The sequence below is a fragment of the Dipteris shenzhenensis genome, chromosome 16, assembly GCF_047967505.1.
Source record: "Dipteris shenzhenensis isolate YYH24624 ecotype China chromosome 16, Dip_SZ_1.0, whole genome shotgun sequence".
In the NCBI taxonomy this organism is placed as follows: Eukaryota; Viridiplantae; Streptophyta; class Polypodiopsida; order Gleicheniales; family Dipteridaceae; genus Dipteris; species Dipteris shenzhenensis.
This window is the reverse complement of record NC_141611.1, coordinates 44436931-44509019: the sequence shown is the minus strand read 5'-3', so window position 1 is coordinate 44509019 and position 72089 is coordinate 44436931. Positions and strand designations below refer to the sequence as shown.

At 41.7% G+C, this 72089-nt stretch overlaps 1 protein-coding gene across 4 annotated transcripts; it reads left to right on the top strand.

The window, feature by feature from the left end:
* The first annotated feature begins 20544 nt into the window (after positions 1 to 20544).
* LOC147893013 (uncharacterized) lies at positions 20545 to 52258 on the top strand. Of its 4 annotated transcripts, none has more exons than XR_015542390.1 (6): positions 20545 to 20634; positions 20885 to 21234; positions 21403 to 21493; positions 51120 to 51286; positions 51495 to 51600; positions 51693 to 51818. XR_015542390.1 is itself a non-coding variant. In XM_087387813.1 (5 exons), the coding sequence occupies exons 2-5, from the start codon at positions 21052 to 21054 to the stop codon at positions 51918 to 51920; spliced, it is 669 nt and encodes a 222-aa protein (XP_087243939.1). In that variant the 5' UTR covers positions 20545 to 20634; positions 20885 to 21051; the 3' UTR covers positions 51921 to 52258. The 4 variants fall into 4 exon arrangements, 2 of the variants coding, with proteins under 2 accessions (XP_087243939.1, XP_087243940.1); XR_015542391.1 differs by having other exon boundaries at positions 51495 to 51589; positions 51693 to 51707; XM_087387813.1 differs by lacking the exon at positions 51495 to 51600 and having other exon boundaries at positions 51693 to 52258.
* Positions 52259 to 72089: the final 19831 nt, after the last annotated feature.

Sequence of the window (72089 nt, the reverse complement as noted above, 5' to 3'; positions counted from 1 at the left end):
CTATGTCGCTTGAGCTCTGATAAAAACAAACCCAAGCATTTTTTATCTTTGTACTACATCACCCTATGGAGTGGGTCAAATCCCTCTCTGAATACATAGTGGTATCTTCCTCGGATTTCATAATATACCGTGCATCTACATACGTAATGCTCCTCTGTCTCCTCCTCCTGCTGGCATAACTGACATATCCGATCCTCAGAGAGAGAGAGAGAGAGAGAGAGAGAGAGAGAGAGGGAAGGAGGGAGGGAGGGAGGGAGGGAGGGAGGGAGGGAGGGAGGGAGGGAGAGAGAGAGAGAGAGAGAGAGAGAGAGAGAGAGAGAGAGAGAGAGAGATTATCTGCCAATGCATATTTGGAGTAGAGTGAGAAGAGATCACACAATGACAAACCTTTGCATTGCAACCCAATCAATTCGAGTTGTCCCACCGATGCTAAACCCCATTAATAGATGCACATTATGTAAGTCATCTAGTTTGAAGAGAGACACATGAGATATGTTATATTGTCCTTGGGCCCGTAACAAGGCTTTCAGAACAGTATCATAAATTAAAAAAATCGGGCCTCATTCAACCACATATCCATTCACTTTCACATTCATTACTACATATGGCTCATTCTTCTTTACTCTACCTTAAATTTTTGATTTACTGATTTTCAATCAATTCAAAAAGAAAGCTCGCTTGGCTCAACAAGATCAAGACAAATCAAGAAAAAAATCAAAGGGGCAAAGTTAATTCCTGTATACACCTCAGTAGAACATGGGGACAAAGACATGATGGGTGATGGTAAATATCATCCTCTTTGCTTTTACAAATTCTAACATAGTTTCTTGTTCCAAAACTCAATACAAGAATGATGTAGGGCTAAGTACATGATTCGAAAGCTCACAAATAAGGACGATCTCATTACTCCGATGATGTTGCGAATAGAAGCGCAAGCTATAATAGATCAACATTCAAAAGGAATTTCAACTTACTGCCTTGAAGCTCTCCATTTTGGCTACAATGTCAGCTTAGATGAGCTCCTCAAAACAGATTGAAAGATTGGAAATATGATACTAGCAGAGTTCAACAACATGTTTCAAAGTGATCAAGGAAAAAAAGCAAAGAAGCTACTGATTACAATACAACGTGTGACTGTCGTTGTTGATTTGCAAAACAAGCATACGGCGAACATTTCAATTTCTTCCCATGACTCCACCAAAGACCGATGTAACGCCGCCACCTACTTCTTCACTACAAATCTTACAAAACATACTACCTTCAATTTCACGTACTCATGAAATAACTCATAGTTCTTCAATGTACTATTACACATAGGAAATGGTGACAAAACAAAGAAAAAGGCACAGAGGGCCCTTGTTATGTACATTGTATTCAATGCATGCCTACAACAAAATAATATACTTCAAAAACGACTTGCGCAACACAAAACTATCCTCCTTTGAAAATAAAGCATGATGTCAACAGGTACAAGTTGTACAAGAATTTCAAAGCAAAAGTCCTAGCGACAACATACAAAAAGAGCAAGGCAAATACACTTGAAGAAAAATTAACACAACTGACTCGAAACGTGGCTACAACAACCTCCATGGAAATCCATCATCTACAGTAAAATCCTACTTCCTTAAAACAAGGACATAGTCTAGAGTACTTGCATAGAAGTCCATTTTTGATACATGGACAGGACTTCCAGTTTTGAACTAATGTTAAGTCATAGCTTTGTAGGACTACTGAATTTTGACACAATTAACTCCTTTTTGCATGCTCAAATCATTGGTTCTTTTGTCATTGACTATAGGCTTTTCTACCCACATTAGCAAAATACTTGTCGATTCTGCTATACAAGCTTCATGGTGCTTGCTTTAATCCATATAGACTTTTCTTGAGATGGAAAATTTGATTCTCTTTCCCTAGTTCAGCATACCCTGCTGGTTACTACATGTAGACTTCCTCATCTAGGTAACCATTGAGAAAAGCATTTTTGACATCTAGCTGCTGGTACACATTCCATCTATTGTTGAGTGTAGCTAGTGATAGCAAAAATATTATGTAGTCCATCTTTCCTACTGGAGCATAAGTCTCATTATAAAAAGTGTCATCATAATCTTGACCATATTGCTATGCAAAAACCTTTTGCAACTAGTCTAGCTTTGTATCTTTCAATGCTTTCAGTTGGATTGTACTTCACTTTGTAAACCCATTTGTCTGCAATGGCCTTATTTCCTAAAGGAAGGTCATATAATTCCCAAGTATTGTTTTTATACAACGCTTCCATTTCTTCATTCATAGCAGGTTGCCATTCTGGCTTATCAATTGCATCCTCAAAGTACTTTGACCTTCTATGGCCATGATGGTGGTCATATTTGCATAATTAGTGGTTTTAATCTAGATTTCTTTGCCTTTTGAGCGTATGTCAAAGTTACACTGGTGGTCTTATTTCTCTGATAGACCATCCGAGTTGCTACTCTTCTAGAGGGTTCTCTGGCAATTTTTGCTCTTCTTCATCAACCTTTTATGTAGGTGACTGAGTAGTAGCCATGTCTATCTCTTGTGTATTTGATGTTTTCCATTCTAATTCCTCATCAAAAATTACCTCTGGAGATTGTGAACTTTAAGGTGATGGGATCATACAATTTGTATGCTTTGCTTTCTTCACTATAGCCAACCATGATGCATTTATGTGACTTGACCTCCAACTTTCTGAGACAATCACCATGTATGTGGCATATGCTAAATATGTGGAGATGCCCAATTCGTGGCTTGTATTGAGTGAATGCCTCATAAAGTGTCATACCCTAAATCAGTTCAATCGAAAGCCAATCAAATAAGTAGCTTGCAATGGTAGTTGCTTCAAATCTCCATGTGACTAACATGGAGAATGGCACCAATGCCATTTTCCACAAAGTAACATGGAGATTGGCACCAATGCCATTCTCCATGTGATCTTGGCACTAGTTCCATTCTTCAATGCAATTCTAATCCATGTGAGTTTGTGGAAATCGACACAGGTGCCATTCAATACATGTGACTGACATCATTGTGCTTGGCACTGGTGACCTAAGTGAGCTGATTCAGAAGATGCTTCTTACTGAGCATTGCTCTAGTACTATTTGCTAAAGTCATTCTTCCTTTTAGTTATTGCATTTAGTTGAGGAGAATCTGCAAATGTGAATTTCCTTCAAATGCCATTACTTCTATAAAAGTTCATGAATGTTGAAGACATGTATTCACTTCCTCTACCTAATCTCATGACTTTGAGCTTCATGTCTGATTCTCTATCATGGCTTTGTTGAGAGATATGGTGCCATGAGCACATAGATTAAAGGGCTAAGGTATGGTATAGGAAAGAATTAAAGTAGCCACCCTAGGATGTGGACTACATGATGTGGAGATGTGGATTGAGGATATCCACAAGGAGAGATGTGGATGAAAGGATCACACAAGTGTTGACTATTCAAAGGGCACTCTCTTTATAAGAGGCCTATCATGTATTGTTGAGCACACACATTGCAATAGAGGAATGCACATTCACTCAAGATTCTGTTTATGAGTCCAAGCTAATCTATCTTGGAACCTAATTGACTTGAGGTACATGTCATGAGCATTCTCTTCATCATGTCTCCACACAGGTTCCATCCACCTTAGAGCGCTCCATAGATCCTGAGGCGCACATGTTTTGACATGGTATCAGAGCATGGTTATGCCTTCCGCTGAGGCACCATCCTTGTGAGAGAGATTGAGAGATTGAGAGTTCTCTTGAGTGATCGTGAGTTCCTTCCGTTCACTTCCGTTGAGAGAATTTCCATCCATTAGTGAGAGAATTCCATCTATGAGAGATTGAGAGATTTCCGTTTGAGTGAAAGAATTATGTTCATTCTTTTCGATTTATTTCATTAAGAGAGTTTCTTCTCTTGAAAAGGTTTGTGAGACGAATAGGGAGTCTTCCGAAGAGAGAGAGATTGGTGAGAAGCCTTCATTTTGGAATTCTTCCTTGCTTTCAAAGACCACACTCTCTGTTTCTTGTTGGAGACTATCTCATATTGAGACTCTTGCCATGATAAAACATACAGCCCCATGAGCCTCTACAACAACCGCTATCACAGCTCATGCAGAGCTAGCCACAACCCACACAGCTCTGACCCTTCTTCCACGTAGGCTCCCTACTCCAAATGACTCACAAAATGAGTCGCCTCAAAACGCAGCTTCTCCCGTGAGCTCTACAACGAGCTAGCCACAAGAGACGCTCAACCGACTAAGCCACGACTTGCAACGATGTCCAAGCTCCAACTAGCTTGACAAGACTGTGTACACTAGAACAAACGGCCAGCTGCACGAGCTACTCCAACTACACCAAGCACCTACCCACAGACGAGCCAAGCGGCTCCCAGCCGCATGCAAGCTTCAACGGCGCAGGAAAGGTCTCCTACTAAATACCACAGCCTCTCGATGCAGCCCTCTTCAACAACGCAGTCCTAGCAACACAGAGCAGTGTACACAGCAATGAACTGCCATCGCCATCTACACCTTGCGGCTGCTTCTCCATCACTAGCATCGTTGGCCAACTAGCTACAGCCTCCACAGACGACACGCTCCAAAAAATGGCTCTCCATACGACCTCTGCAGCCACCCGTAGGTAATCGCGATGGACTCCAAGGGCAGCCAATAGCCAAGCTCTACAACAGCAAATTTCTGGTCGAAAACATTCCTCGTGAGATCTCTCAACAGTCGGGGAATGAAGCAACAACTCATGCATTCTAGTTGCAAGGGATTGAGCTCGAAGCAATGAGCTCGAAGCAAGGCTGGAGTGTGCTGCTTGCTGCAATAGCTATGAAGCATTCAAATGCTGGAGGTGATGCATGAAGGAGTCATGGTGAGAGAGATCGACAGGGAAGGATCCATGAAAACTATTCATGGCAGACTGCTTGGAAGGAGGTGCCATTCGAATTCCAGCAAAAAGGTCTCGCCGTCGCAGTCGCAGGTCTCGCCATCGCAGAGAAAGCTTCAAACCTTCTCTTTCTTCTCCTAAGGTTAGACCTTAGAAAATTGCCACGTGGCAGATAATAACTAACCAGGGTTAGTTAGAAGCACCCTTGGTTAAATGTGGAGTCACTAGGGTTAGTTCAACCCTGGTCAAGTAACTGTGGTAAAGATTAACCATGGTTAGGTTTAGGATAAGGATTGGTTAATATGCCACATCATCTACAGTGCCACCTAAGAACAGTTTGTAAGCAGCATGTGAATCCCTGTGCCACATCATCAAAGGCTCTCTTCTTCACAGAAACTTTGACAAGCCATAACTTCCAATCCAGGAAGAATTTGCACACGCTCCAAAAAGAAAAAATGATCGTCTTTTCGAGCTCTACACGCTTGTCAAGTCAGAATCATTGTATGCAATTAGACACTGCCAATATTGAAAGAAATCAATTGGTAAGACCTTTGCAACAAATGGAAAAGCAACGCATGAATGCAAAAAGCATGCCAAAAGCACAAGTGCATGAGATGACCATAGCACGAAGCATGGCATCCACACACAAAGCATCAAGGCACATGGAAGAACAAAGAATCATGCATCAAGCTACGAAGTGAACGCCATCGACATGAAGCATTGAAAAGTAAAATCCTTTCCACCTACAGCCCATATGTTTGTAAATCAAGCCTGACCACCTGAGAGTAGCTCTGAAAGCACCCAGGGGAGGTATTGACATGTAAAAGCCACACTTGACCACCTTAAGTAGCAATGCATGCACTAAGGGGAGGTGATGGAATGTAACTCACATCTGACCACCTTGCAGTAGCCAAAGGATCATGGCACCAAGGGGAGGTGTTGAGAGATATGGTGCCATGAGCACATAGATTAAAGGGCTAAGGTATGGTATAGGAAAGAATTAAAGTAGCCACCCTAGGATGTGGACTACATGATGTGGAGATGTGGATTGAGGATATCCACAAGGAGAGATGTGGATGAAAGGATCACACAAGTGTTGACTATTCAAAGGGCACTCTCTTTATAAGAGGCCTATCATGTATTGTTGAGCACACACATTGCAATAGAGGAATGCACATTCACTCAAGATTCTGTTTATGAGTCCAAGCTAATCTATCTTGGAACCTAATTGACTTGAGGTACATGTCATGAGCATTCTCTTCATCATGTCTCCACACAGGTTCCATCCACCTTAGAGCGCTCCATAGATCCTGAGGCGCACATGTTTTGACAGGCTTTGAGTTCTTGAAATCTAGAAAAGACTTTAGATTTGTATTTTAGAAAGTAATAATTGCTATAGTCGTCGATGAAAGTCAAGTAGTAAAGTGAACCATTGATGCTATGGGTCTGTGCATAACCCCATACATCTGTGCATATCAAATCAATGATATCTCTTGCTCAAGAGGTGCTTCTGCTAAGATTGGTTCTTTTTTGCTTTACTAAAGCAACATGCCTCACAAAAGTTTCCTAGAAACTGAAGTTTCGGAATGCCAATTACCATATTCTTATTTCTCAATTGCATCAAGCTTTTTAAATTGCATGTCCATATCTCTTGTGCCATAGTACAGAAAGTGGCATTGGTTGTTACTGAGTTGACATGGCATGTAAGTCTAGTACTAAAGCTCACATCCTGAACAAGTGTCCCATTCTTGATTGCTTTTCCCACTAGTTTATGTTCTAAGGATTTATTTTGATTGTGCATTCATCCCCATTGATAGTTGTGTTTTGTCATTTGCCTAATTGATAAAAGGTGCTTGTTGAGCTTTAAACATAGAGTACATCTTTCACCAATCCTTTCGTACCAATGAAATTGTTCATATGGACTATGCCTTTCCCTTGTATAGGTTTGGTGTGTTATCTGCAATGTAGATAACATTCTTGGGTCCTCCTAATGATTTCATCTCTATGAACTATTCCTGATGCTTTGTCATATGCGATGATGCACCACTATCTTTGTACTAGGAATCTTGATCTGCTTAATTAACTTTATAGCTGCATTCCCCTTTGGAATTGCAATCAATGCCAATGTACACTATTTCAATCTTATGCATATCCTCACTTGCATGATACATTGTCTACTATTCATTGGCATAATGATTGTGACTTGGATCTCCACCACGACGATTTCTTTTCCATAAAAATTATCTTTATTATTGCTACTAGATTGACCTCTTTGGTCATACTGCTTCTTACAGAAATCTCTTTTGTAGCTTCCAAACTTGAGATAGTAGTTGCATTGAATGTTTGACATGTTGGTGGATGCATTCCTTCTTCCTTGAGGAATGATAGACTCATTCCTCAAGCAAGATGCACAATAGGCTGGCTATAAGGACAAGAAACCTCCTTAGCAAGACTTGTCACCCCTCTAAAAACAAGTAGAGTTCTGTCAACTAAGTATTAGTCACATGTCCTAGCATTTTTAGCCAAGGTTGTAGAGACAATGGAAACCTAGACGTACAGGAGACATCACAAACTATAGACAAAGATGCTACAGAAACTGCCATTTGGCCAGTGAAAGTCACAAGCAGAGGGGGTACTAGCATACTATTTTTTCTTTTATAGGGGACAAGAAACAAGAGAAGCAGCCTTCATATTCTGCAACAGTAGCTTCATCCTTGCCTAACACTATGAAAATGAGGTCATTATTCTTCTATAACAACAAGTTCTCCTTCTCAAAAAGGAGAACAATGAGCTGAAGCAAAAGTTCGAGGAGCCAGAAGAGAGAGTAAAAGTGGCTGAGAGCAAACTAGAAAAGGCAAGCCCCATTGTAGCTCATGGTGAAGTTGTCTTTCGTCAAATGGAAGAGATCATGAGAAGCTCAAGGAAGAGATCCAAGTTAAGCTCAAAGGAGAAGTAAAGAGCTCCTTAGATACACATATGTCTACTCAACTATAGAAGGAAGTTCAAGAGCAAGTTGATAGACTATGCAACTCAAGAATGCTCAGGATTGGAGATTTACCAAACAACTAGTACATAGCGAAAGACTCTTATGAAGAGACTCATGAGAAAATTAGCAAAGCTTTACCATGAGTTGAATGGAAAGACCTAGAGTTTATTATTGGAAAAGCAAGAGTGCATGCAATCCTTACCTTCGAGTCAAAAGATGAAAGAACTCAAATTGTCAAACAATCAAATAAGTTGAAAGGATTAAGCGTGTGGATGGTAAAGATTCCAAATCTACTCTTTTGTCTCTTGGGCTATTAGGCAAAGTGTGAAAAGCTAGGTTGCCTTCATCTTGCTTGGACTCTATGTCCAAATTTTCTTTATCTTCCCCGAATCTTTGTTATGGAGTTTCTTCACCTTCAAATTCAGATTCTTCGTTCGAATCATCTATTTGTTTTTCAGATCTTTCGACTAGATTCTGTTGCTCCTCTTTTTTGGATTCTTCATCCAGGTTTTCTTATGACGTTCATCACAGGATTCTTTGCTTTGTCCTCAAAATCCTTAGTGATCATGTTTTTTGGTTCTTTGGGTATTGGAAGATCTAGTGGTATATATTTCTAATCTACGTTGGTAATTTGAGAAAGATTAAAAGGTAAGTAGTGATAAATCCTTTTTTAATCCAATTTGCTTGTACCAAAAATAGCATTAATCTTCGAATTTTCTCTAAATTGATCTTTTGGTCTTTCTACCTCCGATACTTTTGGGATGTCATTTGAACCACACCTTCCACCTTGAGTGGACCTTCAAGTTTAATCATGCCACTGATAGTTCCTTTTTCATTGTCTTGTTGTTGCAGTCGCTCTCTTTAGAGTTTGACTTGCAAGAGTGTTCTTTGGATACAGGGTCTTCACCATTATTATTCTCATACATTCATTCTCTTGCATTCGCATTTCCATATCCATGTTTCTCTTTACTTTTAGGTTTTAGACAAAATTTTTAAACAATACCTATTTTGTAGATGTTCGAAAATGTCAAAACCGGCCTCCTTTTGAGACTCTAGATTGGAGCGATCTAAATCTCTTAAGTAGACCCAAGACCACTTTCTTTTGACTACATCTATCAACCTTATCTCACAATCTTCTTCATGTTGTTGGTTCACCAGAATCTTAGCCTTATGGTTCGGCCACAATCATCAAACTTGATTGAGTTTTTGAACTCATAGGATCGCCTGTGTTAACAAGGTTTAGCACTCTATGGGGGAACTTAGATTAAGTGGGTTGTAGTGCAAAGGTTTGTCATTGCATGATGTTCTTCTCAACATACTCCATATATGCAAGCAGTAGTAGATAATCAAACTCCCTCCCTTCCTCCCTCCTCCCCCCCTCCCTCCCTCCCTCTCTCTCTCTCTCTCTCTCTCTCTCTCTCTCTCTCTCTCTCTCTCTCTCTCTCTCACACACACACACACACACACACACACACACAGGATTTAGCACTCTGTGGGGAAACTCAGATTAAGTGGGTTGTAGTGTAAAGGTTTGTCATTGCATGGTGCTCTTCTCACGCTACTCCATATATGCATTGGCAAATAATCTCTCTCTCTCTCTCTCTCTCTCTCTCTCTCATTTTAGATTGTAGAATCAATAATCAATAGGGATATAAACAACAACAAGAGCATAGAATATGGAGAAGGAATCCACATGCTTTCATATGATCAGAACAATAGATATAGATTTGAAAAATCACATATTCAAGAGATCCCTCTCTCCCGTGCACCATGTGCAGATATCCTATTAGCCAAAAACTATTCCAAGTGGTTATAATGTTTCATATGTGTCCCTTTAGTAGATCCTGAACAACTACCTTATGCTAAACATATTTTTGAATACTAATCCAAGGTCATAATATAGCGTGTTAATAGTCTCTCTTCAAACTAGATAACATACATGATGCATCTCTCTTCAAACTAGGTAACATACCTAGAGCATAGCTAATGCATTTCTCTTTAGACTAAATAGCTTCACAATGTGATGTGAGGAGGTGGCCACCCTCCTAGCCACATTGGATGGGCTCAATACAATCTCACACAAAGACTTGAAGCATGGAGATTGTTATAGAAAAATGCACCCTCAAAGCATAACATGATGTACATGAAAGGATGTGCAAGGACGTCATAATGAGAAAGTATGTCGGTGAAGAGATGATATTAGTGTTGCAAAAAAGCTATTGTGTCTTGGTGGGCTAACACTTTGTAGTAGACATCACTGCCCACAAGATACCTAGCCCTACCCAACCTAGGCTATGATGGCCCACTCTATTCAAGGATCCAAATAAATATTCCAAAAGGTGTGATGTATGCCAAAGGACATTAACTCTCCTCCTAAAGCCCGGATGCCTCTTCAACCCCGCCCTATCTTCTCACAACCATCTTTTGAAAAATGGGATCTTGACTACATTAGTGCTATTCATCCTATAGCCTACAATAAGTAATCCTTTTTCTGTTGCATCAAATGTTGCATTACAATATTCCATTTCATAGAAAGCTTTGCAAATGCAAGTGGCAATTTTCACCTTCTCATCTCGTATTTGAATTTTACCTTTGGTCTTTCCATTGTTGGTGGATTTGCCATCAAGGTTACTATGATGATTCTCCCATTCTTATAGAGTATGCTACTAAACTTGGATCCCTTCCTTGCCTCTATCGATTTAAAAAGAGCATCCTTCATATTTATCATATTTGGACAAGCTATATCTCCTATGAGGTAAACAAATCAAAGAGCATACCTTGATACCAATGGAAGGAACATGAAACACCATCACAATATTGGGCCATGAAATATACATCTTAGTGGCCCTTCTAGAAAATTTAGATCTTCAATAGTATTGTGTATAGACCTTATAGCATGGCCTACCAACATGCCATTAAATGAATTAACAAATATGCATTTGACAAAGGGTCTAAGGATGTTCTGTAATTTAACTAAGGAAATTCATACTCTTGGTTTTGTGTTCATTTTTGCAGACCTTAATTGTTTCATTTTGATTCCTTTTAGGAAGGCAATTTCTCTAGTTCAATTGAACAATAATAAAATTGGTGAGGAGTAAACATGGGCCTTCACATTTTAATTGCTCATTAATATCCCATTGCATACAATTTAACATTTCGCTATCTTTAAACAAAGTTCAAAGATTGGCCACATATTAATAGAAACAAACTCATAAGTGAAAAGAGTTCCAAACTCCCAAGCTTTTTAGACCATCTTGCTAAGATAATCTTCAAAAATCCTATCAAGAATAAGAGGATTAAGTGTAAAATAGATAAGTTTTTAAGCTTGAATTTGTGGAAATAGTTTAAGGTTTTCAAAGATGGCCCCCAATTCTTGCTAAGAAGGAGTTTCCATGGGGATAACGCTATGTCTCCCATAGAAAAAGTAGATATATAATCTTAAACTTTAATTTTGCCTCACGTATGTCCACATCAAAATGAACAAGCTTTTCCAAAAAAGCAAGTACCAAGACAAGTTAGTCGATGACCAAATTCTAATTATGATTTGCTAATTGAAACAACTTGCACCAATTAGGGAGTTGTATAGTAGGTGAATTGAAGAATTACATACCTCCTTGAGTTCATTCAAATCCAACACTTGTATGTTGGCATGACCATTAGTAGGATAGATGCTTGCTAAGAAGCTTAAGTTGCTATAGTATCGGCAGGGAGAGTCAAATCATGTTTCAAATCTATTTATGTCATTATGCCATGAGAAAATGTGAAACACACAAGAAAGAGAGAGAGAAAATAATGTGTCTTTGAGTTTCATCTCTTTGAAAACTAAAAAAGTAAAAGCTTTAAGGGGCATTCTGTTAAAGAGGGGAGTGTGTTTTGAAAAATACATCAAGAACCTTTGATTCACAATACAATGCTCTAGAAAAATTAACAAAGTTCTTCAAAAAAAAAACTATAATGATCTTGCACAAGAGGCCCTTCTGAGTCCTTTACAAACCATTAATCCAAAAATTAAAGGGTAGACATAACTTGCATCCATCTAGGAAGACACAACCAGTCACTTATAACTTCATTGCAAATACTCAAACTACAAGTAGAAAAGACTATCCTCAGTTGTTATTTATGTCACAACTATGAAAAATAATAATTTGCAAAGTACGATGAGGCAAAAGGTAAAGGTAGCCGTTGGTCATAGTAATCTTCCCTCTATTGTTTTTTACAAAATAAATTCATCAAGGCTACCATCTCCTCTTTAATAATATAAAGATCTTTTACTCTTTCTAGGATTGGAGAAAGAGATACATATCCATGCAAGACTTATCTCCATCAAAGAGTTGTACTATTAAACAGTATATAAAACCCTTTATATGTTTAAAAAACGTGAGTTATAAGCATCTATGACAATTTGTCATGATATAGACCTCTTGTGTTAATAAGCCAATGATTCCATTGACAATGTATTAAAGCCTTTAGTACTAACTCATCTATGGTTTATTAAATCCTAAGATTAAGCCTTGGAAATGACCCAAATCAATAAATGTGGATGCATATAATTTAAAAAAGAAGATAGAGAGTTTGCCAAATCAAAATACAATAAAAGGCCCCATGAACTTGTAAAAATTGACCTAGAAATTAAAGAATTTTACAAAGAAAAATGTTGTTTTTAAAATTGTAAAACTTTTAAAATGGGCCAAAAGGAGGCAACAAATAATAAAAAATGATGTTGGGTCATCTTGTTGTTTGAAAAAGAGCCTTGCCTTTTGGCATTCGCTAGGAACATAGAAGATAGCACATGCATTCATAAGAGCGAGTTTCTAAATTGGTCATTTTACACTTTTTTCATATCATATGCTTATATAATGGATTTTTAAATTGAACGTTAGAAAAATTTTCAAAGTTTGTGAAGGATTACTACTAAAATCCTATGTATAGTAAGCATATTAAATTCAATCTTTTGAATGCACATATCATCTAGGGCTTTTGAATTGTGAACTCGCTAAGGGATCTTCTAAGCTATGCTTGCAAAAGCAAGCAACCTGCTTCAAATCTATTGACCTTTTTCCCATTTCCAAAAATAGGCTTACTAAAGTAAGGAGTAGAGGCTCATGAGATCTTTTTTCAATTTCCAAAACACCAACCTAGAGTCGCCTTCAATGCTTTTTAGACCAGCTCTCTTGGCATGCAGGTGTCCAAGGTCTTCATTTGTATTTGTTTATACAGGAAGTAGAAAAAGTGTACATGTCTTGATCTTTGGCATTGCTTGTGGCATAACCCTAGTCTAGCAACAAGCTCCCTTTACAAACAAGTCATGACAATTAACATGGGTTGGCTCTTGCAAATCATCGTCTTCATTAGGCAGTTTGAATGTCAAGGCTTCTTTGGCATAATTAATGGTGATATGCTTCCAAAAAAGCTCAAGGATTTCTATTGTAGAAAATGTGATGAGTAGAAAATTGATCTTGAACCCATATAGAGCTAAGTATCTACATCTTAGCTTCTACTCATGGATGATTAAAAGTTTCTCCATAATATCTTTCTCAAGAATGCTTGCCCAAAATAGAGGAGGTGGTGGCCTAAAAGACAAGTTTGCCAAAAAACGTATGAAGCAAAGCTCATAGCTAATGGCATTAGCAATGGTGTAGAAGATAAACAACCAAAGCATGCATCGGACAATAAGTAAATAAACATCCCGCATAGTCAATCTAAATCCTCATGCACATTTGCAAATGCTAACAATACGCAAAGCAACTAAGGTGGGTGAAAATAAAAAATATTAGAAGAAAGTGGAATGACCTTAACAACAAGCCAAAAGTAACTTGAATTGTCTTGGCTATTTTGCAAAGTGCTCCTTTGGTTAACCAAAGTGGCACTTTATTAAGGTGTTTGATATAAGGGGAAAAAAAAAGAAGGCAAGGAAGTCCATAACTTTGACGAAACATTGATAGGTTGCCAAGCACTAAGGAAACCAAAATGTCAATCCATGTTTTGAATAAACCAAAATGGAAGTGCCTTACTACAATTTTTTATAACTCAAACTTATAATGTCGAAGCCAAAAAAACTCAAGAATTTCTATTGTAGAAAATGTGACGAGTAGAAAATTGATCTTGAGCCCATATAGAGCCAATGGAATGCCTTTTTTCAAGAGAAAATCCTACAGGAACTTGAAGTCACCCTTATCTCTCTGGAAAATTAAGGTTTTAAAAAGGAAGATTAGTGATTAAGATTTTAAGGACTAGAAATTGTATTAAAAATAGATAACCATTCTTGATTAATGCCCTAATAAAGGAACCAAAAATTCCTCCTAAAGGCCAAACTTAAATTCCCCATAAATGGGAGAAAATGACAAAGTCTAGCAAAAAAGGGACCAAGGCTACCACATGTAAAGAATAGGGGAAAGGATTTGCCTTACCACTCGTTTGTGAAGGTCCAAGCCAAAGGGGGACGAGCATTTTCTGAGCGAAATCTTCCGAGCGTCCGAGCGAAGGAAAAAAAAAGCTTCCAACTATGCATAAATATGGCAAAAATCGATTAGAAGAAAACATAGTTTCACTTAGAAATATGCAAAGTATTATAGCAATGCCTATTTTATACAAAAATCTTTAGGTGAATCTGTAGGAATGGTGAGAGCATAATGGGATGGCTTTTGAAGAAACCCACATGTAGAGTAGACTTCTCTATGAAAATTCCCTTATGATCCTTCTTACAACTTTTACGTAATAGGGGGTGACATTGAAAACCCTCTCTCAACCTATCTTCATGAAAGAGTTTCTTCAAAGAAAACTCATTGAAGCAAGCCATCCAGGTAGTTTCTCCAGCGAAACCCCTTTGAAGCAAGTCTCCCAAGGTAGTTTCGCTGGCGAAACTACCTTGGACAGCACTTTTAAAAGTGACATAACTTTCATATCCAATGTCCAAATATAGTCATTCAACCACTCAAATTGATCGGAACACCCCATTTGAGCACATCTACGAAGTTATATTTTGGAAAATCTTCCATATATAGTATTAAATATTACATGTATTTTATGAGAGTGATATATAAGCCCAAGTTAATACTTATTTATAGTAATTTAAACTTCTTTAGAAACATGTCCATAAATATGCTATAAAAACACTAAAAAGATATTGCCATATGATATAAATGTGTTAATAAGTAATTATATATGCATAGTATTATTACATTGAGAGTGATTATGAGGAATGTTTCTTAAAGGAATCAACACTTTTTTAAGGTAATAACAGGGGTACAAAGGGATGTCTCTAAATAAGAAAATTATGTTGTGTAAAAATGAATGAGTGACTAGTTTGTATATTTTTATGATAAAGGGATCTAGTTCTAGTGAAAATAAAAGTGTAAAAACCATGTTTCCTAAAGAAAAACATTTTTAAAAATCTCTTGAAAAACACGCTCGGATAAACCTGCTCATAGGTTTTTGCTCATAAAATTGACGCATCCAAGCCAAAGGCATAAGAAGAAGTGTAAAGCCATCTTTAATATTGAAACAATACTAGAGGCAATGCTTTCTATAGTGGATAATTTTGTAGTTAAAAACCCACTTAAGAAAGGTCATTAAAAGTGTTTGAAATGATATCAAGGTCTCGTATCAAACTTTTTAATAGTATTAATGATTTAGAGATCAAAGAAGTTAAGCTTTATGTGAGCCCTTAAATAGAAAAATGAAATCTATTCAAGGCCCCACAAAGTGTAAGGTCCAATGAGATCAAAATTTAGCAATTAAACACATCAAGCAAGGAGTAGGATGTGTATATGCCCCAATGTCATTAAAACATTTAGTATAAGAATAAAATATTGGGAAAAATATATCCTTCAAAATGATAGAGTATTATTAAAAACCCTTTGCCTCTTACGTCTCAAAAAATGCATTGTAAATGGAGGGAAAAGTTACAATTGTATTATGAGAACCATGGTAAAAAAATGTGTGTGTTTGCATGTGTGTATGCACATGCACATTTTTTTATTCTTGCTTGCTTGCTTGCACACTCGCGCGTGTGTGTGTGTTGCTATGAAGCTTTATTGAGGCTACAAATTGTCTTGTTTTACTATAGAGCACGAGGGATGCTATAAAGAATGTGTGTTTTGAGGCCTAAGATACCCACAAAAGTCACATAAAATTTACTCGCTCCAAAGTCAAGATATGAAAACATTAATATATATCCAAAAGTATATGATCTTAATGCATAATTGGTGAGATTCCCAACATGCTATAAAGAATATAGAAGAGGAGGGATGCTATAAAGAAAATGTGTTTGGAGGCCTAATCTACCCACAAAAGTCACATTAAAGTCACTCACAAAATTCAAAGGCCCAAAGTCAAGATATAAAAACATTACTATATATCCAAAAGTATATGATCTTATGCATAAAATTAGTGGGATGACATACCCAACATATGGCTATCTACCCATGCATTTGATGTAAATGGTATCACATAAGGAAGAAATGAATTGATTCTTAGAAAGGGAAGCTAATTAGTTTTTAACTAATGGTATGAGGAAGACAACTTAAAATTGATATACTCAACTTTAAAAAACCTAGATAAAGAAGAAAATATCATTGTAATGATATTTCATAAATGTAATGGGATGATTTCTAGAGACATATAAGCCAAAATACAAGGGCCATGATATTGTATTTTACATGCAACTTAGATAACATGTCCACCAATTGTTGAATGTCTCCATGCCATTTTCTTGAAGAATAAGATCGCATGTGATTTTGTAAATATCAGCTTTAACTAATTAATGGGTCTAAGCTCAATGTAATGAGTCCCATATATCATTGACCATCTAGGATTGCCCATTTCCAATATGTGGAATATCCAATCAACCTTTGAAACAAAAGGAACTAAGTATCACAAAGGAGTAGGAAAATGAATTCCACTTGGTAAAATAAGGAAACCAAGAAGGCACTAATGGGGCACACATCTAATCTTACCTAGAACATGGAATGATGCGCCCTTGAAAGATGTGGATAGGGCATTGCAAACAATATTCAAACTTGAAAACTTATAGTTGAAGGGACGTATCGTTATCCATTCCAAATATTATATGTTTTACTTTGCATATTGAAAGAAAGATACATTTGAGTGGAAGTTTTGGGTAGATGCTCATATTATTGTATTTAGGTAATAGTTGCCTTGATCTGAATAGCTATTGTCAACCGTTCAATCATCAAAATGAAATACCAATACTCCACAAATAGGCCTTTCTAGAATTGGTTGGCTATAAATTATTTATATCACCTTAAACTTGTTTCATCAATGTAGTAAATATGATAAATGGCTTGGGTGTAATTAGCTGGACAATGTATCCATGATAGCAATGTGCAATATTCTCGTTGAAAAAACTGCATAATAGAACAACAAAGTTGTTGGTAATTGAATACTCCTCAATAAAATAAGGAAAAGCAAGTTGGTAGTACAAGCATCCAACTTGACCTAAATCATTCATTGGCATATATCCCTTGAAGATATAGAAGATGTGCAATGTGCATTGCATACCAGTTGCTTTAATAACACTTTTGTTTATAGGGATCCCTTTTCATGAAAATAAAGTATGATATATGTCAACGTTTAAATAGAGGTCATGGATCATATAAATATAATCACCAATTACATATAATTCACTTTGATTTTGGAGCATAGGCTCCGAATGTGATAAAAGGTGGCACCAATGAAAGAAAAGATCCAGTTGGCAAAAAAAAAGACTATTGAGCTCAATGCCTTGTCCCTTTGGATGCAGATTAACAACACCCTAGAACATGACAGAATATTCAGAATATAGCTTTATTAATAAATCACCAATTTCTTCGCTATAGCAATGGGATGTTCCACCCATTGAGGAGAATTGATCTAGTGTGTGCTTGATAAACATGGCTAGAGAGGTGAGATAAATTGCTCTCACCTAGCATCCTTTGGGGCATCCATTTTGATACCATAATGAAGGACATGCTTGCAAGTCCACTTTCCTAGCTTTTGATAAATTACATTAGGATAAGATTCACCTCTATTATGACTAGGTATAACTTTAGCTTTATCTTTCCCATGTGATTCTTTTCGATTGGATGGACCTATTCATTTGATCACTTTCATCTTTTCTACACGTTAGTTTTGATCCACGATGCTACACCCACTAATAGAAAGCAAGGGCAAGATGGTCAAAAAGGGAAAAAATTAGTAGCTGCCCCTCAACAACCTGATCCCACCCTTCAGAAAGTGCTAACTATGTAAAAAAAAACCCTATGTCTTTAGAATATGCTAACTATGTAAGGAAAAACCCAATGTCTTGACTCCTACTTTTTGTTTTACGATGTTCTACACTGTTCATTTTATTCCTTTCCATGCATGAGAGAGAGGATTTCTTTCATGATATCATCTAGTCCCTAGGGAGATGAATGAAGGGCACCACTAGCAAGAGAATTAGTTTCAAATATCTTCTTCCTTCAAATCAATCTTCTATTCACTACACTCTCATCTTGGTGTATGTTAAGTGTAGTCTTACCACCATCCTTATTGGTGAGTTCTTAGTTTATCAAAGTGGCAATGGTGTAATTCCCATCTATATAATCATTCAGCACACTGTACAAGCAAGGACTAAAATATTGGAACACGATTAAAAACTACCCTCTTGCCCTTCAACGGTTGTAAACTACTCATTGATTAATTAAGATAATCGGCACATATTTGCATATTGAGAACAAGCACAACCATATCAAAAGATATGTTAGAGATATATAGTTCACACATGTGAGCAGAGAAAGGCACGTAGGGATGAGATCTCGTCAACATCCCTACTAGCTCTCATTTGGAAATATAATATTTAGTCTTATATTCTTATGTCATATTACTAAGCTTAATAAGTAATGTATGCATCACATGGTAATGCCATGAACTTTCAAGGAGTTCTCATGCCACATGATTGACATCTATACTACAAAGTTTGTTCTTTATTTCACGTGCATAATGGATTATTACTTGAATTACCTTTCCTCAAAGTAGCACTTTTATGTGCATCCTAACCTTTTAAAAAAAAGTTATGCACTTTTTCTTGACAAAAGTCTTAGGAGCTTACAAACGTTCTTTACTATAGTAAGCAAACAATGCAAGATAATTGAACACCAATGAATCCCTATGGAATGCACATTATACCCTTATGATGTGGTGAGAATTATCCCCAAAAAATGGTTCTATTTTGAATAGGTGAGGTAGTATGCCATAAGCTTTACTCAACACCCATCGACCTTAAAGTTGTTCATAGTGGCCTCATCTATAAAAGTATGACAAATCCCCCACAACCATGTAAGTTGTAAGCTATTGAACTCTTGCAGGGAGGTGAGTGCCCATGAGCCTAGGTAAGCTGGTGTGTGTGAAGGAAGTCGTGTTGACACCATGCAAGCTTTAAATTATAGTTAGGTCATGTAAACACATTGGCAACACTTAAGTCTAAAAGTTTGATTTCCAAGAAACATCTACGTGTTGATGCACATGAGATGTAACTCTATATATTGAGTTCATATCACATAAGCTATACCTAGCGCTTGGCTTCATCATTCGTATATCCTATAGCATAGTCTACTTGCTATACTTCTAAATTTAAATGAGCAACACTCGCCTCACATATGGGTGCCTGAATGCCTCTATTTCCTAACTTTGGGTAGAGAAAACACATGCAATGAAACTAATTATGACTTTATTTTTTAAAAAGAAAATTCACATTTATGATCAAAAAAATCCTAACTTTTGCAAAGGGATTTAAGATATAGATAACATGATAATTTTAATTCATAAGCATGTATAATGCTTCGAACATGAAATAGAAAGGCAGGTTGCTTAGTGGGGCAGGTTCCTTAGTGGATTGATAATATGATAGATGCACACACAAACAAATACAGGAATGAGGCAATATGAGAGAGAGAGAGAGAGAGAGAGAGAGAGAGAGAGAGAGAGAGAGAGAGAGAGAGAGTTAAGGTGCCTCATGGCAAAAGTGATTATGGCTGCATGAAAGGGAGAGGGTTGAGCTACACCGAGGGCTTCCCTCAAGTAGTGCCTTGCACTACTAGTACTAGAGAATGTTAAGGTGCCTCATGGCAAAAGTGATTATGGCCGCATGAAAGGGAGAGGGTTGAGCTACATCGAGGGCTTCCCTCAAGTAGTGCCTTGCACTACTAGTACTAGAGAATGAAATTGATTTGGTCTTAGAGCTGGAGTTAGATTATAGGGGAAGAAGCTTCATAGTTTAGAGCCAAAATAGAACATTTGACCGTACAGACATGTGCATTTCGTGCCATCCTCCTCCAATATTTAGGCAAGGAAAGCTTTGGCAGTTGAAGCAGCGAGACGCAGACTCTAAACTAAGATAGCGAAAGAAGCTCAACATGGGTAGAGGGTCGGTCGGGGAGTGGAGATGGGTGGGAGATGGTGACAAGGGAGAGCTGTGGAGAGGTCCGAGGTGGTGTTCCCACTTTTGGGTGGAAAAGAAGAGAGTAAAGAAAGGCAAGGAAAGCGAGAGTCTTTTTGGAGAGTGTGTATGTGTATGTGTGTGTGTGTGTGTGTGTGTAGTGTAAACACTTGAAAGGTAGAAGGGGGAAAAGAGGGCGGACGTGAAAGGGGAATAAAGTGGAATTAAATGTGGGACTGGGCTCTTTGTTTCATCATCTTCATTTTTCTTCATCTTCTTCTTCTTCTGCTTCTTCATCTTCATCTTCTTCATTTTCGCCATCGCTTCTGCTACATTAGGGTTCCTCAGGTTCTCTCCTCCCCCTTCTTCTTCTCTGCCTTTCCCATCTTTCCCTCCTTCGCTTCATTTGCACTTGGAGAATCATATCCTCCCCCATTTTTTCGTCTTGCTCCTTCATCCTTAATGAATGATTCCCCAATTCGCAAGAATGGATGATCGCACTTGCCGCTCTCCTTTTTCTCCAGCTCAATTGGTTAATTTTAGAGGCTCTGGCATACTTGTTTCATAGTTTCTGACTCTGCTTTGCTCGTTTGCGCAGCTTGGGTTAGTTTCTGCTCGTCTTTCTCGGACTGTGGGTAGCTGTGGGATGCGCTGATGGTCAACGACGACTGCTTATCCGTATATAAGCTTGCGCAACTCAAACTGTTGCCCGAGATTTATCTTTCTTCATAGGCGCCTTCTTTCAGAATTGCGCCACTGGTAGTCATGAGTCTACCAGACGAAGATGGGAGCGTTTCTAATGGCAGGTCTTCACGCAGGCGAGCCCAAGATCTGGACTTGAGGCTCGGATTATCGAAGACTACAGTGCTATCTAACCAGGTTATAACGATCGTTGTTGAAGATGACGATGACGATGTGCGTGTGTCGTCACCCAGATCGGTTGCTCAGGTTTGTTGCTTTGCAGCTCTATTGGACTTGAAGTTTCTTGCCTGTCTGTTGCGCGGATTACATGAAATCCGTTTGTACAAAGGAAATCGGTGTCCACGAAACTTCCACTGTTGGATTACACTTAGGCCTGAGAGTTCTGAACAGAGATTGCACTGGTGCTCTGTGCAGGCCAGGTCTTCTGCCTGCTCTCGGTCTAATCGCCCTGTACATATTCCAGTTTTAGATGACGAAGACCTGGAGCTTCGGCTTGGCCTTGCTGGTATGCTCTGCTGCGGTACAGTTCATACAGTTTTATGCACCGTCATGGTGTAACGCCATGTTTCTTTCAAATACAATGTATCTTCAGTGATAGGAGGAGATCAAGCATACCAGAGGACGTTTAATCACCGATTAGGTCTCAAGTAAAGGCTAGCCTACTAATAGGAGGCTTCTGTTGATGAGCAGAGCTGAGTGTTCTGCTTCCTTGAATGTCTCTCTGCCTTAACGCTTTGTCTGCAAAATCACTCTTTTCTGCATATTGTATGGCTTGCATTAGGTCCCATATATACCAATGCAAAGTGGCACGCTTGGAGGCGTGAGTACTCTTATTGAAGGCGGTCTAAATGACAGGACATCTAAACCTGTAGGCTACCAGAGTAGAGAAATTGATATGTTGAAATTATCAACGAGGAAAGGTGTTGCAATTAATTTTCATGAGACGTATGTTTGCTTAATTATTTCTTTAAGGTTTATTGTTTGAGCATTTTGCAACCTCGATCTTGCAAGGTAGCCATTTTCAAACTGGCTACTATATAGTGTTCAGGGTTTGAACATGTACGCGCATAACCTACACGTTTCTTTGATACTTCCAACACTTATATCTTCCAAAAGGTGCCGATTTGTGGCTTTGCTGATTACATAGTTTGTTTTCCTTATAGTATTGTTGCTTTCCCCTCCCCCTCCCCCCCCCCACCCCTGCGCCCCATCAGTGGTCTTACCTTCGTTTCTTCTTGCTCTTCAAAACTTTAGAACCTTTGCCTAGAGAAATAGAAGATTAGAGAAATGATATCAAAATTTCAATTAAGTAATACATCGTACTCAATTGACGCCATTGTTGGAGAAGATTTTGAACTCTCAGGTTCTTATCTTCCATTGCAAGAGAACTACTGTACTAGATTTTTTAAGTTAATATATTGACTATAGAGGTTTAAGATCACCTCAAGTTATGAGTGCACTTTGTGATTGAGAGGGAGTGGGAACTTGGAAGTACATGAAGTTTATTACAGAAGGCCTTCAATTATTCCGATATCCGTAGAGTCCTTTTAGAGCAAATGTAAGCCATCCTTAGTAGATGTTCTTTTTGTGACGTTCTTTAGTTAAGATTCCGTCGTCGTTGTATATACTGTAATCATTCCTACTGGGTTTCTACAGGAACTTTTATTGTAGTACAAAATTTTCACTACCTTAAAAGGATTCATGCTTTTAAAAAGCCATTGGAGAATTAATCTCAAAGTTTGTTTTTAGAACAGAATAATCGATAGGAGTCCAAGGTACGTGATGAACAGAAATTCAGTATGAAGACCTTTGTATACATGGATGCTCAAGTGTGTGTGGATGCATGGAGATGTATGTGTGAGAGCATATGTTTACCCACCACTGGGCACTGATGATATCGGTGGGGTTTTCATTGTAGCTAGTCGCAGCTCTGCGTGTTGGAGTTCATGTTTTAACCTTGTGACCGTTCTAAGATTGAAACCACTCTATTTGTTGTGTTCTCAGGGGATTAGTTTTCGCATGTTTGTGGATTCATCTAGGCATAGGAGTACAAGGTCTTTATCTCATTAGAAAGGATGGTTTTGAATCTAGCTTCTATAACGCTTATCTCTAGAGGAATGCCAAAGTTTTTGGTCTTTCGGTCCATTCACAACCCAAGCCTAATTATGTTTGTGCAGCTTGGAAGTGTCATAAGCCCTAATGAACTGAGAATTGTTGCGTCTGATGTGAGACTTCTTTTTCAAAGTGGCTAAGTTATTGCCTTCTGCACCATGTTGAGCTTTCGTTTCAGAGCATAGAGTAGCGATCTTGCTCCAAACATGCGATTTTACTAATTGACTCAAGGCTTTTGACGTAGCACGTGACGATGATAGAGCTCTGTGTGTGTGTGTGTGTAGATTAATGTATTTGTATATATGTGCGTATGTATGTATGTATGTGTATATACAATTTGTGTGTGTGTTTTGCGTGGAGAGAGAGAGAGAGAGAGAGAGAGAGAGAGAGAGAGAGAGAGAGAGAGATTAACATATTAAGGAGGCCTCACAGGCCTGCGAGACAAAAAACAACAAAAAAGAGTAGCTACTACATCTGGGTAGTAGAGAGTTGAGGGAGTGCACATAGTAGCTCGTGTTGAGTGCATAGAGCAGCTCCTAAAATTTTCATACTGCATATCTGTGTTCTAGTCCTATTATGGGATGATCTTTATTACATCAGTGTAAGACTGACAGTCTTTAGGTTTAGATTTGAATTCCTTAATCAGCGCTTGTCCCTCCCTATACACCATCAATTTGCTTGCTTTCTTGGCTTCCTTCACTTTTTAAGTTCAGTGGCTCTTTGTTTGAGCTGCGTAGAGTGAGCTCCTCAGATGCCCATATCTTTGTGGCCTTTCGAAACCTTTCTTGAGCTATAACACAGCAAATCTGAGCACTTAGCACTGAAAAACCGATTTTAAATACTGACTGAAAACTCCGTACAACAAGAAAAACTTAACGATGGAGATGGACTTGAATCACAATAGAGAGGGAGTGAGAAAGAGAGCAGGGCACACTAGGGGCCAGAAATAAGGGCTGCCCCCCCTGAAGGTCTTGATTGCTAGAAAATTCTTTTACAATTGGCTCATGGAGGAACATGAAGATGATACAACTTGGATTCTCATCCCTACAAAGAGTAGGATTACTCTCTAATTTATAAACTTGCCATGCAGCCAAAAAGCTGGCATGCTTTTAGCCAAAAGAGTGCGACTTTTCGTAGAAAGCAATAGCTTCCTTCTCGAAAAAGGCGCTTTGAGCTTTGTGGGTCCTCTTTTAGGTTGCTTGTCCCCTTGCCATGTGCCTTCTCCCCCAAATTGGGCTCTCCATATTTGCTTTTCTCCTGTAGGACCTGCTTTTTGTGCTTTCCTCTTAAATCTTGTGTTTTTTTGCACTCTCCAAGGTCCTACACAATTAATAAACAATATCCAACACTTTAACCCATTAAAGGTTAGCTAAAGCATGCATTCTAGTTCTTGGACATTTACCAAAGGAAAATGGAACTGGTTGACCAAACTCGACTCTCTTTGATCGGAGTAAAAAATAAAAGATATCTCTTTATTTCTTGGGAGAAGTAGAATATTGCGACACCCCCTCGACTTCTAATAGCTGTCCTCAATTGAAAAAGTCCTTATGGATACTCTGAGGAAAACTCCTCATCCGCCTACTTGGCATCTAGTGCCAAGTAGGTCTCGAGCTTGACAAAGTGCCTGCTAGTTACCTTGTCGCTCAGCTCCTCTTTGTGTGGTTGGCAAATACATGCCTTTCTTTCTTGGCGAATACATTCCCTTCTTTTTCTTGGCAAATGCATGTCTTTCTTTCTTGGTAAATACATGCCTTTCATTCTTGGCAAATACATGCCCATTTTTTTCTTGGCAAATGCATGCCTTTCTTTCTTTGGCACATACACTCACTTCTTTTTCCTGGCAAATACGTGCCCTTCTTTTTGGCAAATACACGCCTTCCTTTCTTGGCAAATACATGCCCTTCTTTTTCTCTCCTGTGGACTTGCCTGCTGCTTCTTTGGCTTACACAAGCCTTGCCTCTTGCAATTATGATGGTAGTAGTGCTTCCAAAAGATGCATACTGTGCTTCCGCCTTAACAACTTTCTTCCAAGGGTTCTATGTTTCCCCTCGACGTCTTTAGCTGGAAGTTCTTTTTCTTACTTGTCCATATCAGCCGTATGATTGGCTATAAAAGCCCCAAATCCATCTTTGATTGTCAAGTCCCAAATAAAAGCAGTTGCAGAAAACACTTGGCAATGATCATTGTGTGCATATAAACGACTGCCATATAACCAATACGTGAGCATATCACGCTACATAAGCTTCTCATTCAAGAGGAGTGTCTTCGTGAACACAAACTCAAGAAAACAATACGCTCATCTCCTTGCATTGCTATACAAGGGTTAGGTGTTCAAATAAACATAAGAAAATTTTATAAACATGAAAGAGATACTTAGCCGTAGATGTTGATAACATCGTCTCTGGTAGTCTTTCTAAATTTTCTTTAGCAAGTTTATAAATGTTACTCCGTTTTCCCATATTGGATGTTGATAGCATCGTCTCTGGTAGTCTTTCCAAAATTTCTTTAGCAACTTTATTTATATGATTGGATATATTCGAGTCTTACAAAGGTATATTATAAATGTTGCTCCGTTTTCCCACATTGGATCTTCAAAAGCAGATTGCTTTCTGTGACACCTCTGTCTGGAATAGGAGAACGATTGTGGACCACAAAAGCATCTCTTTGCTTTTCGTGCCTGAATCCACTTTGTCCAATGTCAATCTGACATTAGACAATCTTTGAGATGGAAAACACCTTGAAAGCACACGATGAACCTTGTTGCTTTTTTTTGCTGGGAATGATGTAAACTAACTGGTGAGAAAGACGATATCCACACTTGCCACTCTAAAATCATATGAACTGGTTGCTGTGGAATCAGTTGGGAGACCTCTCTCCTTGTGTGAAAACTGATTTCACACACTCTTAATTGAAATCTTTGCCTTGAAATAAACTTTTCAAACCATGCGTGAACTATATATGTTTGCTGTTAATGACAGGAAGACAACACACTTCTCTCCTTGAACTAAGATGCAAGGACTAGGGTAATCAAAATTCATAAACATTAATATACTTAGCCCTTTTGTTATACTTTCCCAAAACTTTGCTTGGGCAGATTTCCCCAAAACCCAGTTGAAACATCATGGAGATTCCCACGAGTTGAGCCATGCTTTGCTTGGTCAGATTTTCCCAAAACTTAGTTCAAACATCATGGATGGGCTGAGCCATGCTATAACTTTCTGGTATGTGAGAGAGTTCTGATATAAAAAAAATTCTTGCTTGTATCATATGAAAACTCTGATGTAACAGCATTGTGTTTCTCTATTTCCAAATCAGAAATTTGACCTTGTGAGCTCTCTAGCTCAACCCTTTTTAGAGACGAATGCCCTTGAGGAAAGAGGTCAGCCTCTCTTTAAATTAAAATGGCGGATGCTAGGAGCTACCCATGGGGTGTAACAAAAGAGTGGCTGAAGTTGAAACTTTAAAAGCAAGAGTTTTCAATGTAACCATAGAGAAAAAAGGTGGATGAGGTGAATAGTGGTAAATTGGTATGACTCTTGCAAATTGAAAGTTAACTGCGACAAATTTAATAGTAATGCGTATGTTTTCTTTCCATATGCATGTGATGCATGCAAGTGTTCTGGAGCGCATATATGACACCTTATCTTTACATGTTGCAACAAATCATCACGAGTGTTAGGTGGGAAACTGTGTGTCAGAGACAAGGGCGGCAAATCTCTACTAGAGTCATAGGATTCCAAGGTTCCTCACTACTCTCAGATTTCACTTCAAAGATGTACGGATTAGAGATTTGCTCAGTATATGTATTATGTTGGAAAACTTAGAGGTAGGCTGCTTGCTTAGGGCCAACACTACTCACGCAATGGAAATATACCCCGAGATATCAAGATAGAGAATGGTATTGCGATAATTCTTTCTATCTTAAATGGTGCGTTGCCCTACTAGCTAGATTTAGATTTAGATGCTCGTTTGGGAGAGACTAAAATGAAATCGTTTAGACTTCACAAGCAATTGTAGCTTGAATGAAGAGATTTGGACTACTTTTTGATTAGCCTTCTCCTTTAGTGCTAGCCTTCGTCATGGCTGAGTTTGCCCTTCATCTCCGGAGTGCCGACAGAAACTCAGTACGAAGACTTTGCATAAATGGATGCTCAAGTATGTGTGGGTGTGTGGATTTGTATGTGTGAGAGCATACTTTTATACTATGGTATTCACCCACTGTTGGGCGCTGATGATGTCAGTGGGGATGTCATAGTAGCTAGTCCCTGCTATGCGTGATGGAGTTTATGGTTTTCAATCTTATGAGTGACTATCGTGAGATTGAAACTGCACTATGTTGTGTTTTTAGAGGATGAGTTTGGGAATGTTCTTGGATTCATCTAGGTAAATGGAATACAACTCATTCCATGTGTTTATAGAGAGAACACTTTAGATATGGAGAGAATACACACAGATATTCAGCCAAACAAATAGAGTAATATCCAAGTACAAAATATAGCTAGAACTGTGACCACCTTCAGCAAGCAAGCGCTGAGGTAAGCCACCAAGGAAAGGCTCTGTTTGCTGATTTTACCTCTCCTAGATCACCACGTGTCCTCAGTGTACTTCAGTGGCTGTTCTAGGTGAGTCTGCTGCACCATGATCTGGCTCTTCTTCTGGGTAGATCTGCCCCCTTTGTGTGCTTGTGGATTGTCCAATGACTTCTGAACTGTGAGAACTTCGTCTGTAGCACACATGCATTCCCATATGCTCTGCAGGAGTCTGTTGGTCTGCACCAAGGAGGAGGCTGTATGCCCAGAGACTGGCCTGAAGAATCCCCCCTGAAGGGTGCCCTTTTATCGAGCTGAATGCCCCTGGAACCAGCTGACTGGTGGCTCGTCTGTTTTCATAGACTGAGTCTTAGTAGGCAGTCTGTCAGTCTGCCGAGTACCTCAGCCTATAAATAGGCCCTTATCTGCAGGCGCTTGACCTTTGTTTCCTGCTCCAGCCCTTGCGCAGCCCTGCAGACCCCAGCATGCAGACTGCTGTAGTCTGTACCTGCGCAGGCTGCTGCAGCCTGATGTAGCCTCCATGCCTCCTTCCGTACCTGTTGCTGCTGTTCATGACTACCAGTACCTGCCTCTGTTGCTGCTGTACGAGTGGCAGCCTTCTGGACTTGTCCTATGAGAGGATCTAGGTGCTGCCTATGTGGCAGCCATGTTGCTGCCCACATGGCAGCCTTACCCCTTCCCTCTACAGATTCACCTACTTTCAAATGTGCTTGTGGTGTCAACCCCCTGAGCTCTCCTGATTTGGGGGCTCACAGGTGGGGAATTGACCCAAATTCACCAACATATTACACCCTTCAGAACATTAAGTGGCCAGTGCTCTGCTCGGCCGCTCTTGATACGAAGTTTGTGTGAAGAGACCCGGAACTGCTTAAGGGAGATCCTTAACGAGTGGGGTAGGTGATCTGCGTGTATCCTGGTGGATCAATGAAACCCTCCGCTATGATATGTAAGAAGTGATCTTTGTAGAAACCCAGCTTCATCGGAAGATCACTCGGGCCCACCAACCAAGTCCGGAATGTGTGTAGCTGTAGTAGATCCTCACGGATAACTTGGTTGACCTCGTGTGATAGGAGGGGAGAGAAAGGAGCATCCATGTTGTACTGGAAAGAGGGTAGTCTGTCCATGTGGAGCCCTAATCCTGCAAACCATCTCTCTGTGCGTGCATACCAACACCTCTGATCTCCCCCTGCTGCAAGTGCCATAGAAGAGGACAGTGCTAGCCATGGTATCCTACTACGCCCGGATGTGTAATCCCCATACTCCCTGACTCGATACAGATATGTAATGACCTGAAATGTAGCATCTAGCTGTAATGGGGGTGACCCAAACTCTACCCGAACGCTCTGGTGAGGGACAGATGGCTTACCACAGATCATTTGTGATAACATGAGAACTTGTAGCCACTCCACCCTAGCCCACTCTGTATCCGACAAATCTGGTCCCCAACATGGGCTGTCATACATCCCTGCAAGGCGGACCAAGGAGTCAAAGAGTAACCCTTTGGTCCGTGGATCCTGAAAATGAGAGTGGAAGCACTGTCTCTCAAGTCTAGCCAATGAAGCATATCCTCTGCTCAAGCGCGCCTGCATCGCGGGTCTCATGGTGAAGGTGGGTCCGAAAAAGACGACCCCCAGATAAGTGTATGATGAAACTACCTCAACAGGGGACCCTCAAAAGTGAAATGCTCATTGCGCGTGACGAATCAGGATGTACTGAAGATCATAACCTTGGTTTTACCCAAGACCTTTAAATCATGAGACTCACAAAAGGACTATAGTGCGTCAAGGTGTCCTCTGTTGAGGACGACAAGAGAGCCACGCCATCTGCATAAAGTAATATCCGGATCAGCATGCTCGTGAGAGAGCAACCTATACCTAGATGAATCCAGGAACATTCCCAAACTCATCCTCTAAAAACACAACATAGTGCAGTTTCAATTTCATCATAGTCACTCACAAGGTTGAAAACCATAAACTCCATCATGCATAGCAGGGACTAGCTACTATGACATCCCCACTGACGTCATCAGCGCCTGTAGACCATAGTATAAAAATATGCTCTCACACATACAAATCCACACACCCACACATACTTGAGCATCCATTTATACAAAGTCTTCATACTGAGTTTAAAGTCCTCATACTGAGTTTCTGTCGGCACTCCGGAGGTGAAGGGCAGACTCAGCCATGATGAAGACTAGCACTAAAGGAGAGAGCAACCTACCCCACCCTGTGCCTGCATCACTGTCTCGAGATCATCGATGTAGAGGCCAAACAATGTTGGTGACAATGGGCACCCTTGTTTGACCCGGATAGTGCTCATGATCTCGTCTGCTCATCTAGATCCTGTCTGGACTCTACCTGAAACTCACTCATAAAGTGCCATGACAGCCCAATTGATCTCCTGCTCGTAATCCATATCCTGTAGGCGTCGTAAGATCCGGGCTCTTAGAACGGTGTGAAATGCTTTGCGGAAGTCCACAAAGCAATAGTAAATCCTCTGCTTCCGTGCCCTTGCCTCCTCAATGATATATCTGAGCGCGAGAATGTGGTCCATGGTCCCATGATCCCACCTGAATGTTCAGTAGCCCACCTGAATGTTCAGTAGCTCCTCCTTGTTTCGACGCACGAAGTCAAGTTTCTTCCTGCGTACCATACGATGGTACTCGCGTATCGTCTCTAATTCGCTCGGAAGGTGGTTTTTTGTTTCGAATCTAAGCTGACGACGTAAAGCCTTACACTCATCATCGTACCAGCTATTACAAGGTACGGTCCCAAGAGGTGGTGGACGGGTGGAGTGGGTGGTGTGAGGGAAGGCGTGAAGAGCAGTCTCGTGTAGTGAGTGAGTGACTAGGGCAGCACGGTCTTCTAGTAAGGGTATAAAGTCAATGTATGCGAGAAGAATGTACAGACGACCAGAGTAAGTAGGTGAGTGATTGCGATCAAAGCGTATATCATGGTAAGTGGAGTAGGAGCTCACAGGGTAGAAAGCGTTGTGCGGCGGGGGTAGAAATGCTAAATTAAAGATAGGTATGATCAGCCCCTGGAGGGAGAGGTGCTACAGTAAAGTTAGTGATGCGAGATGTGAAGGCACGAGATCCCATGATGTAATCCACAACACTGAAGCCTCCCCCATGTGGAAAGTAAGTGAAGCCACCTAATGCGGGCCATCTATCAAGACCATTAAAGATAATAAGATCATGTATCTTGCCGAGGTCTAATAGTGTCTGTCCATAGGATGTGAACGATCCTCGTCTGTCAGCCGAAACTCGTAGCATACCGAAACTCGTAGCATACCTACCTCCTCAAGGGCAATGTCTGGCAGTAGAGTGGAATCATCCTTGAAGTCGAGGAGTGGTACCTGACGAGCGCACGTTCTCGCGTTGAAGTCCCCAACTAAGAGGACTTTCCCGCGGTTGGAGAGGTCAACGATGGACTGATAAAGAGCAACAAATGGGGATGTCTCATCCTTCCCTCGAATATCTCTAGCAAAGCGGGAGGTCTCGGGGGGAAGTAGCAAACTGTGATAAACAAATCCCGCCTATCAATGTGTTGGATCCGAATCCAAAGAAACCTGGAGTGTGAATCTCTCTGCTCCACCGAGATGATACCCAAAAGTATGGATCTGTAAAGGACTACGACTCCTCTTGATCCTCGAACCCCTCTTGTATCCCTCGTGAATAAGATCAGCCTGGACTCGGATAGCCTGAGACTGCTCCTGTATGAGTCGTGCCTACTCCTGGGTGAAGCGTGTCTGCTCCTGTGTGAAGCGTGACAGCTCCCTCTCGCGCTCTCGGATGCTCTGGACCTCCATCAGCAAATACTCCCAAGCCTCCAATGGGTCATCTCGTCCGTGCTCTAAAGGGTACTGATAGGATTGTGGCCTGAAAGTGTAAGTAAGAGACTGGAGACTAGGTGATGACTGGGTAAGATGGGTGCGGTATGGGGGGGATGAGGTGATCCCAGCAGGGTGAGGGACTGTGGGTTGACTGAGAGGCAGAGAGGAGAGAAAGGTCGAGTACTGCAGAAAAGTGTACGACCCCTCCAAAGTAGGTGTCATAACCGGGGAGAGAACTGTAGCGGGAGAAGAAGGAAGAGATGGTGTCAGTGACAACCCCTCAGTCCTAGGGGAGGATGGGGCGATCGATGTCATGGGTAGGGGTATATCAGAGCCAGTAGCTGTAACAGTAGAGGCTGCGGGCAGAAGTGGAACTGAAAGTGGAGCTGGAATTGGAACTAGAGCTGACACTGAGGCTGAGGCTGAGGCTGAGGCTGAGGCTGAGGCTGAGTATGAGGATGTAGGCGATGTAGCTGAAATCGAAGCTGAGGCTGGAGCTGGTGCTGAAGCTGAGGCTGTGGCTGAAACTGAGGCGGAAGTGGGCCCCATCTTTGCTTTGCTGTCCACTCCAAGTCCACTGCGATTGTATCATGTGTTCACATCTTCGAGTTTCAGCTGTGTCTATTTTTTCTTTGCGGCTTCATCTGTATCCTTGCCACCTTTTCCCATTGCGTTTTGATTGATCCGTGTTCAGTGCAAGTCTTATTGCAGGAGCGGGAGCGGGAGTGGGAGCATGATGGGCTCCCTCCCCATGATGGGAGGTGGCAGGGGTGTTGTAGGTAGGCTGGGAGACTGAGAGCAGGCGGGGGGGCTACTAGGGAAGGGGGGGTGGCTTAGTGGTAGAGGGAGTAGCTGATGGGTCGAGAGGGGGTGGGTGAGGGATGGCGGGGAGCTGAATGGTAGCAGGTGGCTGGAGTGGAGGAGGCGGGGTGGAAGGGGAGGAGGCGGAGCAGGGGCAGGCGGAGCTGCAGTGTAGGAGGAGCAGGAGCAGAGGGGCGGAGAGAACACACACACTAGGGGCCAAAACAAGGGCTGTCCCCAGAGTAAATCGCAATTACAGCAGGACTGAAATCCCTCTCAAAACGCCCTCTTGGCTAGTAGAAACGAGTTGCTTGCTATTTTTTGCAGTCCCAGCTAGAAAGAGCCAATTTTGCACGTGCAGCTCCTCAAGCAATCAGGCATCCACTTTCGCATGTCCTTTCCCCTCAAAACTTGGGGATTTTTGCACACTTCAAGTACCGATCAAAAACGCATCCACAATCGCTCGAGTGTCGATCGAGCAGGTGCCAAATGTAGTAAAGGTGAAGAAGGTGAAGAATCCGAGAGAGGTCTCTCTGGGAGAGGGGATGGAGAGGTGAGCGTGAGGTAGGATGGATGGACAACTGCAGCACAGCAAGTAACACGAAGCCGAGACGGAAAAAGCGACGAACATGCGCCATTTCGCATAAAAAAGGCGATTTGGGGGTTTTTGGAAAAAACAAGTATTACAAAACAGCGTTTCTACCCAAAACGGCATTTCCATTTCAGAGGTTCCGTTTCTTCGCCCGAAACGGCCGTTTCTTGGCCCGAAACGGCCGTTTCGTGCAACTATGGCCGGAAAGAAGTCGCCTCCTACACCTCGACCCAAAGACCCTCTATCCCTAGATCATGTAACCTAATATAATTGTGTCAATCTAGAAGGCGCGACTTCCCTCCATCAGTCGAGCGAGGAACCCCCTTCCCTGTGCCGTGAGGCATGTTATGTCAATTACAATACTGAGACCACGATAAAAGGGGAGAACCAAGAGGGATTGACATTTCTTGGGCTAAGACCAAGGAGTATCCCTATGTCTAAGCACTAATGAAAGGGTGCATAGGAAGACTGATGAGAGGGCTAATGTGTTAACGTCCTTCGTAGGACACATGGGACCACATGATTAATCCAAGTGTAAGCACAGGCCTTGGAGGGAGGGTTCTACTCAAACTAACAAGAATTAAGAAGAAGGAACTCAAGGAAAAGTTCATTGAAAAAAAAAAAGACAGGGAGTTCTATAGAGACCTATATCTTGATGAAGCCTCATATTGCCTATAGTAATAGTGGTATGAAAGCGGGGGAGATAGCATATCACAAGGACCCTTGAAGAAGGTAAGGAGACACCTAGTTTCTTTAACTTCTTAAATCCAATTATGACGATGACAATCATAGCATCCTGCAATTGTTGGAGCGGCTTAAGATAGAGATGCATGTTGCAACGATTAAGAGTGGTTCTACGGCTTTGCATAACAGAGCGAGGAGAAGAAATTCTCTCAAAACTACGCGAACAAATACTGCAACGAAACGACGACGGTACTTTTGTGAAGTCACAAGATTTGGAAAAGCCAACAATTGAGGAGTAAGCTTTCCATTTGCTCTTCCCTTGCACACGAAGATCTTGTATTAGGGATTTTCTTCTTCCCTATGCTCACTTAAGTTGGCAATCCGCATGAATGAAATAGCTTGTGGCAATCTGTGCGAAGGAAGTAGCCTGTACCAATTTCGAGCCACAAGTTCTAGAAGCCAATCTTTCCCTCAGTAATAAACCATATAAATGGTGGATGAGCCTTAGAGAGGCTAATAAAATCTCAAGGCATTGAAACGAGTTTGAACAAGTCTTTTTAAAATAATTTTTACTTGAAAACAAGGAAAGCTTGGCATAATTATAATATGGGTAAAAATTATCTAGTCCAATATATAGCTTAGTATAGAGAGACAAGCCTTAAGTTTATATTGATAAGCTCCCAAAAATAAGAGGTTTCGTGAGGGGTTTAAAAGACTATTATAAGATAGAATCAAGAAAAAATTCTCCCGCAACCATTAAAGAAGCTATATGTACCCTTCAATTCCTTCATTGTGGTTACCCAGGGAGAGGCGCATATGCACACTGTGTGACATGCAGGAGGTTGAGACAGAGAGGCATTTCATCTTCAGATGTCTTGTTTACTATGAGATCTGAGGGCGTTTCTATTGTCTCTTCAGAGATAGTTGTGGGATGTTGGCTCGTGTCCTCTCCTACCTAGACCAGCGATGCTTGGTTGGTTTCATTCATGAGATGCTCAAACACCGACATAGGATACTTCGAGCACGGAGACAGGAGCAGACTTCTCCCTTGACTGATACCTCTCAGAGCTCTATCATGGAGTTCTTTCAGCCATAGATCACATAGATCCCCATGAGGCGAGACCTCGACATGACCGCGATTCGGAAACTGTGACCCAACAGCTCAGACAGAGGGTTGACTCACAGATCACACTTGGGGACATCCCCTCCTTGTTTAGGGTCGGAGCCCGATTGATGGGGGTCACAGTGGCCTTGGTTAGACGCAGAGCTACGACGAGGAGACGTACCAGGACTGCACCCTTGAGGTGGCGACAATGCTCTATTGTTGCCCTCATGCCTCCGCTTCCATAGCCTCATCCATCCTGATGTTCTGTTGCTGACGATGATGATGATGGTTATGATGGTGATGTCGACGCTGATGTTGAGATTGATATATATATAGTCGGGATATGACTATGCTGTACTTAGGACTTAGTATTGTCATTTTGCATTTTATTGCATTCTGCATTGGTGTGGACGCTCGTTTAGTAGCTCCACTACCACAGCTCATTGTATTTAGGTTTTTTCACAGTCTCATAGACCCATTGGTTTTCCGAAGACTTTAATAAACTTTCTTTCTCTCTTTCTCCATCCTTCCACCTCTCCATCCTCTCCATCCCTCCATCCTGCTTCTAAGTTCTACCTCTCCATCTTCTCTTACCTCTCCATCCTCCTTCTACCTCTCCATCCTCTTTCACCTCCCTATCCTCCTTCTACCTCTCCATCCTTTCTCTCTCCATTCTCCTTCTCACCTCTTCATCCTCCTCAATGCAAAACCTTGTTGTCGTTTCTGTTTATGATGATTGTGTTATGTACAAAAAACAAAATTTTCATATACATATTGTACCATATTTTCGTTTCTTCCGTTTCCGTTTTAGCGGGAGCCAAAAACTCGGTTTCCTCAGTTTTTTCAGTTTTTCGTTTCTCCCGTTTCCATTTCGGCTTGCAACTATGTTTCCGGCAACACCCTAGTTCTTCCCCAGAGGGCAATTTTTGGGAGACGGTGTCCAGTGTCATTACTTGGAACATCTATATTGCCTGTTGCTGCTTGGTGATTGGAGGCCACCAGCCCCCTTGGCAGCCTCCTCATTGCCATTTGGCAAGACATTATTTACACTGTGCGTGTCATATAGAAGCGTGGGACATCGAGATCTTTGATGCCGTTGAGAGGTGGGCATGTTTTTTGGAAGGTCTATTGTGCAAGTATCTTCAAAGTATTCACATAGCAAAGGTATTTATCGGATGTATAGTCTCCCACCTTGGTTGTTGGTGCTTGTTTCAAAGATTCCTAGGCAGTGAGTTGGGGTATATGAAAACAGGCTGGTTCACAACCAATTTGCCACACATGATCAGCGCCACACAGATTGCTGATTGTATGGTTGGTTCTTTTTAAAGCATTAACAGAACATTCTTTTCTTTGGAAAAAAACCCTTGATCATCAAAAGATTTCAAGGCATAGCCAAATGATTTCTTCGTAGAAACTTTGGATATTGTATAGGTTTTGTTATAATTACAAACATCGTGGGAACATGTTCCATTGTTTTGTAAGACAAAATATGGACATGGGATGAAACCTATCTTGCAATTTGAACTTTTCACTGTTATCATAGACCACGATTGTCTCAACCAGGTACTCATTCAAGTTCATGAAATGGAAGTCCATAGACTCTTAGTAGGCGTGAATGTAAAGATTCAAGTTTGGGACACTCTTGTTCCATAGCTCTGTATGCAAAATCCTAGTTACCTTGTTGTACCGGTTACAATAGTTATCAAAGTTTCTTGACCAAGTTTGATTTCATAAAAATGTTGAGTGGATCATGGTCAAGAACTTTGAAATTGTCCCATGCTAGAAAATTTCAAGTTCGATGGCAAAAAAGTGGCTGTGACATGCACCCCTACACTTGAGTGCAAGGTGACTCATGGCTACATGTTAGGTCTAGGTCTTAGCCTAGGGTAGGAGCCTAGAAGGCCCCCTAAAGTCTGGCCTATGGAAGAAGGCTCCCGAGAAGCCAAGGTAGGAGCCCCAAAAGGGTACCCTGAGGCACAAGGCACCTTACATAGGCTGCATTTGCCATCCCTAGGCGGGCTGCCCATTGGGCCCAACCAGCCAGCCAAGCAGCCGATTAGTTGGTTGGTTATTTTGGGATGGCTGGCTTGGCCAAAACAGGTCCCTCCAGCCCCGGTGCAGCCTCTAGCCCTTCCAAGATCCCTGCAGGACAGAAGCAATCCTCAGCAGTCCCGATTGCGATCCAAAGAAGGTGTCCACGCAGCACGATAGCCTGGGCTTGGAGTAGAGGTTTGGGGTTCTGTTTCAGCAGTTTTCTCTTACAGTTTTATAGATCTTTTTAGCCTTTTCTCAGCTCTCTCGTGGTTCCATATGTCTCAGCATTCATTCACTTTTCTCAGCTCCATATCTCTCTGTTTTCCATCCTCCATTCACACCTCTCACTCTCACAGCTCCACTGCATGCCCGTGGACAGCACAAGCCTCTTTGATAGCCTTGCATAGTGGTCTACATTGTTGGTTTGGGCAGCATTGTGCCTGGGTTTGTGGCTGGTCTGTTCTCAAGCATTTGTGGGTCAGCTCTCAATGTTTGAAGTGTCATCCTGAGAGTCGTATCTTCGTGTACTTGCGATGAGTGTTTTGTATTTACAGGTTCTCCAAGTATAAAGCAAATATTTTCCTATTTGGGGAAGGGGCTCTTAGTGGGTACAAGGACCAAATCTGGTGTTGTCTCCATTTATTAACCCTAAACGCTCTCTTCCTCTATGTGGTGCATACGCATAGGCCTCGTGATAAGGTTTAAATAAGGTCTCGCTGCAATTACACGTTGCATGTTACATTGGTATTCAATCTTCGGTCTATAATCGAGCTTGACTACCTCGAGTGCATTTGTGCTGAGATCCAGAAAGGACACACATACCAGCATCATGGAGCAGCAGAGGAGAGAAAGAGGAGCAGAAGTTTGACTCTGAAGAAGACAAAGAAAGTACACTTCTGCCCAGCATTAAAAAAATGTTAGAGAAGCTCATGGAACAGAATCGACTCTCTGGTCCAAGCTGGAAGAAAAAAGAAGGTAGTTGGAGGAGACAAAGAAGTAGCTCGAAGAAAAAAAAGCAAAGGGAGCAAGACCAAAAGAAGGCAAGGGAATCGGTCTAGGCCGAATAAGTGCGACAACTCAGCTATTTTACCGTTGTTCACTAGCACGAATTCAAGGCGAATAAGTCCTGCCTGCTTTGAATGACTTCCCATCGGTGGTCTTTGAAGGCACGAAGGAGGGCATGCTTGACAAGCAGAAAAAGGCCCTCATCAAAGCCTATGGCACAGCGAAAGCGTAGCGCTTTTTGTCTTATTTGATATGGGGAGTTCAGAAGATGCTATTTTTCATCAGCTAGCCAAGAAGATGGGGTGCGTCTTAGTGCTTCATGAGGTTGCGGTGGACGGGTTCGCACCCGCGCTACACATTCAATCAGATCACACTCAAGGTCGAAGAAGACTGCCTCGCCAAAGGACGAGCATCATACACGTGTCATACTATCCATTACAAAGACGGTGATTGGGTTTATTTAAGGATCATCGAGCAAAGGCTGAAACAATTAGCCAAGCGATGCCCCAAGCTCTCCTTCAGAAGCTTTGAGATCAAAGACATCTACATGAAGTTACGGCTTCTAGGCAATTGGACGATGCACAGTGTGTTTCACGTCTTGTGGTTGAAGCCTATGTTGGCCCAACACTCGGGGATATCACAGATGAGCAACAACCTTAAATTATCAACGATGCAGAAGTTATAGCAGATTCTCCTCCATTAATGGAAGCATGGATCAAGACGACACATCTGCAAATTCTACACCAAGTTCAGAGATCGAGGGATCCATAAAGCGGTCTGGTTAGATGAAAGTTTTTTCTAGGAGTTCCTAGAGATATTGTTGGACTACTGGTGCAAGGTGACACTTGGCTACATCAACAAGTGCTAACAGATCCCTAAAATAGGTGATTTTGTCGTATGCTGTGACCCCTAGTCCAAGGGTAGTCAGGCACAAGCTACGTAGGTCAGTCTCTTAAGCGCCAAGTTAAGGAGGAGGGAATGTCACATACACCTCTACACTTGGGTGCAAGGTGACACTTGGTTACATCAACAAGTGCTTGTAGATCCCTAAAATAGGTGATTTTGTCGTATTTTGTAACCCCTAGTCCAAGGGTACTCAGGCACGAGGTACATAGGTGTGTTCAGTGGTAGCCACTAGAGAACAGTAGGCATGTTGTTTCCATCTTAGGGTTTAGTTAGGTCTAGGTCTTAGCCTAGGGTAGGAGCCCAGAAGGGCCCCCCAAGTCTAGCCTATGGATGAAGGCAGGAGCAGCCAAGGTCAGAGCCCTGGAAGGGCCCCTTGAGGCAGCTCCAAGCAAGGAGAAAAAGGGCTGGGGATGGCACCTTATATAGGCTGCCTTTACCCCTCCCTAGGCAGCACATTGGGCTGGCCTTTATGACCCAACCAGCCAGCCAACCAGCGGACTGGCTGGTCGGCAATTTTGGGAGGGCTGGGTCAGCCAAAACAGGACCCTTTGAGCCCCTATTTAAAGGGGGCCTTGCCGCCTCATTTCTGATCCAGTTCCTCCAGCCTTTAGCTCACTTCCTCCAGCCCTGCTGCAGCCTCTCACCCTTCCAAGATCCCTGCAGGACAGCTGCCATTCTCAGCAGTCCCAATTGTAATCCAAAGGTGTCCATGCAGCACCATAGCCCGGGCTTGGAGCAGAGGTGTGGGGTTCTTTTCAGCAGTTATCTCTTTCAGTTTTATAGCTCTTTTTAGCCTTTTCTCAGCTCTCTCTTAGCTCATATTTCTCAGCATTCACTCAGTTTTCTCAGCTCTATATCTCTCAGATTTCAGTCCTCCCCTCACCCACCTCACTCACGCAGCTCCGCTGCATGCTCGTGGATGCACAAGCATAGCCTTGCATAGTGGTCTACGTTGTTGGTGTGGGCAGCCTTGGGCCTTGGTCGTGGTGGGTCTGTTTCTCAAGCATTCTGGGTCAGCTCTCAGTGTTCGAAGTGCCATCCTCAGAGTCACTTCTCCGAGTATAAAACAAATTTTTCCCTACTTGGGGAGGGGGTCCTCAATGGGTACAAGGACTTAATCTGGTGTGGCCTCCCTTTCTCTAACTGTAAAACTCTCTCTCTCTCTCTCTCTCTCTCTCTCTCTATGGTGCATACGCATATGCCTCGCAATAAGGTTAAAGAAGATGTCTCTGCAGTTACACGATCGTTAACCTTAGCATGTTATAGTGACTTACTAAAATTGCAGCCTTAGCACAAAAAGCTTGTTGGGCAGCCCAAGATCTTGCTATGACAAGATAGCATGTTTGTAACACTTTCTTCTAAGCTTTAGTTGTTGTTTGGATCTAGAGTATAAAGTTAAGAGATCTATTTTTATGCTTTATGTAGATTAGACTTATCGTACTGCTTTCAAGAGCATGTCAGGTGAAGCTAGGAAACTTTTATCTTTTCACTTATGAATTTGAGTTTATGCAACGTCTTATTTCTATCAATACCTGCCCTATCATTTTACATAAGCTTAGTCAAGTTAGGCGTTTTATAGATGATTTATTTGTACCAGATGTTCCTAACTTTCAAGACTTTATGTACAAAGACGCTAGAGCTTTTGGAGAAGGAATCTATCCTCGTGACTCTTGTGAACTGAACTGCACTTCAAGAGGAAATTCTTGTATTTTCTTAGATCTTAGACTTTCTCAATCTACCATAGGATTAGAGGTTGATATATACGATAAACATGAACAACCTGAATATAGTGGTTTACACATTATAAAAATGCCTCACATTGACTCAAACATTTCTGATTTGGCAAAATATGGAGTCATTTCTTCCCAATTCCATAGATTTTCCCGCCTTTGTACAACTAAGGAGGCTTTTATCACTCAATGTAGTAATTTGATCACTTTACTATTACACAAGAGGTATAATCCAAGGAAAATAATGAAAAAAGTTCGCACATTCTTAGATATGAAGTCTTTTTTCTATGGTGTTTCGGCCTTAGGCTTGTTTAGAATGATTGAACATAAGCTGAAAACAAAAAGCGGGGAGCTGAATAGCCCGTTTTTCTTTTAGTTTCTAAAGAGAGTTTGTTTGAGTATACTTGTGCTTTCTAAGTTAGAAATTTATTTTTGCCTCTTTGCAGAAACGAGACATAAGTGTAAAGTGCCATTTAACTTTTTATGTTTTAAATGAGAGAGAGAGAGAGAGAGAGAGAGTTTTTTGGAAGTTTTTGTTTCTTGACTTGCTTGTTTATTTTTGCTTAAGTCACCTGCTTCGTTTCTTCTTTATTTCTTGTTTTCATTCTCTATTGTTTATTTGACGTATTTTAGTAAGCACTGGGTTTGCCCAAGAGACTCCGCGGGTCTTTAGAAACCCAGTATAGCTGCTTATGCTTGGGCACTGATGACGACATAAGTGTTGCTTTGCTTGCTTAGTATGTCTTCCTTTTGCTTTTCATAAAAGTTTTTGTTTACCTCTTTTTTCTTCTCTTTCATTTTCTCTCTTTTTTTTTTTTTTTCCTTTGTAGATTTTTGATCTTTAGAACAACAAAATTTATAAATTTGTATGATTGGACTTATTCTAGTCTTACAAAGGTATATATAGGTTCTTTGATTGTTCAATTCTTTCCTATTAGGAGAATTTGCTAACTTGAAATTTCCAAGGCAACTAGCCCCCCTGCACAAAGCGAAATGATCTGAAGGTTCTGAGGTAGTAAGAAAGCTCCCGGAAAGCAATCATCCGACCGAGGAAACCTTGGGAAAATAGCAAGCATGGAAAAAAGTTACATTCCCTGGCAAGATCTCTGGCACCCTGACAGGGGAAAATCAGCAAAAGCAACCCTGGAAAACCTGCTGGAAGAGAATCACCAAGTCTGGAAGCAAATCGAGTTGCTTGGAAGCTCCAAACTGCCTGGAAAAGTGCAATTTTGATAGGCTCCTGGCCTAGAAAGTTCCTAGAACAAGTGCGAATCAGATTTGGGCCTTTGGGAAGGCATGAACAGTAGGCATGCAGCAAAAACGAACTGATCTGGAGGCTCCTGGCACAAAAACGAATTTTGTTTTTGAGCTTCTGGCAGCCCACCAACAGCCCATAGATTGTCTTGGTAGTCAAAAATCAGCAAGGGGATGTGATAGAATAGCCGTGGAGCACTTTCCCAGCTTGTGACTTGCGTCTCCCCATTCTTCTGTGGTCCAGAAACAACCTTCAAAGCAAGTTTCGACTTTTCTGCTTGCTTTCCAAGCCAACTAGCCAAACGTGGCTCCTGGAGCTATTTTTAGCGAAAGGGAATTTCCCCCTCTCTAACCTTCAGTCCCTTTCTTTGGCCCATGGAATTAATTGCATTGAAGTGTCCTTTGAACTGTTTTAATCAGTTGGAGGCTAGGGTAGTCACCGTAATTTCCTAAAGGTTAGAAATTCACGTCCTCCTGACAGTTCATTTGCAACCCATGCCTCCCTTATCTTTGTGCAGCTTGAAAGTTTCCTAAAAAGCATAGCAAACCTAGATTCATTGTAGCACAGCTTGTAAAGACTTCTCTAACTGATGTCTCAAAGTGGTTGGGTTATTGCTTCAATGCCAAAAAGCTCAAGGAAGAAATGACTGCCCTACAAATGACAATACATGAGAAGCATTAGGAGTTTCGAAGCACATAAACAAGGGGAAGGCTGAAATGAAAGAATGGAGAGAGGTGGTCAATAAGGGCAAAGCAGTTCCAACAAAGAAAGAGTTTATTTCCAATGCCTTGGAGGAAGAAAAGAGAAGAAATAGCAAAGCACTAAATGTCCTAGTTAGAGGTCTCGTAGTTGGGGACACCGACATGGCAGATGGTGGTAAATCTTACCTGTGAGGCAGCTTGGAGGGTAGGAAAGGATCATGCACTAATAAGACCTATGATTGTAAGATTTCGGACACTAGGAGACCTGTCGACCTTCATGAGCATGAGGGCAGCCCTGAGGGGACTAGGACATACTTGGATGATGATCTCACGCTCTTACAACAAGAGCATAGAGGAGAAGGGATGACCTGAGTGTTGGCTGCGAAGCAGGAAGGAAGATGGGCTGTATATTGAGATGGTAAGGTAATCATTCTAGAAAGGATAGAAAGAGGCGGTGGAGATATTGATAGTGCACGGCGGTGTCGAGCCTTTGGGGCAGAGATACATGGCAGATTGAATATGGCTGTCTGGAACTGTAATGGCACTCTTTGGTCCGATCCTGGTGGCTTCTCAGAGACATAATTCAGATAGAGGCATTATTTTCTACACCAAGATACTTGAGAGCCCAGAGAGAGGGCTGCCCACAGTGACAGGATACACTCGGGAGTCGGCTCATAGGAGAGAATTGAGGAGAGAGTGTGCGGTATGTCTTCAGAATACACTTGAGACCACTCGTATCTGTGATACAAAGAGAGGAGCATGCACATCATATGTGGATACGAGTCTAGCTACCAAATGCTTGACCGATCTTCATTGCAATGTGCTACTCCCCCCCAGACACGCCATCATATATACATGAGGTCACTACAGAGGGACACATCCCATTTGAAAAGATACATGATGACATCACAGAGTTCTCCAAGCAAGTAGAGACCCTCCTTTCGGGGATGCAAGGACAAGAGATAGACAAGTGGGCCTACTAGACTTTGCATACGAGAGAGATCCTCACATGGTTCCAGAGCTAGATGTAGCAGTGCTCGAGATCGTGAGACATTCTGCAGACGCCTTACATGTGATAGCATACTAGCGACATTTACTTGAGTTGGTAGCAGTCCACGACCTCATCATCTACAATGGCCTTTAGAGATGACCACCATTAGCTTTTGCTTCGAGCTTTTGCTTCGAGGATACATAACCTCATAATATCCCCTCCCTTACTCGGAGCTGACCACTTATATCTGGCCTTCCGTATCTCTACTACTATGCCAGTCACAAAGAGAGCTACTGCCGTGTTTGCTCGCACCTAAATCCACTTTGATCGTAGTATATGTGAGTCACTTAGCTAGAGAGCTTCCAACCCTACTGGGAGATGATATAGATCTTGCCCACGCCTCAGACACCTTTGTCTCAGTAGTACAGGATGTTGCCACCAGATCCTTCCCTACGGCCCAATCCACATGGACCTGAGATGGGAAGATGCCCCAAAACCCTTGGTTTGATGATGAGTGCAGAGAGACACGAGCCCACCTCACACGGGATTGAGCCCTAGGCTAGCTAGTGTCATCTGAGGCACAATGGATCTTCCGACGGTTGACACGCAGAAAGAGACGGGTCTTCCTCACACATAGGATGGATGAGATCATCAGATCATTTCAAGGAGGAGATCCAACCACTGGATGGGGATTCCTTCAAAGGGGAAGCCACTCATTCCCATCACTGATCCGGGAGTGTGGCACACTTATGCATGCTCCTTATATGATGTTCCGACACAGGCACCAACAGACACACCATGCCTAGCCCACCACTTGTGACTTGTTCACTACACAGAATGTACGGGCTGCACTCCGCCAGCTACATAACCAAAAAGCACAGGATCATGAGGGCCTAGGAATGAGCATCTCGCACATGGGTAGGAGGTATTAGCTCTAGTTCTAGCGTAGATGTTCAACCATGCTATATGCCACGGTTTCCCACCAGCTTGGAGCACCACCACTATTGTATCGATGCACAAAGCAGGAGACCCCATGGAAATTGGGAACTACTGCACCCTCATGATTGGCCACACACTGGTAAAGACTTATGGATCGGTACTAGAGAGGGAGATCAGCAGTCATAGAGAGGCACGAGGGCGCAGGCACTGGGGCAGGTAGGATTAGAAGGTAGCACTCCACTCTAGATCACATCTTCACTCAGAGGGCTATCATTGAGGCGGCGAGGTCCAGGCACTAAAATGTCTACACATGCTTCGTAGAGTTTCAGAAGGTCTTTGAACTGTCCCATGATCCCATATGATCAGGGGACTATAGGAGATGCAGATTTTAGAGACGTTGATCTGGGTGTGATGAGCCTATATGAGTCAGTTAGAGGTCGACTTCGTGTCCCATGTGGGCTATCGGATTGGGTTGAGAGCATGATCGGGGTGAAGCAAGGTTGCCTACTCTCATAGACCCTCTTCGGACTTTACATCGACTAGATCATATCCTTCATAGACCACCTAGGAGGCGAGGGATCATTATTGGCCGACCTCATGATACATATGTTGCTATACGTTGATGACATAGTCCTCATATCATCTTCAACGGAGGGGTTGCAAAGACATCTGGAGGCCCTAGAGTTGTTCTAAGAGAGAGATTTGACAATCAACCTTGGAAAGACCAAGGTTATGGTCTCCAACTGTTCACGCATAGTGGCCTGCCGACTCAGCTTCACCTATCATGGTGAGCTAATGGAGCATATCTAGGAGTAGTCTTCACAAGGCCCATTTTCACGATGACCCATGCAACCCAGGCATGACTCACGAAGACGGAGTGCTTTGACTCGACTAGAGTGACAGTGCCTCTAGGCACACTTCTAGGATCCACTGACAAAGGGTTGGCTTTTTGATACGCTAGTGGAGCTGCTCGTCATGTATGCAACACCCTTCTGGGGATGCAACCTCCCAAGGACAAATTGGAGGAAATTGGAGCGGCTATAGGTGATTATGGGAATCAAGATGATTCGATGTAAGCCATCAGTCCCACATGAGATAGTACAGGCAGAGTTCGCCTTGACTCCTCTCTTGATCGATGCCATCTTCCAGACGGTGACATTCATACACAGAGTCTGGGACTTACCTCACTGGAGACTTCCGAGAGTGGCCATGGGGCCTGGAGTCATCCAAACGACTAGCAGAGGGCAGGGCAGACACATGCTATGCACGCATATCTACATGGCTTGTTAGGAACGGTATCCAGATGGACAGACATCCCCCATTTCAGTACAGTATGGACGTGCCTCCTGAGTCAATTCTAGGAGATGAGATCAACCGTATCATCCTCCAGCGCGATACATGGAGGGGACCGAGAGCTTCCCACCAAGGGGTCCAATTCTTCCGCGATGACTTTCTAAGAGTATCAGAGGAGGGACTCATCATCAGGCCCCAGTATCTCAAGGACAGTGACATGCATTGTGGATTGCCATTGGACAGATGCGAGTTTCGTTCCATCAGCTGAGGATCGAGGCGGGGAGAGTTGTAGGTATACCCAGAGAGTAGAGGATCTGCATGCTATGTATGCTAGGGATGGGTGAGACAGAGGAGCATTTTCTTTGTGCTTGCCCAGCCTACTATGATATCCGGGGACGATACCACTGTCTCTACCTGGAGGGGAGTGGCTTCGGTCCACTATCACGACTGATCCATTTCCATGACCAGGTCTGCATTAGGTTCAATCTGATGGAGATGTGCTGGCACAAGGAGACACTACTGCAACAGATTAGAGCGCAACAGGAGGCGGCTAGACCACATGCATAGAGACTGACCAGGCACAATGACGTGTCATAGACTTCTATACATTTGAGTCTGCTCCAAGACAAAGTTGAGTAGAGGAGGAGGAGCTAGCTGATATGAGGGCAGCCTGGGTCAGCAACAACATAGATAGCTGACACGGTGCTATCGAGTGAGGGACATGGAGACCACACACGAGACAAAGAGTGCCCAGAGCACATTCTATTGAGGTCCGACCCATCACAGCTTTCCTCATAGGGGACCGACAATGATGAGGGGTCACTCTGGACATAGCCCAGAGCGTTCCACCACAACGTGAGATAGCTCGACTGACGCAGACATGAGATATTCTCACAGCTCACCAAAGAGCCATCATTGTGCCAGGATCCAGTTTCTGAGTTTTTGAGTCCGAGCTCCCACGTCCGAGATTGACTTGATTAAGTTTGTACTTGATTGATTGAGTATTGAGTATGTTTTTGCTAGCATAGATTAGTACTTAGTACTCAGCAAGGGCCGTAGTGCGCCCTTTGCTCCAGCTCACTGAGGCTTGTATGCGTCTACTTTTTGTGTGCACTTTGTCCCATAGGCCCGCAAGGCCTCCCGCGGATGTTAATCTCTCTCTCTCTCTCTCTCTCTCATTTCTTTTTATTATTTTCTGCGTTGTTTCTTTCTTTTTGCTAAGGAAGTTTATGTTGTTTGGGTTTGGATTTCCAAGCTTCGTAAGCACTTCATTTGCCTAAGAGATTCCAGAATCTTATGAAGCCCAGATGGCAGCTTGGGTACTGTGAGAATATAAGCATAGCTTTGCTTACTAAGTATTTTTATTTCTAAGTTACTCATAAAATTTTCGAAGTAGCTTACAAGATCCCTTTTTTTGCTTGTTTTGTAAAAAATTTAATTTGTAAGATTGGATATGTTCTAGTCTTATGAAGGTATATATATATTGAATATAAGCTGCACCCTTTGAAGTAGATGACTCCTCTTCTGCCACGTGCCATGGTGTAGGCTTCAGTAGCTGCTCAAACATTGAGCACTTCTGCAAAGGTATGCTATGAGGTTCACTGCAAGACAAGCTCCCTGTTAAAAGTGGGGAGAGGGTGAGAGACAAGATCTGAGGCACGAACTGATGTTGATGGATCGTGTTATCACAGCAAGTACATAGCCTCATTTATAGGCTGGGCAAGCCTTATCTTCCCACACAGACACCTCATAGATGAGTTCACACACAAGAGAATCTAGATCCTATAATCTAGGGGAGGAATCGCATCTACCACATGAGGTGGCACAAGTGGCCTCAAGACTCTTCACACTCACACAACTGTAGGACACTCCTAGGACTCTAGGACCACACACACACACACGGACTCCGATTCCAACAAACCCCCCTTCGGAGCTAGGGTGAGAAACTATTACATCATCCAGACTGTGCATCCCAGGCAATCTCAGAGGCTAACAGCTGAGCATAATTCAGAGGTTGAACCAAGCACTCTCATGGCTTAGGTGTCAACGTGATCAGAGACTCAAATCTGAGCATGGATGCATGACCAACTCATAGGTCTAGGGAGTACACCAACATCCTGAAACTTGGCCAGGCATGATAAAGGAAAGACATAACAACCCCCCTGCCTCCTAACTGGATACATGGAAATAAGTGGAGCCTTTTATAGGACAAGGCACACACAATGACAGATTATTACATCATTTTAGGGGGACTACCCAAGGCAGAGTACCTAACACACATGACTCTAGAAAGCCCACTCTTCATTTATTACCTCATGGAGGGATAGACCAGAAACAGCAGTAGTGCAGGCTTGTTCCTTAGGTCTAGAAGGTGTAGCTTCACCGTCTTCGTCCTCGCTCTGCTCCGCAACCAGATTGGCATGTTCTTTGGCTTGTACCTTTGCCATCTTCTTGAAGCAACGATCCTGTGGATGGCCAAGCTTCTGACAATAATTACATTTAAGAGGTTTTCCTTCTTCTTGGGCTTATTCTTGAGAAAGAATGCTTTGCCAGATTCAAAGAAAGATTCTGCTTTCTCTGTAAGCCTACAGTCCTCATCAATGAGATGAGCTACCATATCCTTAAAGCTCATATTGTGGCTGACTCTTAGGACAGCAAGGATCTCATTGTACTTGGAAATGTCTTCAATACTTGAGAGAAGTACAGCAGCTTGATCATCATCTTCAACAATGGCTCGGATGGCAGATAATTGTTGGAGAATTGACCCAAGATTGCTCAAGTGTTCATTGAGGGTTTCAGTTGCCTTCATCTTGAGCTTGAAGAGTTTTTGTTTGAGAAATACTTTGGAATTATTGATCTTATTTCCAAACAAATTCTCTAATTTTTCCCAAACGTCATTTGCAGTCTTATCAAAATCCACATGGTGGATAAGGTTGTCAGCTAAAGCTAGGCCAATGATAGCCATTGCTTTATCATTTTGGTTCTCCCACCAACTGATTCTAGCATCATCACTTTGGGGGGTTTTGGCTCCTTGCCATTTATCCCTTCTCGCATAAGAAGAAGCCGGAGTTTCGTCAGCCAAGTTGGGAAATGGCTCCCTGAGAATTTCTCGATGAACGAGGAGTTTTTTATGCTATCCATTGGTGGGAAGGTCTTAGCTGTTATTACAGCCAATGTCTAAATCCCTTACAATGTTTACTCAAATTTTGCAAAAAAAGCCCCAAATTTTACATGGTAGAAGCTTCAATTATGCCAAAGGAAGACACAGGACAGAAAAGCTTTAAATTTTTGGGTTAGGGTTGCTGCAAATTTAGGGTTTGCAGAAAATTGAGGCTTTTCAAAATTTCCTAGGGCATAGTGTTCTAGCAATACTAGGGAAGCTTCAGACCATAAAAGCCCCAACAAATTCACCCAAAATGAGGCAAAATTCTTGACAATCGCAATTTAGAGTTTTGGGCTCAGAAATGGGCTGGAACAAGCTGCTCTTCAGGTCGTCATGCAGCATACCTCCGAGTTCACAGCAGGGAAATGGACCGGGCAGGTTGGAACTGTTTGCAGAAGAGCTGCGTTGAGAGGCGATGTACGAGTCGATGGCCACGGTCCTCACAAGGTCGTCTGTCGCCGGTATAAGCGAGACGCCGCCAACATCATCGCAACGACACCTTCGCAGGTCATTGGGGCAGAATGCTGCTGTAGAGCAGAGATAGATGTGCTTTGCGATTGCAATCCATCTTTATTTTGCAGACCACGCTCGTCCGATGATCAATAGCGATGACCCAACATCGAGCATGCCGTTTGAGCTTCCCATATCTAGCCTTGAGCAGAAACGTCAATGCTTAAATCTTTCTAGAGATGGTCCTGCAAAGGTGTCGCCCATCAAACTTGAAGCTTTCTTGGACAGGATCGAAGCTATCTCCATGAAAGACAGCAATGGACAATAGCGGGCAAAGCTGGATTAGTGACCAAGACTAGACAGTTGTAGCTTCATCAGGGCAGAAGAGTGCAAGGGATGACGGGCAGAATGGCACAGCATCAGGGAAGATAGCGGGCAGAACTGGAACGGCCTGCTGGTCAGCAACGTAGAGATGGCGACGTGCGGTGGAGACATACGGCAATGTTATCGCAGAGACATGGCAGGAAAATCGTGTGTGATGAGGCAAGGCTCAGTCAGGGAAGACCTGCTCTGATACCAACTGTTAAAAATGGGGAGAGGGTGAGAGACAAGATCTGAGGCACGAATTGATGTTGATGGATTGTGTTATCACAGCAAGTACATAGCCTCATTTATAGGCTGGGCAAGCCTTATCTTCCCACACAGACACCTCATAGATGAGGTCACACACAAGAGAATCTAGATCCTATAATCTAACCACATGAGGTGGCACAAGTGGCCTCAAGACTCTTCACACTCACACAACTGTAGGACACTCCTAGGACTCTAGGACCACACACACACACACGGACTCCGATTGCAACACTCCCTGCAAAACTCCTTATGCTCTCCTACAATGTATAGGTCTGCACCTAGATGCTGCAGATGTCAGGACTGATGCTCCTGCAAGAACTCTCTTGTATGTGATGATCATCGGGGCTCCTGCTCTCCGAGTTGATCTGCAGGCTGAACACACAATAATCATGGAACCCTAAGTTGGGCTCTTATATAGGGCCTGGATGCCCCACAATTAGCCGACCCTGCTGCAGACTGTCGGGGACCAGTCTGTCAGTCACCCGATCTGTCCATTGTACTGCCGACCCAGACTGCCCACTGGGAGGTTTCCGATAGCCCAGATGTGTGCTTGTACTCGATAATCTTCGAAAAATGACACTTTTTTCTTCCGGTTCTTCCGCGGTTAAACTGATCAAACCTGCAATGTGGCATGCCATCATCTGCTTTGCAGCCTTCCATTAGGCTATAGCTGACCTTAGCATCCCATCCAGACTGTTTTCTCTCGCTGATGCGTTTCCTGTCCGTACCAGGGCCTGTACAAGCCTTTGTACATCCCTTTCTTACACCAGCCTTTGATTTCTGGCCATGGGGGCCCTTGAGGCTACCCTAGAACTAATACCACAGGGACATCTATGTACTTCCCATGTGGCAGCCAATTTGATACCCACATGGCAGCCCTAAACACACTCTCTGTCCCATGTCACATGGTATGTCACCCTCCCCCATGTCCTGATATGGTGGCTCACAAGTGGGCGGGTGACCCTAATATTCCAACAATATTCTCAGTGATTTGCTGCCCTCCTTATGGTCAAACACACTTGTTTTGACACCGGTACTTCTTTCAATATGTATCGACCTTTAAGTTTGATTGGTTACTGTCAGGGGCTCTTGTGGAGGCTGTTTAATTCTCATTGCATTGTAACCTTTTAGATAGATTAATTGAAAGCCTTGCTATCAACACACTCCCTTTCATGTAGGGCTTGCTTCGATGCCTGCCTGTTTGGATTGGATTACGTGGAGTTAACAAATTTGGGATTGGATGTGGTTTTTATGTGCATATCAAAAGTATTCTTTGACTTCTTAATGACACCCATGCCCAGCAAAGTCATGGTATAGAAGTAATATCTAATGCACCGTCGTGTTTTTCAGGACTTGAACCTGTGGTAGCAAGAACACAGTCTTCAGGAGCAAGGCCGGAGCCTCCAACCTGCATATCTGGTCCAAATTTCGAGGGAGGGTTTGGCCTCTCTCTGAATGCAACAATTGATCTAACTTTTGCGAGTAACTATATTGCAGGGAAACCTAGGACTACTGTGGTAAGAAGTCTTTTGTCATGGTGGAAGCCCCCCCCCCCACCCCAAAAAAAAAAAAAAAGGCACCATTACCACGACAACCACTGCTGATTTACTAGATTTTCATTCTTCCTCTCAGTCTTGATCCCCACATCCAACCTCTCCTTTTCCCTCCTCCCTTTTATCTTTTTACTATTTTGCCTGCTCCATCCACTCTTCCTCCTCGTTGCAGGTTGCAGCATCCTTGTGAAAGTGGTGGGTAAAAGGAAGGTTAATACAGTTTGTTCAAAGTACATGTGACTGGAGCAGCCAAGCCTTGTGGATTATGTGTGCTTTCTGTGAGCGTGTTTATGGGTTCTGTGTGGCTTCGATTTAGTTACCAATTAGCGATGCAGTTGCAGGTCACTAATAATGGTTTTTTCATGGGCAGAAGCGAAAGCAAATGCAACCATCACCGGAGTCTGTCAAGGAAATCAAGCTAATCTGTGCAATTTGTATGGACACTATGAAAGATGAAACATCTACAGTTTGTGGACACATTTTTTGTGGAAAATGCATAAAGCAAGCAATGCAAGCCCAGAAGAAGTGCCCAACCTGCCGCAAAAAATTAGCAAACAATCAGGTCCACCGCATCTATCTTTCTGGAAGCACAAGCTAGGTGCAGAACGTTGCTTAAATTTTCATTCTTATGTGACAATGTCATCCCTTTTGGACAAGGCCAGTGGTTATTACTGCTGAAGGGTGCTCATTCGTTAATAGAGGCAAATGGCTACAGCTGTGAGGAGACTGCTAGCTTTGTCTGATTTTGTGCTTCGGATGAACTGCTGAGAATTTTGTATTCATATGTGGACATTGTCCACTGATTGAAGGGAAAGCTGCATTTGGCAAACTTGCTATGGTCGTTTTTGTGCTAGAAAGTTTCTACAAAAACTTATGGATCTTTTGTGAGTTGCAGTACATGTATGATATGATTGAATATAAGGCAAGTCTACCAAATATTTTCTGAGATTATTACGGATGAAAAAGTGGGAAACATAATGTGAGCTGCAGCCTTCGCTTCCAACTAGTGAGAGTGCTATGAGATTAATCTACCTCCTCTGAGATAATTTAAAAAAACGTATTTTGCATAAGTTCAATGACAAGCTATTCTGGTTCAACCATTTCATTTAAGGAAGGCCTTACAAAGCTCTCTGCCTTCTCTGGCAACATGGGGACAAATGCTCGTAGCCGCATAGAGTATGTAAGATGACCTTATTGGAAAACTGAGAGTGTGCCATAAAGTGCCATTTGCAAGACATGGACCCTTATTTGAAGTCATGTCAACGGGAGAGAAGTGATATTGGAGATATGTATGTAGCTAGTATGCATGGTCGTACATGACACCCATATGCTTGAAAGTGTGTTCTAGGATCCAAGGCACAATTTATTGGAATGTAGAAGTCCTTATGGAAGGCGACACCTTCATTTATTAACCTTACTGGGCCCCAAGTTGTATCTACTGTCTGCCATAGTAATTAGGTCATTGAATAGTGCTATTTGTTAACAAACAAGCACCTTTTCTTAACTAGGACATCAATCCAATCATAGGATACCTTGTTCTAACAATTCTCTTGTCAATCAAAGTTTGTATTAAAAAAAAATGTACTTTGATAGAAGAAACGGAGGTGCTTCCTCCACCAAGTGAAGGAGCGTACTCAACTTGACAAACCAAGGAGCTCAACCTCATAATCAAGCTATAATAACAAAGGCCACCTCCCAAACATGAACTTGACTCCTTATTTTCAAACCAATAGAGCAGAGAGGAAAACACACTGTTTATGCAATGGCAAGAAGAGAAGCTCATAATTCTACCACCTTGGAGGCCTCCATTCCCTTATCACCAAGAATTATGATGGAGAATTAGGAGTGTTGTGCTATCCAATCCAAGACTAGCAATGAGGGAAGGGACACTCATAGATAGAGGTCCCTACATGATGCCCTTGTAGAGAAGGCCACACATCCCCAAGCAAGCCCTAAACCAAGACCCGACTAAGATGTGGATAACCTTCAAATTTGAATAGCAGGTAAAAGAGAGGAGAAGATGGTGGATGCCTTTTGCTATAACAAAGAGAGCTTCATATGCTAAGAGCTATTGGAACACCAAGGATCGGAGGCAAGTTCAGTTGCTAGTTCATGAACACTACTATCCAAACTAGATTGGCAATTATGGAGGTGTCCCTATCAGATGTTTGCAGTGGGACCTTGGAGAATGGGAGTGGATTGATGAAGGGCACTGAGAGAAGAGGATCCCTTCTTTTGTTACACGGTTAGAAATGCCAAGAGATTTCAACTTAGTTGTAGAGGCTAGAGGCCCTCTAGATCTCCTCATTGGGACAACTTTCACATTTTTGCAGATGTGCAGAAAAACTTATGGAGGAGATTGGGGAAATCCCTCAGGAATAGAAAAATCACTCTCTTCTTTTGGCTTTCTATTCATGGAGGGATTGTAGTGAACTTGTGGATGTGTAGGTTCGGGGCTACCCCTACATGTCCTCCTAGCCATTCTTCGATTAAGATAGTTCAACATTGTCTTTGGGGGTGTAGACAGGTGAGGATGATCTAGAAGGGTGTTGTGAGGATATAATGTATTTTCCATACTTCACACTTCTTCGGAACTCTGGGACCTGTGTTTTGCCAACTCTTCCTTAAAGGTCTCCACTTTTTCTTGCTGTAGACGGGGTCATAATTAATTGAGTTTGTAATCATATCTAGCTTGAGTGATTTACCCAAGGAAGAAGTTATCTCTTCAATCACATTAAGTCCCTAGATGGGCCTCATAGCTCAATCGAGTTGGGTTATCCCTTGTGATCATATCTAGATTTAGTGGTTTACCAAAGGAAGCATGGTACATCTTCTATCAAATTAAGTTTCCCTATTTGTTAAAATGGAAGATATCACTACTCTTGTTAAAGAGAAAGCACAAATGGAGAACAATTCAATCAGTCAAGACAACAAAAGACACATCAACAGAAGACAACAAAGGCATTTTCAAATAGTGTCTTTTGGATTTTGCTTTTGAAAAGAAATTTGAAACTTGAAAACGAAGACAATTAAGGTCTTCAGAAAAATCTCTAACTACATAATCCAACGCAAAGATATAATAAAAATAACAACGAAGGCATAGAGGATACTTTGCATCTCCATGGGCCAACACAAAGACCTACATGAATAAATGTGAAACCAAACTACAAAAGACCAGATAGGATGGTATGAAGCAACAATCGCCCACATGGTCGATTCCAAGAGGGAGGTCTGAGAAAAAGAAGAGGTTGAGTGAGGGTGAACGAAATAAATATGAGCAAACATGCAACAAAGACAAAAGTGAAGGCACCTTATACAAAGGACTACTTTATTGTTTATAATAATATTTTCCCAAAACTCAACTTATTGAATGCAATAATTGCAAATCACGATGTGTACTTGATTTTTTGGAGACACCAATAGAGAAATTCCTCACCAAAAACCATCTCCTCCTCTCTTTTGCATCCTACTCAAATTTGAAGGTTATCCATGTCCTTAGTAGGGTCTTGGTGGTTTAAGGCTTGCTTGGGGGTGTGTGGCCTTCTCAAGTCTCTACCAAGGGCATCATGTTAGGAACCTCTCTCTATGAGTTTGGCTTCCCTCACTGCTAGTCTTGTTTTTTTTGTAAGGGGGGGGGGGGAAATTGCTTCTATTAAGTATGAATAAAAACCGCAAAGCAAGCTAAATGCGAAAGTACATCATGTCGATAAAAACATGAGAGCAATCAAAGCTCAAAAAGAGCTAGCAAATAACTAGGGATGAGGCTGAAAATGCCAAGTCAACCTTGAGACAGAATCAGAGAAGAAAGGAGATCCCCTCCAAACTCTGAAGAAAGTTTTCCTCCTAGTAGAGGTTGCTCTCAATGACCCCTACATACTCGCCTAGATGGCCATCAAGGTATGTATAGTATCAATCCAAATATTGGCCAATGTCTAAGAGGGGTGAACCTCTGGGATCCATCCAACGCCTCTGTACATCTGGCTCTCCAAATATGCCAAGCTACAATACTAGCCAAAATCTCCCATGATGTGTACCGAAGCATGTGTAGGTCTAAAAAGAGTAAAAGCAACATCCTCTAGGGAACATGACTCTACTAAGTGTCGACGAACCAGTCCCATTTGAATCATGTCCCTCGAAAAAGATGTGAGGCCCGGTAAGAGAAAGCCAAGCCACTGAACCCCGACCAAGATCCAATTCTATCGTGACCACTTTTTGAGAGTATTAGAGGATGGAGTGATCATCAGACCTCAATATCCAGAGGACAAACGAGTCTCACATGCATAGAGGATAGGCATTGGACATATGCGAGTCTCATGCTATCGGCTGAGGATCAAGGCAAGAAGAACCGCAGGCACACCTAGAGAGTAGCAGATTTGCAGACTATGCACATTGGAGGAGGTAGAGATAGAGGAACATTTCCTTTGTACTTGCCTAGTCTATTATGATATTAATGGCCCATACAACTATTTGTTTCAGGAGGGACACAATTTTGGGACACTCTCTCGGTTGATCCACTTGCGTGATTAGGCTTGTGTTGGTCTTTATCTGATGGAGAATGGGCAACATAGTGAAACCGTCGATCAAACAGGGGGCAATGCCATAGGAGACAGAGATAGATTGAGCACAACAACCTGCCATATTTCTATGCATATGAGTTAGTTCTTGAAAATAGTCGATTGGAGGAGGAGGAGCTAGCTGATATGAGGGCAGAGTGGGTCAACCGGAAGAGACGACATGGATCAGCAGAGCGAGAGATGATGATGCATGATGCATTAGATCACCAAAGCACGCACGATGGAGGTCCAGCCCATCTCAGCTTTACTCAAAGGGGACCGCTAGAGTCAAGGTGTCACTCTGGATATGGCTCACTAGATATAGAGATCACGGTGACCACACCCCGCATCGTAGCATGAGACAACCCGAAAGAGGGAGATGCGTGATGTCTTTGCATCTCAGAGCTACCATGGCACTAGGATGATAGATGACACCTGATGCCGTCCCTTGTCATCAGATGATATTTGAGTTTTTTACATTTTGAGTATTAGCTTTGAGTTTCTTAGTATAGGACTCAACAAGGACCTTAGTGAGCCCTTTGCCTCAGCCCATAAGAGCTTGTATGAGTTGTTTTTCTTTGTTGTTCATTGAGGCCTCCTGAAGACATTAATGCATCTCTCTCTCTCTCTCTCTCTCTCTCTCTCTCTCTCTCTCTCTCTCTCTCTCTCTCTTTGTGTGCTCCCTCCCCCCCTGACTCAAATCTCTCCGCCACTATTCTTTGTCCCACCTGAGGTCAGCAGGTCATCCACCGCCATTGTTCGTCATCTTACCTTTGCTCAGGTCACCTCGCCACTATTTGTCTCCTACTCTAGGTTTACCACACGGCTCTAGATTCCAGCCTCTAGGCCTTTAGCTTTAGCTCTCATCTTTAACTTGAGTTTTAGCTCTAATTGAGTTCTCAGGTTGTTTTCGTGCCTCCCAGTTTTCTAAAGTTTTTGGAGCCCAAAAGTCTAAAGTAAAAGTTGAAAGGTCCTAGCCCCCACCCCTAATTCAACTAAAACCCTAGCCCAACTTGGGAGGCTAATTACATCATTCAGGTACTCAGTATATGGAGACCAAATATAGAGCTTCCCAAGATGAATTGGAAGTTGAGGTTTTAATAGGGTATGTATATACACATATTCTCTACGTAGCACACCGTGGTGGCAACTTAGCCAAAACACATTGGTTTGATTTCCACATCGTCATTTTTAAGGGTTAGATTAGGGTTTAGTATAGAAGTTGCAATCTCTACATTGTTATTATTTTTTATGGTGTGCTTGTGCAATACATTGTTTTAGATTTTTCCACTTGAGATATTCTATCCCACATGATGTGGGTAATAGACTTTTCATGATAGGTGGTCGTTGCTTGTTTAGTCTTAGGAACACTATCACATGCCTTGACCAATCTCAAGAACACTATCACATGCCTTGGCTAATCTCAGGAACACTATCACATGCCTTGACTAGTGGAGCATCACTACTTGGGTTATAAGATTGAGAGCCTTGACCAATAATAAGTGTATTTTGACTTCTCTTATTGTGAGGGATTCTGCCAAGAATCAATTTGCTTCTTTAGGAATGGGATCTTGGATCATGTTATTCATGCCATCATTTTGTGCTTTTATACTAGGAGGAACCCATGCTAGAACTTTGAGAATCTTATGTCTAAAGGCCATGAGGGAGGCAGCCTCCATTACTATATTGATGAGGTATATGTGAAGAGGCTTTTGTTTTGGAATGGGGAATTCAAATGTTGCTTGTATCATAATATTGTTGAGGTATATGTAAAGAGGCTTGCATCATAATATTGTTGAGGTATATGTAAAGAGGCTTTTCTTTGCACATGACTATTTTATACTTTTAATCCTATGCTTTCCTACTCGGATAGGAGTTGATGAATTCAGTAATGTATTGTGTTGTCTGGAGGAGAGACACGTGTCATGGGGATATTGGAAGTGTGACGATGGAGTTCCTAACTCTCGTGCTACTCCTTGTGGGAGCATTGCGTAAAGCGAAGCCTTCACTCGTGTCACTCGAGTGCGGATCGTTGCAATGGGATTTCTACAGAGAAGAAGGGGGCAAGAAGAAGAGAGAAGAGAGGGGGAGGGAAGAAGGGAAGGGGGATGGAGAAGGAGAAGAAGGGGAAAGGGGATCGTGGCACACACTAAAGGCAAATAGGGAGAGCAAGCAAACCTCAATCTCAATACATGAGCAAGAAGAGAGTAATGAAGACCAAAGTCAACCATTTGGCCTTTTATACATGTCATCTTTTGAAGGGAGGGCCAACCCTATTCCTTGTACCTCTCTCTCTCTCTCTCTCTCTCTCTCTCTGTCTCTCTCTCTGTCTCTCTGTCTCTCCAACCAATTGGGCCCATATGGCACCAAGCATATGCTGATTCTCTCTCTCTCTCTCTCTCTCTCTCTCTCTCTCTCTCTCTCTCTCTCTCTCTCTCTCTCTCTCTCTCTCTCTCTCTCTCTCTCTCTCTGTGATTACAACCAATTGGGCCCATATGGCACCAAGGCATATGCTAATTCTCTCAACCTTCTCGTTGTCTTCAAATAGCTCTTGCATACTTAGGGTTCTAGGTTAAAATCCATGAACACTATGTACGGTGCCTACCCGTATATATGCAAAGTGAAGTGGTACATGATGATCATAAGAACTTTGCACAAGACTTAAAATAGGTGATTTTAAGGCCTTTGCAAATTATCATGGGCCATCGGGTACCATTTTGCATGCCTAGAAGACCATTGACGCATTTTTTCAAGCACATGCATGATGCATGAGCAAAAACATGGAAATATGGCTTCTTGATCATGCAATGGCACTTGATGGTTATGATACTTTGCATGGGCCTTAAAGTGTGTGACTTTAAGGCCCTTGCAAAGTTTCATGTCCATCGGGTACTGTTTGCATGCTTAGAAGACCACCATGATACTTTTCCTTGCACATGTGATGCATGGTGAAAAAAGCTATATAGACCCTAAAAAATGCAATAATAGCTACATCAGTGCAATAATACCTAGCAAGAATCTTTGTACCATCATGAATAACAGGTCTACTAGCTTTTGTCCCATTCCGCCCATGGATGCCTAACATGGCCATGGAAAATTAACATCATGGACCCTCAAGGCCTTGATGCAACTAAAATGGGATATGGACCCCAAAACAATGCTTCTAGGTTTCAAAACTTCACAATCCACTTCACGTTATTATCCTTTAAATTATATTAAGAATTGGAATACAGACAAGCACGAAAAATTTTGAGCCCAAATAAAAAACTTGAAAAATTAATGTTTTTAATCTTTGATGCTTTTTTTGACACTAATATTGACCCTGTCAGAGGTAAAACCACAATCCCAAATCATGTCCCTTTCATTATTCTCTTTGAACCTTGCACTAATCCTCTTCAACCTTGAACCCTTCCACAACTTGGGACCACCTCGAGACCTTGCAACAAGCACCCCTCCTTCCAAATTGTGTACCAAGTATGTTGTTTCTATTTTGTTTTGTAAAGTTTTTCTTTCCCTTCCCCTTCCTCTTCCTCTTCCCTTTTCTTGCCTTTCCCCTTTACTTCCATTTCCCTTTCCCTCCCCTTTCCCTTGCCCTTTCCCTTTCCTTCCCTTTCCCTTTCTCTTTTCTCTTTTCCCTTCCTGTTTCCCTTTCATTCCCTTCTTCTTTTCCTTTCTTCTCCTTTGTCTTTTCTTGTTTCTCCAAATTCTTCTCTCTTTTCTTTCTCCTTGTCCTTCTCATTCTCCCTTTTACTTGTCCTTGTCCTTCAGCCTTTTCTTTTCCTTTTTCTTCTCCTTCTCCTTCCCATTTCATTTTCCCTTATCCTTCTTCCCCTTGTCCTTCTTCTTCTCCTTCTCATTCCCTTTGTCCTTCTCCTTCTCACTCTTATTCCCCTTCTCATTCCTTGTTTTTCCCATACTCATTTCTTCTTCTTCTCCTTCTCTTTCTCTTCTCTTTTTACTTTCCTTCTCCTTGCCCTTACATGAAAAGGAGTGCATATTTAAGTTGAATTTGCAATGCCTTAATCATTCATAAATGAGATGGGGTAGATTGTATGGATTGTTTTTTCATTCTAGTTGATGGTCATGCATAAAGCTTTATGCATTTAAGCTTCATGCATATTGCTTTAAATCTTTAAAGCAATAAGCATATGCTCAATGCATATGCATAAAGTTTTAATGCATATGCTTCATATACTCAAAGCTTTAAAAGTTTATGCATATCATCTATGAATACAAATACAATTTTAAAGCTCTATGCATATGTTTTTGGATAGAGGCTTGAAACATAAGATTTATGCATATGTATTTTCTCTTGAGGTCAATGTCTACAATGAGAAGAGAGCTTGTAAATGTTTCTTGGGATGGGGGAGAATGTTCCAGTGAACATAGTGCTGAAGCGATAGAGCGTTCATCGTTATGTTCCCGGTAATCTTAAAAAGTATTGCATGCAAGATTCTTCTTCTCATTGTAAACATTGACCCTTACACCTCTTTTTCCCTTCATGGCAAGTGGAGGATGTTTCCTTGTTTAAATAGAATGCAATTAAATGTAATGGACCATTTGATTTTGTGAAGGATGGCTAGTGGAGGATCAAGTGGAGGGGGTCATAAGAGACCCTCCAATACTACTACCTCGGGTAGTGGTACAGAGAAAGGTTGCAAAGTACTTGTGTGGCTATCTCCCAATGATAGAGATTGACTCCTATGCAAATTTAAGGAGGAGAGATAGCGAGTGTCAAGTCCATCGGCATCCGTAAGATCTCCCAAGCTACCACTGGAGCTAGGGAGCATTGACGTGGATGCCTTGGCTCTAGTACAGCTAGTGTCACTAGGGGGGGTCAAGATGACTCCCCAAACTTCCACCATGCAGCGTTATGAGGTTAATAGGGAGTTTGAAATGCTGAATTTAAATAATTAAAATTAGCAGATACAATATGGAAAGAAGAGTATTCTTGAATAAGCGCTATATTGAAAAGCAAGATCACCACCAAAATCTGCGTAGCCTGACTAGGCTTGTAGCAGTTTATTACAAGAGCTTAAACTATTGGCATGACCTAAATAACTAAAACCTTACAAACTATGACCACACAGGTTTGCATAAGAAGCTCAGCATAGACAATCTTGAGATCACTATAGCTGTGATACACACATCATATACTTGCTGAAACACCTTCACATAAGATCTATAGTGAGAGTGGAAGATAGGTGATGTAGCAAACAGTTGCATACACTCAGTACACAATCACCTTTTGTGGTTTATAGAGGCCTTGCAAGCTCATCATGAACCTCCAGCATGCCTGCCCAATCACCAACCATCTTTGCAATCTGAGAGTAACTCTGATGAGGTGCTAAAAGGTCCAAATTACTAGCTGCAACTTTGGTAGAGAGAAGAGTCATAGCTCAGGATCATCTTCTGAAGACCACATCCTATTGGCAACTACTGTCTGCCAAGTGTTCGATAGCTTGCTCCACAAAATGGAAAAGATTTGGCTTCCAAAAAATTGCTCAATCATTTTGTGTATGAAGATTGCTCCCAAAGCAAAAAATCAATAGTACCACAAAAAATAAAAAGCCATCTTCCACCACAGCCACCACGAAGAAGAAGAAAAGACATACAAGAAAGATTGGATAGCTTGCAAGGTCACATAAAGGTCATTGTAGTCATTAGAAAGGGATGGAAAAGATTTTTAAGGCCATAGATACTACACGATGATATCTTCTCAAGATGAGGGCCATTGCTAAGGCTTGCACACAACCATGCACTTGATCACCTCCAAGCCATGGCTATGAGAAAGAAACCTTGGATCACCATAATTCTGATCTATAGAGCATCATTTGCTAGTTCTTTTGGATGTTTCGATCTCGAAAGAAGAAGTTATTAGAAAATCTTCAATAAAGGACTGCCCAATCTCGACGAAGTCTTGAAGATGCAATAATAACAATGTACTTGGAGACCCATCATGCTTTTGCTACACCCCTCTGATCATAACCAAATGCTTTGGATAGGTTCTCTTGGTGCTTTCGTTGTAATTTTGACAAAAGCCACTTGTCTCTTTGCTCCTCTAGCCACAGAACCCCAATTTTCTCAGACTATTCAATTCCTTGACATCTCGCAGAATTCTAAGCACCTTTAGAGCTAAATCATAAGACAAAGGCCTCTAGAAGCTTTTAAGATAGTTTCAAAGAAAGTGTCTTGCATTGATTCGCAAAACTCGATATGCATGCTCTTAGCCAAAAAACTCTTGTCACAAATCCGTAGACATCTTGGCTCTGATACCACTTGTTGGAATTAATAATTGAAATCACCATATGCGATATGGAAACCAAAGTATTCTTGAATAAGCACTATATTGAAAAGAAAGTTTATGACCAAAATCTACATAGTCAACCAGGCTTGTAGCAGTTTATTACAAGAGCTTAAACTATTGACATGACTAACTAAGGCCTTACAAGCTGCAACCCCATAGGTCTACATAAGAAGCTCAACACACATAGTCTTGAGATCACTGTGGATGCGACATATACAACATATATTTGTTGAAACACCTTCACACACACACTCTATAATGAGATCGACACATGCTAGGAAGATAGGAGATGCAACACATAATCGTATATGCTGAGTACATAGTCACCTTCCGTGATTTATATAGGCCTCAAGGTTGCAAGCTCACCATGAACTACTAGCTGTGAATTTGGGATAGAGAAGAGTCACCGCCTAGAATCATCTTATGAAGACCATGTCCTACTAGCAGCTACATGTATGCCAAGTGTTTCATAGTTTGCTCCACACTACAACCTTAGAACATCATGACCCTACTAGGTTGAAACATTTCCAACATGGAATATTGATGGATTCTAGAGATACCTATGTTATTAACTGAATGCATTGGCATGCTTCCTTTGAATTCAAGAGGGTGGTGATGGATTTCCACAAGAAATTATAAAAAAAAAAGGACTATATCATTCACATATTGAAGATGGAGTGCCCAGTGTCATCTGAGGAGTTCGAGTTTGACAATCGCAGAAAGATCAAATCCACAGAAAGGCAAATGCTGGGGAGCCAAAGCCTACTTGGGCCGATGACTTTGAGAAAGAGTAAAGTGGGCCAATCCCACTATAGGTCTCCAGTACAGCAGTAAGGCTCGATTCTATAATTTGTTTGTAAGTACTTATTGTTGCACTCTTTTAGTATGAAAATTTGAAATGTAGCACGACAATCAATAAAACTAACATATATTCTTGTAATGTTAGGAAATGAAAATGGGTCGGTCCAAGCCCTAATATCCACCCTAAAAACATTTGGAAAAACACAGCTTCAATTTTAGCAATGAAATAGCTTTGGGATTTTAGCAGCATCAATATTAGCATTGAGAAATGATTTACCGACGTTTGTAGTACCCTAAAAAAAAGCTTCAAAAAGTGGTTGCCAAAAAAAGTGACAAGCATCGATAAAGCATCAAAACTTTTGTCAGAAAGTGATAGGACAAAACTCTGATAAACATAGATATTTTTTGGGGAAAAAAACTTTTATATTATAATAAGCAGTTCATAAGATATACATTTACGCTCACAAAAATACAGTTATAATAATAGCTCTGCACATCTTGAATCATCCAACTGATACTCCATAACTAAATTAGTCTAAGTCAGTCTCACAGTAGATGGATCCCTTGAAATGGCATTCTTGGTTGAAGGTCTTGCGGTGCTCTAGTTCGTGGTTCTTGATCTCTGCAAAGAACAGTTCGAGGTCACTATTATAGATTTGTGATGCTTGCTAACCATTCAGAAAACATATATTCCGCATCAGTATGCTTAGCATTAAATTGAAATTCATTCCTGGAAATCCAAACAAACCACAATGTGTGTGCTCGCATGAGTGCCCATCGTGTGCACTTGACTTTACATGCATTCCCAGGAAGAATTGCTTTCCAATTGACAGGCTCACCTAATTGCATTTGAACTTTTTTCTAGACTTTCCTAGCTGACGGGCATGCTACAAATACGTGAAAAAGACATGTTCTTGAGCTCCCGGACAACATCGCCACTTGCCATCACCTCTTCCAATCCTTAGTCCCCTTGCATTTGTTGAAACAACCTTTAGCATGACAAGCTAAAGCAAGGTTTACATCTTCTTTGGAAAGGCTTTATCCGAAATATATCAAAATCTCCGCTTCTAGCAAAGTGTAGAGTCGGACGTGTTCCATCGAGAATTTAAGACATTGATCATTTCCTCAATATAGTCATAGGGTGTAGGAACAGAAGAAAATGGGGGGAGAGTATCCAGCTAAACTCTAAGGTGTAATTAAGTACTGAGCCCCCCTTCCACTATGTGTCTCCTTCCCAAAGTGCTAGTCTAGCGGTGACAAACATTGGATCTTGAATGGTAAGTTTGAATTCCGTCCTAATTTCCAGCAAGGTCTTCCATTTGATTTGATCCCTTTGCCACAATTGTCCCCAAGATTGGAGGCCCTTGTTGAAAAGGAAGCAAGCTCTAATAATATATGTGTTGCTAAGTAAAGCATTTTTGTGAATTGCAGAAGCCCAAATGGAGTGCAGCCACAAAAAAGGACCTTTCTTAGAGAAGCGCAATTGAGTTTTGATTGATTCTAGCCCTCCACAGGGATTTCCATAAGTCACTTCCCTTGGTTGTAGGGTTTAAGATAGAAAACAGCATACAAGATTGGGTAATTTTTCCACCTCTTAGCTCTAATAGGTCGAATATGCTTGAAGTTTTGAGCTAGCAGTGTAGCCCAATCAAGTTTAGGGCTTAAAAAGACTTTGAGAATCCATGTAGCAGCCAACTTTACCACCGCCTGCTTGATGTCCACTACTCCCAGACCTGCTTCACTCTTGGGTCGGGTGCAAAATTTTCATCTAATTTTGGCGATTTTGTTAGTTGCCCCCCACAGAAAAGATTTGCATTTGGAGATAAGATTATCCAGTCCTGCGTGATTTGGATGCCAACAAGATATGTAGAAAATGGTAATGGGGTACAAGCAATGATGGAGTACCTTTCTTCTTCCCGCCAGATTCGATTGAAATCCTCTCCACTTTTCCAGCTGTGTGTTGAACCTATTAAGCACCCATTCCCATCGTTCCTTCATTTGGACAACTCGAAACCCATGGGTATGTCAAGCAGTCTGAACACATTGTCTTTATGGATCAGTTGACAGCCCAAGCGATCTAGCTCAACTTGTGACTTTCCACTGAGAGTGCAATATCTTATTTTGTTATGATTAATGAGAGAGTCTGATGAGAAAGCATGATGCTAGACAATACATTTGCAGACATTCCATAACTTCACTCACATCACGAGTGGAGTTTCTAGACATAAGATTGGTGTCGTTTCCAAATTGTTGCATAACCATCTGCTTCCCTGTAGGCAACACAATTCCTTTGATTGCACCCTTAGACATTTTTTCAATGAGCAACCAGCCCAACGCGTCCGCTACTATATTATAGAGAAGGGGGGAAATGGGGCAGCCTTGCCTATCAATGGGAAGGGTGAAGACATCTCAGCATTAATGCACACCTTGGCTGAGGCATTAGAGAGCAAAAGTTAGATCATAGAGATGAAATTCGGACCAAGTCCCATGTCTTTCATGGATTGCATTAGAAAATCCCAGTCAATAAGCTTTATCAAAATCTATTTTGAGGAAGAAAATATCTTGATTTGACTCGCTAGCATGTTCACACCCTTACCAGATATTTACAATAGCCTCTAGGAGGTGTCTCCCTTTTATGAAACCCTTTTGTTCCTACAAAATCCATCTGTCCACATCTTGTGCTCAATTCTTAGTGCTAAAGCTTTGGCAAAGATTTTTTAACTGCAGTTAAGCATAGTTAGAGGTCTCCAATTTCTCAGGGGGGTCACTCAATAATATATGTGACTATCACGTAATTTCAACATAAGGACATATGTAATTCCAAATTTTGTCACATTTTGAGATACAGAAGGGTGCTGTAAAAGGATTTTGGGAAAAAATTTACAGATTGAATAGGAAAAGGGTGCATTTTAATAATGAAGAATTCACAGATAAGGGGTTTTACAAATAGGACTTGAATGCACATGATATATAGGGTTTATACATAGTGACCCCCCTGAGTCCAGTTTTTAATCAAATGCTTTCTTCCTTCTTTTGTAATAAGCTTGATTATTCCACTATTTAGGTGGTAAGGAAGACAGGTTGAGATACTTTCTTGCCACACCTCCAGAAGTCTGGGGCCTATCCAATCCCAGAATACCTTGTAAAACTCAACTACTGGTAAACTGTCCTCTCCAAGGTTTTTACTATCTTTCATGACAGCATCGCTTCCTTAAGTTCACCAAGAGTAAGTGGAGCCTCCAAGCTCTGATGATCCAGACCTATGACTACTCCTTGTCTTGTAGACTAGAATCTATGTCTTGCACGAACCACTCCAACATCTGAATTCATAGTTCTTAACAATAGGTTCTTAAAGTGCTCACAAATGAAGTCTCTGTTTTTAGTGTCCGATAGCGCCCAACTGTTTGTGCTGACTTTGAGGAGCAAAATTTCCTCGAAAGCTCTCTCCCTGATATGTGAATAAGCTTGAATGTCTCTTTGGTGCCTATCAAGTTTATGTGCCCACCATCTTCTGGTGTATAATCTGGCTGAGGAATACCTTATGCTTTCAATTCTAGCAAGTTCACTCTTGGTGAGGCGAAGATCGATCTACGCTTTAGTATCTCTATTGCGCACTTGGACTTCAAGAGTGTCGAACCTCTTCTAGATTGCATCTAGTCTTTGCCATCGGATTTTGTCCTTGAGCTTTTTGGCTTGCTTGAGAACTTCCTATGTTTTAAGAACATTTCAAATCCAAAAGTTAGCTGTCGTTGACTCATCAATGAGTTTGGGAGCGTAGTCCATAGCTCCTTCAATTTGGCTTGGATAGTACCTAGTTGGAAAAGGCTGGGGTCAACTTTAAACCAGGATGAGGCTCTTGTACCTGAACCAAAGTCACACTGAAGAAACAATGGTTTGTGATCAGAGATAGAAAATGTGGAATAAACTGTACTTGTGTAACTAGAAGTATCTTGGAGGAGAGTTTGAGAAAGATAAGCTCAGTCAAGTCGTGCTTCTCTCCTTGTCTCCCCAATCTGCTTGTTGGACCATGTGAAGCCTCTTGCACAGATCGTGTCAACTAACTGAAGAGAATATTTGAGGTCGCTCCAAGCATGAAGCTCAGATCCTCTTAAAGTGTTACCTTTACCGAGCCATCTGTCAATTCTTCTTTCAACCATGTTAAAGTCTCCTATCTTAGTACAACCTTGTTTGCTAGATTGGATAAGGATTGCCACATAGTACACCTCTCACGATAGCTAGTAGGTACATATACTAACACTAACGAGAACTTGATTCCCTTGAGAAGGCATTTCAAATGAACCCATTTGTTGGCAGTGTCAACAACAACATCTAGGATGCTTTGGGAATAGTGTGACAAAATTTCGATTGCAGACCCTCCTCTACCTTCCTCATGGGAGGTGGTAAACCAAGTCCTTCTCTTATCAACACTCTTGAATCAGCATCTAGAACTTCACCTGTCATTTTAACCTCTTGTAGTGACAAAAGGTTGAAGAGAAAGAATTATCCCTTAGCCAAGTGGCCAACATACTTGCCCTATTGGGGTTAGTGAGACCACAAGCATTTAGGGACAGGAAAGAAATGGGTTTACTTACCATGCTTTTTTTACCCCTTTTTGGCCCTGTGGTTTGGGCTACTTGCATGCGCAGACAAGCCTTTGGTTGTAGATAGTCTCCTCTTGCTATGAGCAGTTGTTGGTTTACCTTTAACCACTATATCTTTATCTAGTTGAGGGGGAAGAGGATTTCTCAGCATATCATCACTCTTAATGACTTCTTCCTCAAAGTCTTTGGCCCATTCATATCCTTGTTCCAGCTTGGGAATGAGCTAGAGGCTAGGTTTAGGGACCATTTCTACTAATGCCTTGAGTGTGTTTTTCATCAGAATATCAAGAGTAGTTTTGGAATCGGGTAGTGGAGAGACGTCCTGCTTTGGTTTAATCGGATTAACTAGACGCACAGGAGCTTCTGACTGTTTGGGAGCCTCAGGCTATTTGGGAGTCCATTTTTCCTTAGGACCTTGAGGAGGATCAGTGTTAACTTTGGGCTTGGATTGCTTCAAGGGACAACTTTTAATTGTGTGGTCTGACAGACCACACAAAAAACATGAATTGGGCAAAGTTTTCATATAGAACTTTTTGTTCTCTGATCACTCCACTCCTCTGATTAAGGAATACAATTGTATCAGACAACTCCTCAGCTAAATCTAGTTGAGCGCATACCTAGGGATTACCTCTGGGATTAATGAACTGCTCTCTTTCTATGTTGACTACCTCTCCTAGGCTACTGCAAATTGAGGCAGCTTGGTTACAAAGCAAGAACGGAAAATCAGGATTCTCTACCCAAACTAGGAGAATAGTGGAGCATGGGTTATCTGGGTTGAAGAAAGGAGACTACTTATCCAGATACAATGGCTAGTTGTGCACAGTCCAGAGACCATGAAGAAGCACTCTTGCAGCATGCTCAGCTTTCTCAAAGAGAAAAATGAAGTATCCTCGTTGGAGGAAACATACATTGGTGACTAAGTTGCCTCTCCTACTCCAGTTGGTTCTAAACCATTTCTCAAGAAAAGTAGCTGGAGGATGTGGACCATGCAGATACCCAACAAGAGCATGCAATTCAAACCGTTCGATAGATTCGTCAAGTGGATCTTTGTCAACCTGCGCAAAGATAGCTTTCCCTAATTCAGTAGGTGTCCTCTCTCCTGGAAGGCATGAGCTCGTCTTTTGAATGCCTTGTGGAGCATTAGGTGCTCAGTTTCTTAACTCTATGCCATTGGCGGTGGCAGGGGCATTAGCTTTGTGCGAGTTCTTATAGCACAGTGGACCATCTTCTTGGGGTGGCTTCGTAGCAGCTGTGGTCTAGAACCCGTTCCTCACTTCTTGTACTCTTGCTTGTCCGGGAGATGCCAAATGGTTTTTTATTTCTTTAAAAGGGGATGAGAAGAATCCCCATCTACTCTATTGGAGTGCCCCCGCGTATGAGGAGCTGGGTGTTGAAGCTTGTCTAGAGTGGCCAGGAGTTGCTTCTCTAGAGTTGAGAGAACCACAACCTATGGGGGCTTTCCCAGCTTGCTTCCTCCGTGGATTGAGAAGGTGAAGGAATTTCCTCGATCATCGGTTCCTCTTTGGGTTCCTTCTTGGGAACCAGCAAGAGAAGCCTAGATTTCTCTATTTCCATCTCTGACATTCTGTTGAGTTGGAGCGGGAAAGTTGTCGACTAGTGGCAGGAAGGAAGTGAGATCAGTGAAGTCAGGACCGAAGTATTCTCTTCCAAAAGAAGGTTGAAGGGGTGCAGCCACTATCACATCATGCATGCAAAATGAGGGATTCTCTATGAGTGTAGTATGTGGTGAAGTGAGAGTTGAGTGAGATAAAAATGTCGAGGGAAGGGAGCCGTACTCACGTCTGAGAGGAAGGAGAGGGAGCCTAGATTGCATAGGATACAGGTCACCATCATCGTCTCCATCATCATCCTCCATCTCCTCTCTCCACTATCTCCCAAAATATCAGCTAAAAGTCATGAATCCAAAAATCGATATTATGGTTACTATTAGCATCAGTAAGTCCATGTATCAATAGAAATATCGATTTATTGGGAGAAATATCAATGTATTGGAAGAAATATCGATGGAAATATTGATGATTTCCTTTCAACACTTTCCTGAGTTGAAAAAAATAAATTCAAATGTATTTTCTGTCAGAAAAAGCATAAAAAATGAGGTGAATAATTGTGTAGTGTTTTGTGGAGATTAGTACACGAATACTGACTCTTTTGTGATGTATATATTGATAGTTTGCATGAACAACCACATGGGAGCATCCATCATGAAGGCAATATAGAAAGTCAAAGATGCTCATGGATACCAAAACCTTTGAAAATTCTACTTATGAGGATTGTTTGCAAAAGAAATGTGAATGGGTTCCAAACAAGGAGGACTTGACCGAAGTGGTTCAAGTAAGTAGCATTATTCATTGTTTGAAATTGGGAATTAAAGTTAAAAAAAGAAACATGGATATGATGTGGAAAAATGTATCATTATCCTCGATAGTAGCCACACACATAAAAGATATCCTGTGCTTCCTTTTCAACACATAGTGTATGTTTACACCATTATAATTAAAATGCTTATTATTGATTTAGTAATTAATTAAGAAATTGAAGGATAGGGAGTTTAGCAATTAATTAAGAAATGGAAGGATAAAAAACAGAAAGATAAAGGAGGGGAGACAGTATATGGGAGGGAAGAGAGACTGTGTGTGGGGCTAGAGGGAATGAGGGGGGAAGGAAAGAAATAAGATGGGGGGTAATCCATGCTCACCACCAAAATCTTTACCAACTCCCCCTTCTACAACCTTGAGTGCATGCCACATGTCCCCCTTCTCCAACCTTGAGTGTAGGCCACATGTTCAGGGGACCTCACCCTTTCACCCATCATATCTTTCACTGGAAAAGGGCCAATGAGTGCATAATTTTTGTTAAATGTAAAACATACTATCATAGACAATACTTTTTCTTCCCCTGACATTCTCTTTCCAGCCCATACCTCTTTTTTTGTTTCTATAGGCCATAGTTGTGTGGAGGTGACCCATAACTTTAGCATGTAGGAGGTGGTTAAGTGGCCATGTTGGATCTTCTTTGTGATTCAATATCACTAATTTTCAGTGTGTCAAAGGTTTAGTACCCTTTGGAAACTTGAATCATGTAGTCTCCTTGATCTATCCATATCAAGCACGTGGTGTTAAATTACTAAAATACAAATAGCATTTTTTCTTTCATTATCAATTTTCCCTTTGAATCATCAAATATGGTAAGTCTATACCAATCATGCAGCAAAGATCCATTAAACTATGTGAATTTGCATTCTATTCTTTAAATTGGTCTATGGAAAAAGCTTCTAGAGTTTTCTATGTTTAATGGCATTATCCAAGCATATTGCACCACATCATCAAGACCTATAATTTTAAATGATGTCCAAAAACAATTTTAGAGATGTATCTGACAAATTTATATTGGCAAATGAGTCAACAGTTCTAACTAATGTCTCTTCTCTTTCTGATAGAAGCATAATAATAATAATGGATCTATTGTTCTCATTTGGTCCCTTATCACTTACACCATGTTTATTATGACATGTTGCACTTTGTTATGGTTTTCCACGAAAAACTATTCATCTTAGATAATATTCAACATTTTCGGAATGCCTTGTCTTAAAGCACTGTACTTGAGTGACTATAATACATTTCCTTGCATCATAGGCCACTTCTTGAAAATGATTGAAGTATGGTCTCTTAGTGGCTCACACATTCTTGTCTTAGTCTACTAAACGTTTTGCTTATGAAAATCTTCATAAGTAGGCTCAAAGAACCAAATCAATGGTAGTGCTCCAACCTTCCAAAAAAAGGCTAGAAAAATAATATGTTTTAGCTTAGTTTTTAAAGTGCACATAAATATCAGGCTTCTAGGTTTAATTCAACGCCTAATTTTTCCAAAAGAAAAACACCATGAACAATGATACACTCCACAGTGCTCTCAACGGAAGCAAGAATGGAAGAGGGAGAGAGAGAAACAGAGAGCCACACAAGTTTTGGTGGGTGCAGAACACCCTAATCATCTTTTTCATTCATTTATATATGTGTTTGAGTATTGTACATACCTGGGGTAAAGGCACGGTGACCTTTAACCCCCACAACCTCCCACTTAAAGGACAATGTGCCTTTAAAGGAGAACAGCGAGTGAGCATACTATCCAATGCCCATCAATACATGACAATACTCAAACCGCTTACTAGGTAGACTCTTCGTTAGCATATCTATAGGGTTATCATCTATATGAACCTTGACAAGCTCTATGCGCTTGTCCTCAAGTACCTCCCTGATGAAATGGTACCTGACCTCAATGTGTTTGGTCTTTGCATGAAAGACCGGATTCCATACGGATTTCGTGCCAGCTGAATAGCACTCATGGAATCACTATGCAATGTCGGTACACTTGTATGAATCCCCAAATCTCCCACTAGCCGATCAAGCCATATAGCCTCCTTGCAACCCTCTGTGGCTACAACATACTTGGCCTCTGTGGTAGACAAAGCAATGAACTTTTGTGCGTGA

Excerpts from the sequence above, each read along its gene's own strand:
- LOC147893013 (XM_087387813.1), top strand. The coding sequence starts at position 21,052 with ATGAGTCTACCAGACGAAGATGGGAGCGTTTCTAATGGCAGGTCTTCA. Across the intron at positions 21,235-21,402 it reads CACCCAGATCGGTTGCTCAG|GCCAGGTCTTCTGCCTGCTC; the intron begins GTTTGTTGCTTT and ends TGCTCTGTGCAG. Across the intron at positions 21,494-51,119 it reads GCTTCGGCTTGGCCTTGCTG|GACTTGAACCTGTGGTAGCA; the intron begins GTATGCTCTGCT and ends CGTGTTTTTCAG.